The 72089-nt window shown below is 43.7% G+C and overlaps 1 protein-coding gene across 1 annotated transcript; it reads right to left on the bottom strand.

Annotated features, from left to right (window-relative positions):
• Positions 1-29196: 29196 nt before the first annotated feature.
• Positions 29197-67413, bottom strand: LOC132590218 (acyl-CoA (8-3)-desaturase-like). Its single transcript, XM_060263183.1, has 12 exons — positions 66941-67413; positions 63914-64024; positions 54080-54277; positions 43646-43747; positions 43419-43547; positions 36827-36884; positions 34802-34878; positions 34581-34678; positions 33793-33889; positions 33153-33232; positions 32936-33061; positions 29197-30226 (listed from the first exon to the last, which is right to left on the bottom strand). Exons 1-12 carry the CDS (start codon positions 67181-67183, stop codon positions 30175-30177), a joined length of 1371 nt encoding a protein of 456 aa, XP_060119166.1. The 5' UTR covers positions 67184-67413; the 3' UTR covers positions 29197-30174.
• Between the last annotated feature and the right edge of the window lie 4676 nt (positions 67414-72089).

Here is a 72089-nt window from a genome sequence, read left to right as displayed (position 1 = left end):
TGCAATCCATCTGCTGCAGCTCAAGGCTGTGAATCGGCAAGGGGATAATTTAAAGAGATACTCACCAAGGTGGTTCACCACAGGCAACAGAGCAGCTGCCAAACACACCCACTCACAGACAAACCCTGTGCCCTGCTGAGGGTGGGATCCAGGCAAATGACAGACCATCTCATGGAAAACTTTCCAGGGAAGGTTTTCCATGGCATGTCAGGAGCCATGGCTTGTGCCACCCCATGCCTGAACTCAGTGCTGGGCTTGAGTGCAAGAGATGCTGTCACAGTGCCCAGCCTCAAGCAAAGGAAGAGGGGAGCAGGTTTGCCAATGTGTGGGTGAGACTGAAGGTCTGGGCCCACAGGGTCAACTATATACGAAACCTTTAATGGCATAAAAGATTCAGATAAAAATACACAGAATATAAAAATTTAAACATTGGAGATAAAATCAAAATAAAACCGAGCTTACAGATGCATTCAAACATGGTCAGAATTAAATTCAAGGATGTCAGCCAGAAATTTTGCCACAGCCTCACTAACCACCCCCTCACTATCACTCAATAAATAATAACAGAGTGGCAGAATAGACAAATCTGGAGAAAAAGAAAGCTTGCCAAATAAATCTTTACGGAGGTTATGGTATAAAGAACAATCAAGCAATATATGCTGGATTGAGTCAGGGGAATTTGCTCCACAGGAGCAAAGTCTGTCGGCTAAAGGGACTCGCTGATATCTCCCTTGTTAAGCTTTGGAGGGAAACGCGTTTAGTCTAGCCAACATAAATGCCCTGCGATGACTTGGAGTGGTTAGGTCTGATAGATAATTGGGCATTTTGCCACAAAAAGCATAAAGACCTAAGGAAGCTGGAGAGCAAATATAAGGGTCAGTTGGCCGTAATTTCGTTTCCTCCAATTCCCATAGTCTCAGTTTAATACATCTGGAGATATATGACTCATCAGCGGTAGAAAAATCATCTACCTCTAACCCCAATTGGTTGAGTTTAGACAGAAGCACTGCTGTCCAGGATGAAATATATGGGTCTCTTTTCATACAATCAAGAAGGCTGTTGGGATCTGTTCTAAAATGAATTTTGAGCCAGAATTTAAACACTGCAATCCAGGCTTTTGTCTCCACCAAAGACTGACCCACTTCAGAGCAGAGAGCAAAGTAGGACACACATTTTGGCAAACCAAGAATTTGTCTAAAGAATGAGGCTTGAATGCCCTCCACTTTCCTAGTAAAAGCTGAGATCCAAATAGGGATACCATAGAGGATTTGGGCAAGCGTTTTGGCTTTGAACACTTTAATAGCTGCTGGAACGAATTGGTTGCCCCTTGCAAAGAAAAACTGTTTAATTTGAGCAGCTGAACATTTAGCCAAGTTGACGGTGTTGTTACGATGTGAAACCCAGCTTAACTTGTGGTTAAAAGTGATCCCCAAGTATTTAAAAATTTTTGTTTGCTCGATTGTTGAATTGCCAATAAACCATCTCTGTGGGCGCCAGCAGTTTGAAAAGACAACTACTTTAGATTTGGTGTAATTGATAGTAAGTGAATTACAATTACAGTAGTCATAGAAGGCATTCAAATACCTTTGCAGGCCCACTCTTGTACAAGAGAGGATGGTAGTGTCATCGGCATAAAGTAATAAGGGGACCGCTCGGCCTGCAAGTTTAGGCGGATGACCGTTGACAGGGTTCAAAAATTGTGCCAGGTCGGATAAAAATAGATTAAAAAGATGTGGGGCCAGCACGCAACCTTGTTTAACCCCCTTTAACACTGGGATTTTACTAGTCAAGTCACCGCTAGAAGAAAATTTCACTTGGCAAAAGGTATTAGAATGAAGTTTCCTCAAAAGAAACAGCAGACGAGGGTCCATTCCCAGGTGACCTAGCTTGATCCATAGTTGGGCTCTATCTATTGAATCAAAAGCACCCTTCAAATCGATGAAGGCAGCGTATAATTTTTTTGACCCGGTATGCATATATTTTTCAGCAAGGAAGGCCAGAGTGCAGCAGTGGGTGTTCCTGTGGGTCGAGCCTCTGAAGGTGGGGTTCCTGTGAGGATTCTGAAATCAGAACGTTCAGTCAAATAGCCTAGATGTCTCTCTCCTCCTTGGGTGTCAGTGCAAAGTGTTCACCCTGTAGTGCTAAGTGCCCTCTCTGAGCATTACCCACCACCAAAACGCCTCGCCCCTCACTCTAAGTCCTCATGACAGGGAGCACCAAGACAGAGTCCCATGCCATATGCCCTACCAATTAGCTGAACAATGTCCTGGAGGGAAGTTATGTAGTGTGGGGAGCCCACGATTGGGTGCTGCACAGGGGGCTTGGTCACTCCAGGGAGGGAGGGGATTGGCTGAGGATGTAGTTGGCTTGGCATCCTGAGCTCCTCTGAGGGTAATGGGCAGGGATATGGCAGTGGAGAAAGACTTTATTTTTATGTTCCATGGGCATCTATGGACCACGCTATGTTTTTTGTTGGCATAACTTTCCGCCTCTGGTGGGGGGCATTCCCAGGCTGAAAGGGCTCAGGGAGCTGACTGACTTTGGCTGTGCCCCCAGCCACACTGGCACAGGGGCTTACACCTCAGTTGCGCTGACAGCCAGCCACCACGCCCTGCCACTGGCACCCATAAGCAACAGGCACTGCAGGGGCTCTACACTGTCATTAAGTGCCATTTATACCAACGTAACTGAGTCTTATGCTGGCGTAGAGGTAAGTTGGCTCTCAGAGTGCCCCCCCCCCCCCGATTGCTCTGAAAAATACTAAAATGGTGGTAGGTACAATAGATGCAATAGATATAATAGATACAATAAAACAGGGAGGAGGGATTATATTATAAACTTAAAAAGGCTAACAAATAAATTGCAAGCCTATCACTAAAACAATGAAGAAAAGAAAACAAAGTGAATTTTTAAACAGCCAGTTGCTGGATGAGACGGCAGACCCATGGGCAAGAAGGGAACCTGACTTAATTGCCACATCAATACAAATTTACTGCCGACAAAAACACTCAGTGCCAGCACTAGGGTGCTGGTGCTGGGCTGCTGCCCCAGGCAAGCTGCCTCCCCACCCCCACTTCCCTGCCCACAATGTGCCCTTCCCCCCTCCCCATCCGAGTGTGGCAGCAGTAGGCCCCAGTTGGCATGCTCGAATGCAGCTGCTGCCACGCCACACTGCACTGCTGCCCCCACCAGCCACTGGGTGCCCTCACCACTCAAGGCAGAGAAGAGAAGGGAAGAGGCGGAGTGGCAGCGGGAAGAAGTTGAGAGCTTCCCTCATGCCTCACCACCTCTTTTTTTGCAACCAGCAGCTTTTGTTTGCTGGTGGCTCAGCCTTCCTTGCAGGCTGCTTGGACCACCTGCGGGGAGAGGGGGGGCAGGAAGGGGCTCTTGGCCTACTCAGTCACCTACCTGGCCTATTCAGATGCGTTGGGCCTGAAGACACGGATAGGCTGCAAGTTATAAATTGCAGCAGAATATACTTCAAACTGCTGCCTAATCACTTAGTGCAAGAGTGTCAAACTCATTTGTTACATGGACTGGATCTGACATAAATGCCACTTTGTTGGGTTGGGCCAAGTACCAGAGATATAAACTTTATAAAGATGATAATATAAGAACATAAGAGAAGCCATGTTGGATCAGGCCAATGGCCCATCCAGTCCAACACTCTGTGTCACACAGTGGCCAAAAAAAACCAGGTGCCATCAGGAGGTCCATCAGTGGGGCCAGGAGACCAGAATCCCTCCCACTGTTCCCCCCCTCCCTCAAACACCAAGAATACAGAGCATCACTACCCCAGACAGAGAGTTCCATCAATACGCTGTGGTTAATAGCCACTAATGGACCTCTGCTCCATATGTTTATCCAATTCCCTCTTGAAGCGCCATATGTTTATCCAATTCCCTCTTGAAGATGCTGAATGGCTGTAGCAGGCTTGACTGAATTAGGTGTGATATACATGTGGGTAGTAGGCATGGAGATATCAGCATTGGTAATGAGGCAGGAAATCTAGGTCTCAATTTGGTATAGGAGGCTTGTCCAGGAGGATGCAAAGAATAAATGGAAATAAGTCTGAAGAAATGAGGTGACTCACAAAAGAACATACCCTACCACAAATTTTGTTAATCTTTAAGGTTCTACTAGACTCTTGCTCTTTCATACTGCTATTAGAAACCACAATATTGAAAAAAATAGTGGAGAAACATTTTAGCCATCCAGGACGTTCAGTTGCTGACTTAAGAGTAGCAGTTCTCTTGCAAAGGAATTTCAATGAGAGATTAGAGAGATTGCTGAATTGCATGAAGCTCATGCAATGAGCTCAAGACAACGCATCCTCCTGGACTGAACTGAAACCTAGGTTTCTTCTCTCATTACCAATGCTATTGTCATTTGGGGGTCTGAAATCACTTAACTCTCCAAAATATAAGGACAGATGGCCTGACATTCTAATCTAGCTGTATCTGAAGAAGTGAGCAGTGACTTGTGAAAGCTCATGTCCTGCCACAAATTTTGTTAGTCGTCAAGGGGCTGCTGGATTCTTGTTCCTTTCTACTAATAAATAATGCAAGTTGTGCTGTTAGGTTTCTCCCCACCCCTACCCCGATCTATACGAAATGGAACGGGGGGGGGGGGGGTCTCTCTCTCTGACTTGCCCTTTCTGGCTCTTTCCCTCTCCCCTTCCTCTCTCTCTTTCTCTCTTACTCTGAAGAAAAAGTGTGCTTGCACACAAGACTTCTACCAGGAATAAAACAGCATTGATCTTAAACAGGGGACTCCCTTCTCTCTCTCTTGCTGTCTCTGGATCTTTTCCTGCCTCCCTCCCCCCTCCTTCCTCTCTCTCTCTGAAGAAGTGTGCTTGCACACAAAAACTAATACCTGGAATAAAACATTGCAGGTCTGCAGCAACAGGACACCATTTTTTCCTCTTTCTTTCTCTGGCTCTGGCTCCCTCCTCCTCCTTCCCTCAGCCAATCAAAAGAAGGCTTTCTTTCTCTCTTCTGCAAAGCAGAAAATTTGAGAGATTGGGCAAAAGGAGCTGCAATGCAAGAAACAGGATGTAGGAAGCAGCAGAGGGCCAGTTGCTTGGCAGGCCAGATTGGGGCCTTTCAGAGGCCAGAACAGGCCATGGGCCATATTTGACACCACTGTATTAGTGTATTTATTATAAACCTAGGCTCTCTTTGCATGGGCAAACCAACCAACCAACCAACCTCTTCCCAAACCAACTGCACCATAACAACTATAACAACAACTGTTTGTAAAGTTTACAAAAATAGCTTAATCCCAAAAATGTAAACCTTCAAATACCTTAAAACTTTAAAATAAACACCCCAAAGCCTCAAAAAGAATAAAGTTAAACAGAGCACAGCCAACAAATATTCTGCACTTTCAAACCAGAACTGGAACTCTCTTACCACACCATTGCATCAGCAGAAGCTTGGCTTTCCCATTAGTGCCAATTACTTCCCTGATGGCCTCCACCACCATGACCATCCCAAGAGCGGCCCTGCAGGGGCTTTCCCCATCCTCTCCTTGAGGCAATGTGACTCTCTTGTCCTGCAAATGCCACACCCACTGAAAAAGATCATCTCTCCAGCAAATGAGTTGACTGGGCAAGGCTGCCTTTGATGTATGGGTCACACATGGTCATCAACATGGTGACTTTCTGCTTAATGAGAATTTCCAGGTGGGATTTGATGCTCCTTTGCAGTGTCTGCACCAGTGTGTCCAATGCTGGAACAAGATCTGCACATTCTGAGCTTGGGTCCAGAAAGGTGGCCATCTTCCTCCCAAGTTTTTAGATCAAGGGAATGTCGTTGATTAGGTGATGCTCTAGGAAGCCCCTCAACATCTGCATCAGATACAGCCTTCACACTGAGTGAGAAGTATCCTGGGGCTTTTCAGGTCATGGCTAGGCTGAGAGTAATATGACTGGCCCAAAGTCATCCAGCAAGCTTCCATGGCATGACTGGGGATTGAAATCTGGATTTCCCAGATCCTAGTCTGACAATTTAACCACTACACCCTGGCTCTCATGATGGAAAAACTGGATTTGATTTTTTTTTTTACTTGCATGGTCAACAAAATAATATTGAATAAAACTTTGCTGTTCTTAATGGTGTCCCTGGACTCAAACTTTATTTGTTGGTTTTAAAGGTGCCACTGGATTAAAACTTTATTTAGTGAATATGTTAGCAATTCCATATTTTAATGCAATTTGGGGGGGGGGGGGAAATGGGCTCCAAGAGCAAACTGATCCTTTAGCTCAGGGGGGGGAACCTCTGTCCCGAGAGCCGTATATGGCCCTTGAGGTCACTTGGTGTGGCCCTCGGGGATTGCTGGACCAAACCGAGCCATGTGGCAGCCTCCCTGGGGCATGGCTGGCCAGCGAGGATCTTGGGGCCCAGCTGCGCTGTGCAGCAGCCTCCCCAGGGCCAGGCAGGGATCACAGGGCCCAGATGTACTGTGCGGCAGCCTCCCTGGGGCCTGGCTGGCCAGCCAGAATTGCTGCAAGCCCTGGACAAGTTACTGTCACAGTTCAGTCTGCACTTGATTATCCCAGATGGTGTGGCCTAATATGCTGATATTAGGGGATGTAGTCTAATATGCTACTGAGTTCCTGTTGGGCTTTTTCTACAAAAAAGCCCTGGACCTATGCATTTGCCTAGGGCAGCAGGTAACAATGGGCCAAGGGGGAGCTTCCAGGATGACCATTAAGGGAAAGAATGGGAGAAGTTATTGGGGTGGGGGGTGATTATCAAGCTTATCTAAAAAGGTGACAATAGATGGCCAAATTGCTACCTAAGAACACCCAGTCTATACAAAGACACTTGGCTCTGGGTGAAGATGTTCTTCCTCTTCTTCATGCCTCTACTGGCACCAGTCTTTGTCTTGATGCAGTCTCTAAAAAGAGTGATACTTTGTAGATGGTCTTTGGGGGAAGGGAGGGAGGGGAGAGAGAGCCTGCTTCTTGGATAGAATCCAAGTGAGGAGGGGTGCAAGGCAAGTTTCTGCCCCGGAGCCCCCTTTCAGCCTGGCTTACTCTCTTCAGTCTCATCCTGTACTCCTCCCCTCCAGAATAGTGGGGAAGGGGCTGCCCCCCCCTTTTCCAGTGGCCAGCAGAGACCAACTTTGCCAAAGTTTGGGGCGGGGGCTTCCCCCCCTCTCCCCTGCTCAGCTGTCCCCAGATCCTGGAGACTCAAAGTGAGGCCACACCACCTCTTTTGCCTTCCCCATCAACTGATCTGTGGGGGTCTTTAAATGGGAGGGGGAGGCAGATTAGCCTTCTGCTCCTGGCCACCTAGCTGGGAGGCAGTATTAACAGCCCCAGTCTCTCCCCCCCATTTAAAGACCCCCTTGGGGGGCAGGGACAGGGGAGCAGCAAAAACCCCAATGCTGCCCCCCCACACACACACCAGTCCAAGGAAAAATGGTCTTCCATTAAACCAGTCCCTGGTGCCAAAAAGGTTGGGGGCCACTGCCTTAGATCATATTCTGGTTCTGCAGATGCAGGGCTCATACTCCATATTCAGGCCTATTTTAGGGACTTTAGGGTACTTTCAGGTCAAAAAAAGGGACTAATAAAAACTTTAGGAACAACAAAAACATCACTCAAAAGAATGTTGTTGTTATTTTAATCCACCCTACCAGTAAGGTAGCTACAGCCAAACCAAAAAACTTTAAAAAAAAAAACCTCTTTTCAATTCATACTAACTCTTTAAGTTTACAGAATTCTAGAGTTGGAAAGAACTCTATGCTCATCTAGTCCAACCCTCTGCACAATGCAGGGAATTCACAAATGCCCCCCCCCACACACACACACAGTGACCCCTGCTCCATGCCCAGAAGTCTGCAAAAAACCTCCAGGATCCCTTGCCAAACTAGTCTGGAGAAAAATTGCTGCCAGACCCAAAAGTGGCAATCAGCATTTCCCTGGGCATGTAGGAAAGGGCCACAACAACTAAACACTGATGCAGCCCTTCCTCTTCTCCTTCCCATGATCCGCCTAAGTTCACAGAATAGCATTGTTATCTGATGGCCATCTAGCTTCTGTTTAATAACCTCCAAAGGAGAGCCCAACACCTCCTGAGGAAGCCTGTTCTGCTGAGGAACTGTTCTGGCAGGAAGTTTTTCTAATGTTTAGCCAGAAACTCTTAATTCAGCCCGCTGGTTCTAGTCTGACTTTCTGGGGCAACAGAAAACAACTCTGTACTATCCTTGACAGCCCTTGAAGATGGTTATAATATCACCTCTGTCGTCTCCTCTGCAGCTCCTTCAGCTTTTCCTTGTAGAACCTTTTCTCCAGACCCCTCACCATCTTCGTTGCCTTCCTCTGGACTCGTTCCAGCTTGACTATATCCTTAAATTGTGATGCCCAAAACTGAACACAATACTCCAGGTAAGCTCTTACCAGAGCAGAGTAAAGTGATACCATCACTTTGTTTGATCTGACACTCCTGTTGCTACAGCCCAAAACTGCATTGGCCTTTTTAAGCTTTTGCATCACACTGTTGACTCATGTTCAGTGTATGGTCCCCTAAGACCCCTAGATCTTTGTTACACATACTAATGCCAAGACAAGTCTCCTCCATCATATAATGATGCATTGGATTTTTCCTATCTAAATGCAGAACTTTGCATTTATCCCAATAAAAATTCATTTTATTTGTTTTAGCACAGTTTTCCAGCCTCCGGAAGATCATCCTGTTTCCTGACTCTGTCTTCTAGTGCAGTAGCTCCCAACCTTTTTGGCACCAGGGACTGGTTTAGTGGAAGACAATTTTTCCACGGACTGGTGGGGAGAGGGTGGCTCTGGGTTTTTTGCACATGGTGGCTGTGGGGGCGGGGCTTCCCCCTGCCGGCCAGCTGACTGGGAGCGGGAAGGAGCCTGGGAAAGCGGGAGAACCCCTGCTGGGACCTGGGGATTGGCAAGCCTACCTGGACCCTCCAGCCCTCAGTCACCCCCAACTCTGACCCCAGATTGGTCAATGGCTGGCAGAGCACCAAGGGAAAACAGATTCCCCACTAGCCTTGTCCCAGTCTCATGCTCCTCTTCTCCATGGATCTTTCACATGGCAAGCAGAAACCAGTTTTTAGAGGATCTTGCTTGCTGTGCGAAAGAGGTGGAGTGCGTTGCAGCCCCAGGGCAGCTTGTGCGAAATCGGAAGGAAACCCCGCGGAGAAAAGGAGCATGAGACCGGGACAAGGCTAATGGGGAATTGGTCTGAGAGATGTAGAACATCAGCCAGAGACATGAGCTTCCATGATCTGCAAGACATGGGAGACCATGCAGTAAGTGCCTCAAGTTCCGATAGGAACTGGCCCGTTGGCACTGTAGTTCCAGTTACCTAACTTTATGGAGCTAATCCCTGATGATGACACTGAATCCTTCATTAGCACAGCAGAGATGGCCTGGGGGGGGGTGCAGATATCAGTTCAGGATGTACTTGATATTTAACCCTGTGTGACCCCCTAAACAAGAAGCTGCTGTTTATGACATCTGTCAAAAACCATCCTGGACTACTGTGAGATTATAGATTAGATGTACTGACAACAGTTCTGCTCACTAAGCCTTACTCACGTCCTTCTGGCTGATCTACCCCTTGTCTGCACTGTGGCAGTGGCATATGTTCATCATCGAGTGGTATCCATCCCAGTATCCTTCCAAGGGGTGACCCAGGCAATTAAACAAGTATGTGCACATGAGCAGCCTTTCCAGGCACTATAGGGGTGGGATGCTCCCGACTTTCAAGATACTCTACCTGTGGCCAAGATACCCTTAGAAGCACTGCAGGGGTGTGGACGACCTGGCTTTTCCAGGCAGCAGATGACCTATCTCAGTTCACTATCCAATCTGGGGGTCAGACACAGACTTCGTAAACATGTGAGATACGTATGAGCCAGGTATTAAGGGGCAGCCCAAACATCTAGTACAGGTCTTAGAAATATTCTTCTGGATTTTTGCAGATGCTCAGGCTTTCTGTGAGCTGTACCCAACCTGCCAAGAGATGTACAGGCTTAGTAATCAGCTGGATTGTGGATGCCAGGCAGGTGTTGCTGCACAGCCGGTCCAGTGCAATTACTCCACAATTACTTTACAATACATCTCAGAGGTATGGCATATGATAGCAGCAGTGATCTAGCCAGATGCTCAGCTCATGCAGCATAAGGCATTAGGTCATGACACTTGATCACCACAGCTGGTTTTGGATTAGGGGAGAGGGGGCTGTTTTCATACCTCATGGGAGTTGTTCCCTTCCCAGGTAGGAAGGACCCTCTCCAGCCAGGTGCATCCTGGCAAACTTCCCTCATAAAAGACTAGGGAAGAGGCCAAGGAAGAGCTGCCTGGTATCTCTCCAGAAGACTGGGGAGAGCCAGGAAGAGAGGATAAATGTGGGTATGGTTTAACCTCCTCCCCTCTCAGCATTGCGGCCTACCGAGGTAAGCACTGGAAGGCACTCTTACTTACAAACCCAGTGTATTCGGGCCCAATCTGCATAAATGTTCTGCTAAACTGGTTGTCTGTGGCAGTCTGAATAATCGTACACTGAGTTGTTGCAACTTTATGCTGTAATATTTGGTCTCGGGTTTATGAAGGTGTTGCTGCTTCATCACACTACTGAATAAAAAACCACTGCCATGTCAGCACATGTTGGATTGCAATATGTTCATTATTCAAATAAGTTCATTCTGGGTACCGTATGAGGCTCAAAGCTGGTCATCAATGTTGCTGAAGGCCACTGAAAGTTAGACTGAGACTGTAATAAAAAATCAGCCTGAGGCTGATTTATGAGCAAGCTACCAGTTTGTTAGATTCTGCCGGGGGAGGGGGGTGGAGTTTGATTGTCCAAATATTTATTTTTATTTATTTTAGTGAATTTCTATTCCGCCCATTCCCTGTAGGGCTCAGAGTGGAGTACAACATATAATAAAATAATAAAATACAATAAAAACATTTTAAAACAGACAACTCAACAGCACTCAGATTACCATGACATCACATATTGCCCAGCCTAGCCGTCTCACATCATGATATCTCATAGGGATGGCAGTTTTTATTCCAATTCCTAGCACAGATGACAGTGCTGGCCGGGGAGGCCAACCAGATCAAGAATAGACGCCCGCAGCCTCAGCTAAAAGCCTGGTGGAACAGCTCCGTTTTACAGGCCCTACGGAAGGCTAATAAACCAGGTAGGTCTCGGATCTCAGTAGGGAGCTGATTCCACCAGGTCGGGGCCAGGACTGAAAAAGCCCTGGCCCTAGTTGAGGTGAGGCAGGCGTCTCTTGGGCCGGCGACGGCCAACAGATGTTGGGAGGCCGAACATAACGACCTCCCGGGCATATATGGAAAGAGACGGTCCCACAGGTATGTTGGTCCCAGGCCGCGTAAGGCTTTGAATGTTAGCACTAGAACCTTGAAGTGGATCCGGTACTTGATGGGTAGCCAGTGCAGACTGCAGAGCGCCATCCGAATGCCCACCCGTAAAGGTGGTGCAGTCAGCAGGCGAGCTGCCACGTTCTGCACCCGCTGCAGTTTCCGGATCAGTCTCAAGAGTAAGCCAGCGTACAGCGAGTTACAGTAGTCTAGTCTGGAAGCGACCATTGCATGGATCACTGTAGCCAGGTCCTGGGGGGACAGATATGGTGCTAGCTGCCTGATCTGCCAAAAGGCAGACCTGGCAACCATCGTGATCTGGGCCTCCATGGAAAGGGAAGCATCCAAGGTCACTCCAAGGTGCCCAAATATATCCTTGAAACACATGGTAAGCAACTATTTCCCCCAACATCATTATTGAATCATTTTATAAATTGTGCATTTTTTTTTTCAAAACTTACCTGCCATTTATCATGCCCATTCCTTACTCTACCTATCATGTTCATAGTGGCTGGAGTGTTTTATTTGAAATTAGGATTAGTGTACATAAACATTGCTAGATTGTTGAGCTTTTAAAAGAAAATTAGGCATTTATGTTTTGAAATATATTTCTGTAGCAGCTTTTTCGAAAAGAAAATGTTTAAAATGCTTGATGGTAACATATTTGAGAATGAAAAGTCACTGAGCCAAACTCGGTCTAACATTAAGCAGTTAACAGTACCTTTCTAAGCTGGTACTGTTTCTAAACCCACTGACTTCAGTGAACCTAGAAAGGTGTTACTCACAAGGCCCACAGACTTCAGTCTGAAATATCTGAACATGGCTATGCCTATAGTTTAAGAATATGTATTTAAAGTTTTTAAAAAGGTAAAGGTAGTCCCCTGTGCAAGCACCAGTCGTTTCTGACTCTGGGGTGATGTTGCTTTCACAATGTTTTCACGGCAGACTTTTTATGGGTTGGTTTGCCAGTCATCTACACTTCCCCCCTGGCAAGCTGGGTACTCATTTTACCAACCTGAGAAGGGTGGAAGGCTGACTCAACCTGGAGTCGGCTACCTATGCACTAGCTAGCAATTAAAAAAATGTTATCAGTGCTGCTGTAAAAACTCTGTACTTGCAAAATCACCCTCCTGCAGTGTTCTCTCTTAATGACACATGATCTGCTAGAGCCAATCTCAACTGAGTGATGTGAAACTGATTATGATTAATTAAAAACTGAAATGTTCCACTGCTAACACATAGAATTGCTGATTTTAATCATTACTTAAAAAAAAAAACCCTTCAAATTTGACAGCTCAGATCTACAATAATATGCTATAGTTCCTAATGTATAATTCTATATTTTCCAATATTTCCAGTGCTATTTTATTGTTCATTCCTTAATGCCCTTGTCTTGGAAAAACAGAAGCTATATTGTATTTTGTGAAGACATAGCTATGGCTTAATCTTAAACAGACCAGCCAACGTTGCTCATTGCTATCAGCACAGATCTACTTGCATACTGCTTAGGCTTTCTTTCTAATCACCATCATAATCCATATATCTCTCAGGTGTGGCCCCCATCTAGGGTTGCCAAGTCCAATTCAAGAAATATTTGGGGACTTGGAGACGGAGCCAGGAGACACTGGGGGTGGAGCCAGGAACAAGGGTGTGACAAGCATAATTGAACTCCAAGGGAGTTCTGGCCATCACATTTAAAGGGACAGCACACCTTTTTAAATGCCTTTCTTCCATAGGAAATAATGAAGGATAGGGGCACCATCTTTTGGGGCTCATAGAATTGGACCCCCTGGTCCAATCGTTTTGAAACTTGGGGGGTAATTTGGGGAGAAGTTTTAGATGCTATACTAAAAATTTGGTGCCTCTACCTCAAAACATAGGCCCCCCATACCCACGGATCAATTCCCCATTATTCCCTATGGGAATTGTTCTCCATAGGGAATAACAGAGTGCCCAGTAGACATTTCCCTCCCCTCACGCTTTCTAAAGCGGGGGAAGGACCTCCAAACCAGGGAATCCCCTGCCCCCTTCCTCTCTCACACACACAAATACTTACTGGGTCTTGTTCCTGCAGAACTTTACTTGATCTGAAAACGAAAGCAAAACAAAGGGAGAGGCTGTTCTCTGAATCCCTTCCTGTTTCCTGCTTCCTGCTCAGCCTTAAAGGCACATATTTTAAAAACGGACCTGCAGGAGCTCTAAAACTACATGTTGACTGTGGGGGGTGGGGCTTCTCCCGCCAGCCAGCTGGCTGGGGGCGGGAAGAAGCCTGTAAAAATGGGGGATCCCCCGCTGGGACCTGGGGATTGGGAAGCCTACCCCCATCAGTGGATTTCTAAATCTGTGGATCAGGACCATACTTACCCATAACAGATAGTTTTGCAAACTTGGGAAACTCTCCAATTTTGCAGAAATATCTGAAAACTTTAACAAACAGTGCTGTGTGTGTGTGTTAAATTCCCCCCAAATAAAGCAGTGTTGTCTGCACACATACAGTCAACTTACGTACGTGTAGAGCTGTTGCAGTTGCAAGGAGCCACTCTAGGCCGCTACTCCAAGCCTGGCAGTGACAAACACTAAGAGAAGCTCAAATTTTGGCTATGAATGCTGGGAGCTGCTCTGGGCTTGAAATGGCTCCCAGGCACTGCTGTTGCTGCTAGGCTTAAAGGTAGGGGAAAGACGGGGGGGAGGGCAGGATTGTCTGATAGAAGGGAGAGAAAAAGAAGGGGAGAGATTATCTGAGGGATGGAGGACAGAAAGAGAAAGAGGAGGGATTTCTGGGGTACAGAGGAGAGAAATGGGTGAGGGGAGATTGACTGGTAAGGAGTGGAGGCAGAAAGAGAGAGGGGGGAACTTTGACAGAGAAGGAGGAGAGGGAAATGAAGCATAAGCAGGGAAATGCCTCCTCCCTGACTGTTTCCTGCTGGTACCCACTTGTGCACTCTAATAACGAACTTGGTCAGATATGAAGATACTTAAATCCTGTGACTGGAGTTGTGAATGGGCAAGACAGACCTGATAAATGCCTGGGGGGGTTGCAAAAAAAAAAACCCTGAAAAAAAGAGTATGTGTAGGTTTAAGACAGTGGTCCCCAACCTTTGCGGCACCAATGACCAGCACCAGGGCCAGCCCACCCACCACAGCACCAGGGCCGGCAGGGTGAGGGCACTGAATTCCCTCCCTGTGGCTGTGCAGCCTCGCCCCCCCCTGCAGCCGTGCAGCCTCACTGCCCCACCCGCAGCCACACCTCCCCGCTTGACTTCACCGCCCCTTCCCTGCCCTTAAAATCGTAAAACTGGAGGGTGGAGGAGGCGCCGCGAGGGAGGGCGGAGAGGCCAGGCTGTGGCCCAGTTGCTAACAGGCCGCGGACCAGTACCAGTCTGCAGCCCCAAGAGTTGGGGACCCCTGGTTTAAGAAACAGAATTTCTCAGTGGCTGTTGCTAGGTAAACATTGCATTCTAGGCTCAGTTTTTGTTGTTAAAAGTCACAGGGTGGGAGCAGAACCTCTCCCAGGATTGTTTTCGCCTTTGAGGGAGGATCCATTGGGACAGGCCTGGCAGCAACCACCAGTAGGGTTGCCAAGTCCCTCCACTATTGTGGTGAGCGACTTGTTCCTCGCACACACAACGTGCATGGGCGGCATGATGACATCACCCGGAAGTGATGTCATCACACCGGGGACATCATGCTAGGGATGCTCTAGGATTCATGATAAAATTCTATGGTACCATAGAGTTTTTAGTGTGAGTCCTAGAGTGTCCCCAGCATGATGGCATCACTTCTGGACGACGTCACTGCACTGGGGATGGTGCGCACCAACGGGGCTCTTTGGGGGGAGGGTTCTCCCTGGCGGCCTGCTTCCTGCCAGCTGGTTGGGGCCCTCCAGGGCAGGGGATTCCCCGCCCCCGGCAGGAGCTTGGCAGCCCTAACCACCAGGCTACCTGCTGCTACCTGACTTACATGACTCATCTAGGCCTGACTACTTGCTACTATTCAACAGCAGCCAACCTATGAAAGCCAGTGTGGTGTAATGGTTAGAGCAGAAACTGAGAGACTGGGTTTAAATCACCAGTCAGTTATGACACCATGCCAGTTACATACTTGCAGCCTAACCTACCTCACAAGGTTTTTGTGAAGATAAAAAAGAGAGGAGAATTATGTAAGCTGCTTTGGTCCCTACTGTGGAAGCTGAGATATAAATGAAATATGTAAATAATAAATATAGCTGAAGATGGGAGGCAGATAATAGGAGGGTTACTGAATGACTGGGAAGGAAAGAATCAACTGCTGAAATCTTTCTGTTGAATTGACCCACTCACTACATTAAGGCTATATCATCTGTCTTATACCAGCTGGGGGATGTATGGGAGAAGTGACTTGTTTTTAAGATTGTTATATTGCAGAATTTGACTTGTTTTTAAGATTGTTATATTGTTTTATTGTATGAAAATTTTTAACTCTGTATATTTATTAATTGTTGTTTCCTGACCAAAGCCCACTGAGGGAAGGGCAAGTTATAAATCAAAAATAATGAATGAATGAATGAATGAATGAATGAATGAATGAATGAATGAATGAATGAATGAATGGAAAAGATATGGGAGTTGCCAGACAGAAGGAAAGAGGAAATAAAGTGATGAGCAGAATACAGGGGAAAGTGAGATGCCTCCACAAGTCCCTGAGGTTCCTTACCATGCAAATAGGTCTGGCACAATAGCTTGCGCTATACAACTATGGCATAGTTTTCGTGGGTAAAGGCTGCTGGGGGGGAGGGAAAGCAAAAGGCAGAAGGACCGATAAAGGTAGGTTGTCTGTTGGGTGGGAGGGAGAGAAGAAAGCAGGGAAAGGGGAGAGGCTTTCAGAGAAGGGAAAGATGAAATAGCGGGGGAGGGAGGAATGAGATGCCTCCACAAGTCCTTGAGGATTCCCACTTGTTTCATCTAAGCTGTAAGTAGGCATTTCAGTATCTTGGGCAGTGAATTACAGTATTATAGGACACTGCATTTTCTTAAACTCCCAACAAATTAACTTCAGTTCAAAAGACCACTGTTACTTAAAATACTAAATGTTCTGTTTGTTGGAAGTGAAGGTGCTGTTCCCTGTCTCAGCCTCTAGATGTCGTGGCAACAGGCTAGATAGCTCGATAGTCACACTGACCCTTCCTTCCTATGTGTTTACTCTTCTGCCACTATCCCTTTGAAGTGTAGATTGTCTTCTCAGGGAACATCCTTCCTTCCACACACACTCTCTCACATAGTGCCCTTCTCCCTGTACACACCAGGAGGGATAGAGTTCCCATCCTCCTGTTGGGGGCAGTGTTTCCCCCAATTTTGGGGCCTCCAATCCACCAGCATACAATTGGCCAGCAGGGGGATCCCCAACCCCAAAGAGCCCCATCAGCACTCAATGAGCTTGGCACAGTGACATCACCCAGAAGTGATGCCATAGCACCAGGCATGTCATGCGGTGGATGCTCTAGCATTTAGATTAAAAACTCTATGGCACTGTTGCAAAGCAGGGGACCAGGAATGGCCTTCTACTGTCTGCCACCATTCTGGTAAGGGTCTGTATGGGAGGGCACAGAGCACCCAACCACCCCTGTATCTTCCTTTTTAACAAAACTTTTAACTGTGACAGAAGAGATGCGAGGACCCAGGCAGTTTATAAACAAGAAGTTTAATAAGTGGTCTAGAACAAGAGGGTAGTAAAACATTTAGTGCAACGGTAAAATAACGGCCAGCTGGCTGGGGGTGGGGAGAAGCCTGTAAAAACGGGAGATCCCCCTCTGGGACCTGGGGATTGGGAAGCCTAGAGTTGCTGGTGGGCCTACATCTCCCAGGATCCCTTCTGTCCCCCTGATTGGGTAGCAGAGTTTTTGGAGGGAAATTAGCCCAGAGCTGGTGGGATCTGAAAGGAAAAAATAAAAGGCCCATCTACAAGGAGACAAGGCAGCTGGAGGGTTCCTTCAGCCAAGGAGGTGAGTCTGTTTGGTATTTGGAAGGGAATGTCTTGTTAGATGCAGCAGGGCTTTCGTTTATTTATACCAACCTTTACTAGGGTTGCCAATTTTGCCGTCCTCTTCTTCTTTTGCCTTTTGTCTTTCCTAGCATCAGGATCTTCTCCAGTGAGTGTTCCCTTCTCATTTGGTGGCCAAAGTATTTGAGCTTCAGCTTCAGCATCTGACCTTCCAGGGAACAGTCTGGGTTGATTTCCTTTAGGACTGACTGATTTGATCTTGCAGTCCAAGGGACTCTCAAGATTCTTCTCCAGCACCACACCTCAAAAGCATCTTGTTCTTCTGCGCTCGGCCTTCCTTATGGTCCAGCTCTCACAGCCATACATTACTACTGGGAATACCATCGCATTGACTCTACGAACTTTTGTTGGCAGAGTGATGTCTCTACTTTTTATTATACTGCCCAGGTTTGCCATAGCTGTCCTCCCAAGGAGCAAACATCTTTTAATTTCATGGCTACAGTCACCATCTGCAGTGATCTTGGATCCCAGAAATGTGAAGTCTGTTACTACTTCCATGTCTTCCCCTTCTATTTGCCAAGGTGAGATGGGGCCAGATGCAATGATCTTAGTTTTTTTGATGTTGAGTTTCAAGCCTACTTTTGTGCTCTCCTCTTTCACCCTAAACAAGACGCTCTTTAGGTCCTCCTCACTTTCTGCCATTAGAGTGGTACCATCTGCATATCTGAGGTTGTTGATGTTTTTCCCGGCAATCTTAATTCCAGCTTGTGCTTCATCCAGGCCAGCATTCCACATAATGTACTCTGCATATAAATTAAATAAGCAGGGTGACAATATACATCCTTGTCGAACTCCTTTTCCTATTCTAAACCAATCAGTTGTTCCATATCCCGTTCTGATAGTTGCTTCTACATTTTGAAAAGTTGTATTGATTTCAAGAAATTAAGGATAGGAAATAAGAAGGGGTAGGGGGTAGGAGTACTTATTAGTCTTATTCTGCATAAGAAGTACTTTCAAAGAATATAAGTCTACATATGCAATACTTTCTTAAAATACATAAATTGTCACATATTATTGTCTCTAAACTATGCATCATCAACATTTTAATATTTTATGTTATAAATCTTTTTGTTAAAATGTCTATTGAATTTGACAATTCCAATAAAGGGAATTTTATGTTACAGAGTACAGGAAAAAAAGAAATTCTGCACCAGCTGTAGTCTCCAGATTCACAACAAGGGCAGCCCCATGTAGAGGACATTACAATAGTCCAGCCTCGAGGTGACCGTAGCATGGATCAGCATTGCCAGGTCACTGCAGTCAAGGAAGGGAACCAACTGTCTTACCTGCCTAAGATGAAAAAAAGTGGATCTAGCAGTGGCTACTTTCAGGGCCTCCATTGACAGAGAAGGTTCCAGTAGTACTCCCAAGCTTCTGGCTCTGGGCACCGTTGTAAGTGGCGCACCATCAAAAAAGCTGGTAATGAAATTTCCCTACTCAGACCACTGTGACTCAGGCAAAGGACTTCTGTTTTAGTCGGATTCAGCTTCAGTCGACTCAGCCGAAGACATCCTGCTACAGCTTGCAATGCAAGGTCCAGATTTTCTAGGACGCAGCCCGACCAGCTGTCCATCAGTAGATAGAGCTGAGTGTCATCAGCATACTGGTGCTCATATAGATGTTGAACAACATCTGGGAGAGCACTGCCCCCTGAGGCACACCGCAATTAAGTGGGTGTCTCTGAGATGCCTGTCCCCCGATTGCCACTCTTTGTCCCCGACCATAAAGGAAAGAGGAAAGCCATTGTAAGGCCAACCCCTGAATCCCTGCATCAACGAGATGGTAGGTCAGCTGCTGATGGTTGACTGTGTCAGATGCAGCTGACAGATCTAATAACATCAGTACCGTCAAACTGCCTTGGTCCAGATGCCGCTGAAGATCATCCACCAGGGCAATCAGTACTGTCTCCGTCCCATGACCTGGGCGGAAGCTGGACTTGTGGGGATCTAGGATGGAAGCGTCCTCCAGAAAACTCTGTAACTGTAGCGGTACTGTCCTCTCAATGATTTTACACAAAAAGGGTAAATTTGAGACTGACTGATAATGAGCCAATTTGGCCGGATCCAATGTTGATTTTTTCAAGAGAGGGTGGACCACTGCCTCTTTAGGAGGTGTTGGAAACAACACTTCTGAGAAGGATCCATTTACAATATCCCATATAGGATATCGTAGCTCCATCCGGCAAGCTTTAATCAGCCAGGATGCGCAAGAGTCCAGATTCCATGTCATTGAGCACACAGTGGAGAGGATTCTGTCAACTTCCTCCAGATTGAGTGTTGTAAAGCGATCTAAAGCTGGTTCAGAAAACAAGCATGGAACCTCGAGTTCACATACTGTTTCAAGTGTGGCAGGGAGGTCGCAACGGAGCAATGAGATCTTATCTGCAAGAAAGATTGCAAAAGCCTCACAGTCAATATCCAATTCCCTAGAATTTGGCCTACCCTGTGGCAGGGTTGTACCTATTGTACACAGCCCATGCTGAGTCTTCTTCAATAACTTTTGTTCATCAATGTGCCTACTAATTCTCTCTCTAATAACGGTTTCCATCAACTTTCCTGGTATTGAAGTCTAGCCTGTAATTTCCCGCATCTCCTCTGGAACCCTTTTTAAAGATGGGGCCGACATTAGCTACCTCCCAGGCCTCAGGAATGGAGGCAGATTTTAATGAAAGATTACATATTTTGTATACATTAGTACAAATCATTACTAATTTTGGAGTGGGTCATCCCTAATCTAGGGTTGTCTCTAACATTACCATTCCTCTGAGTAAAGTTTGAAGTCGTCTTCCAGCCTTCCTCGGAATTACCGTAAGTAGCTTTTCTGTTGAAAGAAAAATAAAAAGTTGAAGAAGATGCCCTGGAGCAAGGTTGGATTCATGCTACTGTCAGATATTGACTGCTTCTGCATGATAGCCATTGAATGTTGTCAAATGCTGATAAACTGGCAAAGACTTTATGCCTCGTGTAAAATATTGTCCTACAATTGATGGCTGGGTGTCAGATTATGAGTGGCAAATGCTGACTATTGCAGTATGGCAGCTGTCAGATACTACCAAATATTGATTGCTACACAATGAGGCTGTGAAACACTTATGCTGAGAATCAAATATTTGCCAAAATGTAAATTTTTTTAAAAAAATTATATCCCGTTTTTCTTTTTAGTGGGGACTATCATGAACCCAGTGGGTTGCTGCCTTACACTGCCACCAGTCTGGGTTGATGGTCCCTTGGGAAGGCTCAGAGTACCCTCCCAAGACCAACCAAAATGCCCCTTTAAGCCGAGAAAAAAAAAAACCAGGCGTGATGAACAGGCCGAGAACACCAAAAAAAGATAAAAGTTTATTAATACAGGGATGGGTATTTAAACAAGGCAAGGTGCTTAATAGATATAACAGTGAATAAAGGAAAATGAAAATAAACCTTAACGCGGCAACCTGTACTCCCCTAGCTTGTTAGTCGTCACGGTCCAAAGCCCTTTTCCCCAGGCTGACTGCCTGTGACTCACTCTACCTTCTGAGTGAAGATCCTTCTCTCAGCCACAGACTGCCCTCTCAGCCTGACTGTGAGAGAAAAGAAGGCAGTTCCCCAGCCCACAACGTTTATGTATCAATCTCATACAATCCCTGGACACTGATTGGTTACAGCAGGCGCCAAGCATTGTGGGGATTGTTGGCTGTGTCTGCTTTCTACTCCCACTCTGGTCTTTAGATCTAGGCCTCTCTAGGTCTTGTCTCCCAGTCCTGCACAGATCATGACAGGAATCCATTCTTCCTTTCTCCAGTTTATCCTCACGATAACCCTGTGAGGTAGGTTTGGCTGGAAGTTTGTGACTAGCCCAAGGTAACTCAGTAAGCTTTCACAATAGAGAGGTGTTGCGAATCTGGTTCTCCAAGATCCTAGTCTGACGTACTATACAATGCTGTCTCTCATATGTATTCTAAATACTGTATATGCATTGCAAAAGACTATTAGAGAAATATTTCACCATCAAAATCTGCATGGAAGAATGGTGTCACATTCCTTTGGACTCTGATTCTATGCCTTAGGGTGTTTCAACACTGTTTTTGCATACAAAATAAGTCATAAGCATGCAAGATGTGGCACAATAATGATCTACAGTGGTAGGCATTTTAAGAATATAGTAATAAAATTAGACGAGTACTAGAATAATAAAATCGAGTGTGGTAACAGTGCTGAACCAGGAAGACCAAAGTCCACATATTGGCTTCGTCACAAAAATCACTGAGTAGAAATTTCCAATAAAAGACAAAAAGACATTTTAAATTAACGGATAAACAACATGAGAGATGGATTGGCCTGTTAAAACAACCCTGGAACAAGCTGAGGTGAATGGCTTCTGTAGGGCATGGGCCAAGGGTGGTAACAAGTGCACCTGTGTTGTTCACTCCTGTAGCCAGGTCAGAGCTGAGCAGCCTTGGCCCTAGCCAGTGGTAGTGTGGGGAGAGGCAGCCATGGGTGAGCTGACAGCATCTGTTGCATGGGCTGAGGCTGAACCAAGATGCCCCAGCTACATTGCTAGTGCTGCTGGGGCTTGGGTCTGTTGGTTTTCTCCTTTCGCGTTTGCAGAATACTTGAGTACACTACATTTTTTGTTGTTGTCACTTTTCTTTGAGAGTATAAATTTAAGAATTTTTTGCTGATTAAAAAAGTTTCAGGAAGATTTGGCAAGTGAGATTTTTAATAACGTTACAAGGTACCTATTTTTAAACAGCAGTAGTATTTGTCTATATTATGCTGGCTGCTTGTTCCAACAAGACTTTTAAAGATATAAATCTCGATATGGGCCAGTTCTAGGGTTGCTACGTCCAACTCAAGAAATATCTGGGGACTTTGGGGGTGGAGCCAAGAGCAAGGGTGTGACAAGCATGATTCAACTCCAAAGAGAGTTCTGGTAATCACATTTAAAGGGATCACACATCTTTTAAATGCCTTCCTTCCATTTAGAAACAATGGATAGGGGCACCTTATTCTGGAGCTCATAGAATTTGACTCCCTGGTCCAATCTTTTTGAAACTTGGGGGGTGTTTTGAGAAGCGGCACCAGATGTTATGCTGAAAATTTGTGCCTCTACCTAACCACCCCCCCAGAACTCCAGATACCCACATAGTAGTATTTTTTGGCACCTACAGATGATAGCATAAAGTATACATAAGGGCCAAGGTCAGACGCACATAAACTGATGAGATGGGCATGGATGAAAGCCAGATGCATGTTGGATTTTATGCGGTTGTCCAAACATCAGCATCTGGCAATGGTCATTGGCTCGTTCGTGTCCCGAACTGCCACGACTGAGATGTGGACTTTTTTGATAGTACATTAAATCTGGAATAAGAATGCTTCCGACGACTCCCACACGTACTTTCTATATTTGAATGCTCCATTGTAGCCAACTCGTTGCAAGCGCACATCCGCTTCCCTGCGAGAGCCCACTCCAAATGATATCATTGCGCCAGCAATTGTTGACTCAGCCTTCCAACCTTCCGAGGTCGGTAAAATATGTACCCAACTTGCTGGGGGGGAAAGTGTAATGACCGGGGAAGGCAATGGCAAACCACCCCATAAAAGGTCTGCCATGAAAACTTTGTAAAAGCAGCGTCACCCCAGAGTCGAAAATGACTGGTGCTTGCACAGGGGACCTTTCCTAAATGGGGGGGGGGGGAGGCAGATCACCCACCTTTGCTGTCTTCCTGCCAGGGGAGGAGGATGACCCACCTTTGCCGTCTCCCCGCCAGGCGGAGAGACAGCAAAGAGAACTCCTGGGCTTCCCCTTCCTTTTCAGGTGTTTAAATGGGGGGGGGGGGGGCAGATTGCCCACCTTTTCTGGCACCTTTAAAAAAAAAAGCCAAGCACGATATCCCACGGTACTGCGCTTGTGCAAGTGTGGAATGCCATCTCAAAAAATGAGGTCCGGTTGAGACCTCTGATCAACCAACAACGGGACCAACGCTGCTTAGAACTGAAGGATGGAGGGATGTCTGATCAGGAAATTCATTGTAAAAAAGCTGCAGGATATAATAGCGACAGGTTAGGGATGGATTTAATGGTGAGTGTGACCGCAGCCAAGTTGTAATTTACACTATTGTCTCTGGGTGCCAAAAATATGTGGGGAATACTACCAGATCAGTTAAGGTTAGCATCCAAGAGCACTGATCTAGAATTAGATTTAAAAATTGGGAGGCTCCTTTAACATCCCATTATATTGAGGCAAACCACTCTTTAGATGATATGCAATTTTTAGTTCTTTATAAATTTTCTGGGAAACATGACAGGGCTCAGAACATTCAGAAAATGCTGTTACGAGAAGAATCATTTTGGATTTTCTCTCTTATGCCCAGGGGTTTAAACAACTGTATAGACTGTTCTTTTTAATATAATATTGTATTTTGCATCATAAAAATTAGAAACTGTGGGTTTGCAGCAATGGTATTCTGGTCACTTTAAGGTGTGTTCAGCTGTAGTTAACACTCCTTTGCACTTAAATATCTAGCTATGTGGAGTTGTTAGTAAGGCAAAACGCTCCGAAGAATTGTGCTTGTCCGTACGTTATTGTCAACTATAGGTAAACTCTTATCTTTAATATGTTTATGAATAATTACATATTAATATTGTTCTAAGATGTACTGTGAATATTCTTGTTTTAGAGGTTATGTAGACTACCTAAAGACCCTTCTTTGAAAAAGCTTCAGAAATTATGCGTCAAGGAAGCTGGCACCAGGCTCCATCAGAGGTGGCTACAAGGTGTCTTCATTGCTGTTTACATGTTGTTTACATGAAGAATCTTGCACAAGCACCAGAACTTTAGATAACTGAAGGCTTTTTTGGAATTGTTCACACTACCTAACTTTAGCATTGACTGCAGTGCAAGGACTTTAAAAAGCATTTTAAGTACCAAAGTTGGGAGCGTTTTTGGACATTTGACTCTGTCTCACCTGGAGATTAGCAACAGTGGTTCCCCAGGGGGAAATGGCTAGTTTGGAGGGTGAAGTCTATGGCATTGTAGCTGTCTGAGATCCCACCCCTCCTCAAATCCTACCCTCTCCAGGCTCCATCCCCCAAATTTCCAGGAATTTCCCAGTCTGGATTTGGCAACTGCTAAGTCACACTGGCTGTCATAGGGGGCCTGCTGCTGAATAGTCAGGTGGCATCAAGTCACCCAGAGTGTGCTGCCAGGCCTAGGGTAGCCAACCTCCAGATGAAGCCTGAAGATCTCCTGGGATCACAACTGAACACCAGGCAACAGATCTCTCTCCTCATTCTGGAGAAAACAACTGCTTTCGAGAGTGGACTCTATGGCATTATATTCAGTTGAGGACTCTTCCTTTACTGACTCCCTTTACTGGTTGCCTAGCAACAGCCTCTGTCTAGTAGCTTCCCCAGTTGGCCTCATGTGTTCTTGGGCAAGGCTGAGGGGAGTCGGGAGGGAGTGACAAGAAGGTGATGGCCACCATGGCCTCTTAGGAAACACTTAGTGAAGCCACGGTAGAGCGGCAACCCTTTCGGAGGCCAATTGATGGAGAGGACACAGAGAAACATCAGAGATGTGTGTCTCTGAGGTAAGACTGTTTTGGCAGTTTGTTTAGTGTTCCTGGGCCTGCAGTAGGCAGGGGACAGGAGAGTCAGCCAGTGAGAATCCATAAGTTGTAACTGACACATGATGGGCCAATGGTTTTTTGAGTGCACCTGTCAGCCAATGGGAGCACTTCATTTGGCCACCACCATAGGGGAACTATTATATATGATGATAGCTCTATTCATATTAAATTTGTAGTGGTTTATTTACTTGGATGTTTTTTTAATTTTGTATTTGGTTTGTTTTTCCAGTGTGGTTTGAAGGTTTTCTCCCCCTTCTGGCACCAGTAGTCATTTAAGACAACAGCTTACTGGACCATTAATAGACCCCTGATAAGCATGAATTATATAAAGATGATTCAAACTGTCCAAATCCTGTTTTCCTTTCAGGAAGTGATGATCATTTTATATATAAAAATCTTCAGCGGGGTAGTGAAGTCAAGCCATATCATCACCTTTTCAACATAGCCCATCTGTGGATACTTCAATCCAGAGACTGGAACCATGGACGGACAAGACAGATCTTTCTATAAATCTGAGAAAAGCTCCAGATTTGCAGAAAAATCTGAAATCTTAGAAAAAGGAAAAAATAGCGGCAGCAGTACCTGTAGCTTTAAGAAACAAATGCCCTTAGTGGCTGTTGCTAGGCAACCACCATCCAATCTTGCCCACCATCCAGTCTTGGTGTCTGTCAGTATAAGACTCAGGGGAAGGGGGAAGCAGGGCCCTTTCAGCCTTTAAAAAAGGATTCAAGGGGCCAAGCTCGGTAGCAACCACTAGGCAATTTGCTATTACCTGACTTGCACAACTCATCCAATCCCCGCCGTTTGCTATTGTCCAACAGCAGCCACCTGTGAAACACAGGGTAGCATTTAGATTTTCAAACTAGGATCTGTGACATCCAGGTTTGAATCCCCATTCTGCCATGGAAACTCATTGGGTGATCTTGGACCTATTACAGATTCTCTATATAACCTACCTGTCTTCCTTCTTAACAAATACCTTCAATCCGAAAAGCCGTGAGCACCGAAGCAGTATAACAATAGTTTATTGTAAGTGTTCAAAACAAGTGGTTTTAATTGCTAATGCAATAGTGAAAGTGGAAAAACAGTAAAAGGTGGTGCAAAGAAATAAAAGTCCTGACATGACTAACTAAATATTCCCTTTCTCTAGTCCCAGACTCATCACCCCTTGAGTAAGAGAATACTCCTGCTACGGCCTATCTCCAGCTCAGCCTTTCTAGAGAGAACACACCTCCCTCTCTAGTTGGCCTTTTTATTGTTTCCTCCCAGGTCCCACCCCCCGGGCAGGTTTTTCCTCTAAAACTGTAACCCACTCAGACAGACAGAAGGGATCCTGGGAAATGTAGGCCCTGTAGCTAATCTAATAACAGGCTTTCCTGGACCCTGTAGACCCCTTAGGCTAGGATCATGACAGGAGGGCAGTACAGGGCAAAGGAAGAGCCCTTCCATGTCACAAGTCCTTGCAAGTTCCTCATTGTGCAACTGAAATATATTAAGAACCATACAGATCTTTCTCAGGGAGAGGCAGCTAAAGGGAAGGAGGGAAACCTGGAAAGGGCCTGATAAAGGTAGGTTGGTGGATGGGAGGAAAGCAGGAAAAAGGGAGTCAGGGAAATGAACAAGGAAATAGGGGAGAGGCAAATGAGATGCCCACTCCAAGTTCTTGCAGGTCCCTCACCTTTTCTATCTAATAATAAAGTGGGTTATCCTGTGCGGGGCAACAGGGCAGCAAAACAGGCTCATCCACAGACAAAGGAAAGCTCTGGTTGATGGATTGTGTGCATCCAAACACTGGATTAAGAAAAATGGTGAATTCTTAAAATTGAAAGGTCTGAGGCTGCACTAATGCAATGCCCTCATGGTGCCAGGAGTCTAGGGGGAGAGAAGAGACAGGGCATGCACCACCAGCAGTTCACCCTATGTTTACCTTCCTCACAGAGTTCACCTTCCTAAACAGTGTTATAGCTTTCTAAATCAATGGATTTAGAAAGCTATAACTCTGTTTAGGAAGATGAACTAGGATTGCTCTAATTTTTCTCTTAAAAGTACCAATGCATTAATTTTTAGAGGGCTAAAACATGAACTACAAGAAAAATCTCTTTGCCATCTCCCCCAAATCTTCATATAACAGGACATACGGTTGTTGTGATGTAAATTTCCTCTCCACAAACAGTGCTGCTTAAGATTGAGACTGAATCTCAACTCTGAGGCTGAGCTTTTAGCACTGCAATCCCAGGGATGGGGTGGGATGGATTTTCAGGAGGAGGAAAGAGGAATTATACCATTTTGCTTATTTTTATTGTTTCATTTCTCACCTGCGTTCAGAATGGAGTATACACCTAGTCCTCTCCCCATCAGCAGTTTTGTGAAGTAGAGGTTAGGCTCAGCCAGAGTGACTAGCCCAAGGTCACTCAACTAGTTTCATGTCAACACGTCTCCCTCGACCTACTCTGAGACTATAACCATTGCAGCATCACACTAACTCTTCCTTTTTCCTTTCCCCCCTCTGAAGCCTCCCGACTCTTCTCACTAGTGATAAAGCTGCAGGTTTGGGTCTAGGAGTCAACTTTAATTTCCTTAGAAAAGTTAGGGTTGGGGAGAAGTTAAATACCCTCCTCCAGAAGTCAGTATTAAGGCACCTTCATTACAACGGCACAATCCAAATCCCCTCTGCCTGTAACAATTTTACCCAGATACTGAACAGTTTAACCCCAGCAAGAAAACAACCAATAGAGTCATGCCAAGCAGACAAACTACAACAACGTATCCATACCTAATCTGCCTGGACACAGTCAAATTACTTATACTGATGTAGAAGACATTTTGAGTCCAGTGGCACCTTTGTTGATCTTTATTCAAGTTTTATTCGTGTATAAGCTTTTGTGTGCAAGAACACTTCTTCAGATACAGATGAAACAGAATTTCCTCAACCCTTACTTATAGGAGGTGGGTACGAAGTGTGTAGTCTTGAAGGAACAGAGTCATCACAGCACCGCACTATCGTTGCCACTGACACTTGCAGGGTGAGCCTAGGCCAATCACACTCTCAGACTAATCTACCTTACAGTGTTGTGGTAAGAATATAATGGCAGAGGAAAGCAGGGTATAAATAAAATCCACTTTCACAAATGCTTCTTTGAGGGTACAAATAGGATTAACATATACTTCTCTATGCATCCCATTTGTGTGGATTTAGGCCCCCAGTGCCAAGGTCATCCAAAGCCTTAATACTACAATGCATGTCAAATGTCATGTTTATTCCGTTTTCTCATTCCAGGGAAAGTCTTCTTGGATGTTCTTGCACCCAGTTTGGAGTGCAGCAAATTAGAATGCACTTTTCCTATGCTGTGAACATGGTTTAACCAATCAGTTGTTTCCTGAAATACAACAGAATGCAGAACAATGTGCCATGTTCAACTGGGTCTTGCTGCAATTAGGCATGGACTGTGACTTGTGGTAGAATACAGGAAGACTATACACTCATGCAGACCAAAAGAGACTGCAGCCAGAGCAACCTTCTCACCTCTGTAAACCAAATCTAGCTGAAAAATAGACCTAGTACAGATAATTAATAAGCAATTTTACTTCTCGGCCATCACTACCTGCTACACATTAGGACTATGACTTGAAGAAGAAAAAAAATCACAAGTATTGGATATTTGAATAATTTTTAGCTTTAGGGAACCATTCCAATAATAGCTCCCACCAACTAACTTTTGCCTACACCGTACCCAGTCTTACTTCAATAAATCCTCTGCATATTGTTTCCCAATTCTTGCCTTTTAATTAATTTTGTACACCAATGGTGAAATGTCCAGTTCCATTCACTAACATGTCATGGTGTCACCACTTAAAGGTCTTATCTAACCATTTGCCATTGACAGAAGTGAGGATATTCTTGAAGAGCCTAGTGGTGCATTTTCAGACAACTTGTTCCAAATTCTTCAGTAGGTTACTTCTTTAATGTATGAAAGGAAGATCTCTAGGTATGGATAGTGAAATGGCAGATTCCTTTCCTCACTAATTTTGTGTCCCTATTCATTACTAATAAATGAAGCACCCAGATTCCACCCGCTGTTTAACTTTACCTTTAAAATACAAGGTATGAGTTTCTCACATCATTTCAGGGCCTACGCTTAAGTCAACACTCACAAAACAGTCAGCCACACAAACAATGAGCCAATGAAGTTTATGAAATACATTAACAAGAACCATACAAATAAATAACAATATGTGCACAAGGTAGTGTACAACCAAAGAGGGCTGTGCTACAGAAGACCAATGCTTTCAAACATACAGGAACAATACTTTTCCAACACGCTGCTAGAAGATATCACTCAATGAGAATCAATTAGATCCTCCATTAGGAGTAGCAGTTAGTGCTCTGTGGTGGAGTGAAAAGGTGCCTGTCTTCTTGTGTGGACTTCAAACTGCATGTAAACTGAGGCCTCCACATTGAACCAGATGGCATGCGGTTTCTTTCCTAACAAGGAAAGGCTGAAAGTGCATGAACAGTCCCTCTGTATGATTTTGCAGCAGTGCCTGGTGATTTTGAAGTGCCTGGTGGAGAGGAGGGGCATTTATCACCCCCACCACCACATGATGGGAAACATAATATAGAAGTCAATGAGTTATTTTCAGCTGCTAAAAATTCTACATGGAACCTTTAACTTAAGCTCACTGTCACAGAAACTTGAAAAGACTTCTCTGTTCTTGCAGCTGAAGCAGCCATTTAAACAACATTCCCCCAAATTACCTGTCGCTTTCACAAATGCTATTACTTTTCATTTTCATTCTTCAGCAGTCCTGTTCTTCTGCTTTAAACTGTCTTATTTCTAAAGCTTTCCCCCTCAGGAGGAAAAAGAGACAGCCAGATTTCAGTCTTACACAAACAAGTGACATGTCTTCATAAATGAAGCACAACAGAAGTGCCTTTTTTTCTCATGCCTCTCTTGCATTTAGACTGACCCTATCCTACAAATGTCGTAACGCAAACAGAACTTGCACAAAAGGAAACATTGTGTAGAACAGGAAATAAGATCTTCAGAATGCCCCAAATTCACTAACACCTGCCTGTCTCACCCTCCAGACCCCCAATTCTTCCTCAGCATATTAACTGCCTTCAATCTGTAATGTATTCTTGAGGAGCTTCTCATGCATGCATATATGCATCATACCAGGCTTCTCCTGAATCCTTCAGAGAGCTGCAAAAAAAAAAAAAAAAAGGCTTTTACTAAGCAAAAAGAAAGGACAGTAAACTTCAGGAAAACAGACAGACAAAGTCAAGAATTTCTGATACAATGACAATATAAACAGAATAGACAGATCCATGATTGTTAATACAGATCCAGATTGCTCATTAGAACTACTGAGCATTGTAGAGTATTATTTAGTATATTTAGAAACACATAATAAAACATAAATGATCCATTTATTTTTAGTAAAGGATAAAGTATTACAGACTTCCATATCTAAAAAGATTCAGTATGCTTCTCCCACCCAGACAATAACATTTTATACAGATGAAATTAAGAGGAGATGCTTCATAAAAAAACAAAAACGGAGCAGGACAGAGGAGCACAGTTTAAGATTTCTTTTTATGTAAGAATCATAGCTATCAAGTAAATTTAAATAGCCAAAAATTTAACTTATTACAGAATATTCCAACAGCTGTTTCAACAAAGATAATAAAAATTGGCAGCAAGCAATTAGTAACTTAATGCGTTAAAGGGAAATACCTAGGATTGGTTTTAGAACCCTTAAGCTGAACAGAAGGTGCTTCAGCAGTACTGAATATTTGTTATTGTATGGTAATTGCATATGGTTATGGAGTTTTCAGCAGCCTATCGTTATTAACTCCAGATAAATTCTTTCTCGAGTTAAAATAACAGATTTGAGGAAACAGCATAGTTTCATGTCGTTCTCTAAATAAAGCTGTGTCTGAAGCATCAATGATGGAAAACTTTGATTTATTTGCAACAATAGCTCCTGAGAGAAAAGTCAGAACAATTGCTTTTTAAACACTGTATCCTGCAGTATGCACAATTAAACTTCAGACTTCAGCATCCTGTAAAACTTTCTAACAAGCTTAACTAGAAACATTTGACTATAGGTGCTTCAGAGGTGATCCAAGCTGGGAGCAGGGCTGGCTCCCCCACTAGGCAAACTAGGTGGTTGCTTAGGGCGCTGGCAGGGCGGGGGCAGCAAATTCGGCCTCCCCCTAGGCAAACGCCTAGTTTGCCCCCCCCCTGCGCCTCCTCCTCCCTCCCCCACCCCATGTCAGTTTCAATGCCAGAACTGGCTCTATTGCCTGTTCCAGCTATCTAAAGCCCCTTGCCGCCGCCGATCGATTGCTCAATCAACGGATAAAACCTAGGGCGCCATGGGGCATTGTGCCCCTGGCTGGGAGTCATACAATATAGTATGACTATATAGCAACAACATCATATACAGTTTCATACACATTCTAGTCCCCATCAGTGAGCACTTGAGGGTGAGGAAGAAGGACCACTGAATGTTTTGGCAGTATGTTAGTATGATGAACAAAGGCTGTGCAATATAGTTTTACTACTCCTCTATGGGCAACACATCACTTTACACTCAATGACCTTTCTCTGATTCTTATCTCACCTCTTCTTGCCCAGTTAAACTTTTTCCATTACTCATTCTTTCTCTACAGCTTAGATGATATGTGTTTCTTCTGTTGCAGCTCTCTTCCCTTCTTCTTCTAACTCCCTACAGTCTAGTTACTGTCTTCATTCAAACAGAAGCCAGTAATGAAAACATCAACAATCTCTGATGTACCTTATCTAATCCATCCAATGCATGAGTTTAGACAAAGAACAGAATGAAAATAATAAGCTAAGGATTCTGCTGAAGCTCTTGTATGTGGAGAAAGGAGGAAGTACAGAGACTTTCACGTCTTGGTTCTCATGGGAGAGTCAGTCAATATTATCAAAGATTTCAGGTTTTCACGGCTGGTAACATCATTAGGGTTTGTAGAATCTTTCAAGATCAAGTGCCGTGTTCTACTGGAGAAAGTTTTCCTTCCAGATGTTTCGTTCTCAGCTGCGGAGAACATCCTCAGTGGCGTTGCAGCCGGAGCAGGCGCTCAGACCTTCTTGGCTGCTGTGCATTGAGTGGAGCCAGGGCTGCTGGAGAGCTGCTATTTCTAGGCTGGAGGGGGTGTGATGAAAGGGCAATTGGTTTGTGGATGTGCCCATTGTTTGGTGGGGCTTCCTGGAAGGGTAGTGATAAGGAAACTGGCTGTTGAATGTGACAGCCAGTTTCCTTATCACTACCCTTCCAGGAAGCCCCACCAAACAATGGGCACATCCACAAACCAATTGCCCTTTCATCACACCCCCTCCAGCCTAGAAATAGCAGCTCTCCAGCAGCCCTGGCTCCACTCAATGCACAGCAGCCAAGAAGGTCTGAGCGCCTGCTCCGGCTGCAACGCCACTGAGGATGTTCTCCGCAGCTGAGAACAAAACGTCTGGAAGGAAAACTTTCTCCAGTAGAACACGGCACTTGATCCCGAAAGATTCTACAAACCCTAATCAGTCAATATTGCTGGGAGCTCCTGCCCTTGCATAAATTCAAAATATGTCCCTCTTAGATACTGATTGACTACTGGGGCTCTAGTGATGCTTGCACTTCTCCTCCACCTGCTTTTTGCTACACAACAGAAGCCCAATGTGATATAGTGGCTAGAGTGTTAGACTAAGACATAGGAAGCTCAGGTTTGAATCCCCACAGTGCCCTGGAACGTGGTTGAGTGACCTTGAGCTAGTCACACACTCTCAGCCTAGCCTACCTCACAAGGTTAGTCCCCGTTGGGGGAAAACGTAAAATATAAATGAAATAAATAAATAACAGACAATAATGGTTCACAAAATGTCTGTCATACGTACTGCAAAATGTCTCCAAATGCAGTCAGCAGTGGCTTACATTGGTAGGCAATGCCATGCTTGGCACAGAGGGATTTCACCAGAGGAGCCACTTTCCAATAATTGTGTCGAGGCATTGTGGGGAAAAGGCTGTAGAGAGAAGAAAAGATGTAGTTTCTGCAGAATCACATAATGTAATATGGAGCTAAACAAAAGATTTTGTTGCCCTTGATGGCCTTACTGGTGTTCAATCTGGAAGTTCAGATGGCCGGTAAACCAGTCATTGAAAAAGGATTGATCCACATTACAGGTTGCGTGGAGCTGTAGAAAAAAAATGTCAGAATTAGGAGCAATTAATACAATCTTTGTTTTCTGAGGTGAGCAAATGACAATCCACTAAATTATCAATCTAAAATCCCTAGTTTAGGAGGAACTGTGTGGGTTATGCTCTCTAGGTAATACAAGGAATCCATAAAATTAGTTTTTAGCCATATGAGACAAATGCCTTTACTGAGGTATAGCAAAGAAGACAAGCAGATGAAATACAGAATGTTCAACCTATAGCCCGATTAAAGCATTAATGATGTCATTATAGGGTGAATTTGTGTAACTGGGCTTGTTGAAAAGAGCGGGGTAGATATTTCAATAGCCAGAAGAAGAGAGAAAATGACAGCAAGCATGATTAGTGAAAGCTAAAGGTTCATCTTAAATTCCTCTAGCTCACGTCTGTAGTGAAGACTTCTGAGCATGGTGCCGAACACTTTAGAGCTGAAGTGGAATCTGGAAGGAAAGTAACTGACTTGATTTGTGACAGCTTGGAGATTCCCTTCTGAATAGCAGTAGCAACAATGATGTATCTCATAAACCAGCAAGAGTCTTACCTGCATAGACACCCAGTCCACATTTTTATCATAATCAATTTGCATTGGGATGTGGTTCATTTGTGAAACCCAAGTAAACCAAGAAGTCTCAAGAAACCTGTGGAGTCAAAAGCATACACAGTATGTTACAAACGCCACACTTCTAAACTCCACACTGTCATCACATTATTTGATTAATTAACCTGGAAAATTCTTATGCAACCCTGTTCAAACTGATCACTTTGATCGGGTCCAATTCTATAACATATTCAGCATAACAGATTATCCTGGTAGCAGTAAATTATATGTGAGAAACATCTTCCCTCCAGTATCATAGTTTACCAGCACTGTAAAATACTGACATGGCTTGCTTTATATAGGCTGGGGGGGGGGGGGTAGTGTTATCAAGTCGCAGCTTTGTTATGGTGAACCCAGCAAGGGGCTTTCAAGGCAAGTGAGAAACAGAGGAGCTTTGTCATTGCCTTCCTCTGCAGTCTACCTTGGTGGTCTCCCTTCCAAGTAATGACCTCACTCAGCTTCCAAAGTCTAATAAAACTATAATTATACTTTCCCTCCTATGTAGCAGCCAGTGTTTTTCACAAACAACTCACATATATGCAACTCATAATAGGTTACAGTGGATACAATGCAGTTAAAAATTAATTTTGTACAACTGAAGAATTTAACCTAAAATGAGAAGCCTTCAGTCACTGGATGTCCACATACAATCAAAGCACCTTTTAAATGGTAACAGAAATTTAAACTCTGGTACATGATGTATAAAGAGCGAAAAGAGGTCTTAATATTACCTGGACAGCCAGTAGTATGCCATAAAACACTTAAATCCCATAAGAGGTATGTACATTAGACAAACTCTGATGTTGTAGGTCACAATCAATGCTAGCTCCTGTCAAAGATGAGAAAGAAAATTATAATCTTGACCAAGTTGTGGAACAAATTCGACATTAAATGTTCACAAAGCATCTCCTCCTCCCCAGTCTTGTTTCCAGATAATGAGAAGCATGCTTACCAGCCATTCTTTTCGCTTGATTGGGAAGTAGAATACAGAGAACTGGAAGAAAGGCAGCAGCAAACCTGGACCTGTGACTATTGAAAGAAAGGAAAATCCATTAAGATCATATACCTGTCTGTCTGCCCTCCCATGAGGATGCTCTGAGTTAATGATTCAGTATTTTAGGGTTGTGTACTAGCACCAAAAACCAGATTTGGATTTTTGAATTAGGACCCTTTGATTTGCAATTCAGAAAACCCAAAATTTCTGAATGTCCAGAACTCCATTAAAGTCACTAGGAATAGCCATTTCCCACTTTAAAAACAAAAACCTTTAATAGTGAAAATGCCACCCAAGCAGCATTGGGCAAGGCACTGTAGAGCAGACAACAGCTGGTGCTGGGGAGAGGACAAACACTCTGGAGCAGCACTAACAGGCAGACTGGAGAACCAGGCAGCACATAGACAGCAGCAGTGGGTCAGAACTTCCCCAATAGCAATCGTCATAGCACAGCTGAATGAATGAGCATAGTCTGGGAGTAGCAGTTGGAAGAAAAGAAGGGGCAGCAGGAGGAGACAGCAGACTGAGGGATGGCACACTCTATAGTGTGGACAGGAATGTGCCAATTACTCTTAGGCTGTTTTCCCACTGACCTTACTCCGGAGCAACGTCCCTCTTCACCGCGCATCGTCTGCGCGGATTTCCCACCAACTGCTGCGCACAACCAGGAAGAGCCGCGGCTTTTGCGTCGCAGATGTAAACTGGTTTTTAGCAGTTTACATCTGCGACGCAAAAGCCGCGGCACTTCCTGGTTGTGCGCAGCAGTTGGTGGGAAATCCGCTCAGACGCTGCGCGGCGAAGAGGGACGTCGCTCCGGAGTAAGGTCAGTGGGAAAACGGCCTTATTCAAAAGGCACCTCAGGGGAGCCTAGTGATGTTCCTGCAGTCACCCCCATGCACCAACTTGCTCAACCTACTGTTTCATATTGATGGCAGACTTGCTCTAAAACAGAACTGCTTCAGGTTCTGCTACAGTATGAAGGAAAAAAATCACACCCCCATACATTCTATTATCATTCTAAATCTATCAGACCTTATCCATACGTCTGATATTATGCCAAAGGGGCCTAAATGCAATATAAAATTCCTCTATTAATCTACAATCTAGTTAATCTATATTATTCTTATTATATACTGATGGATAGGGAGCAGTGTTCCCTCTAAGCTAACTCACATTGTTTTATCCTCTGGCTCACACATATTTGTCTTAGCTCAGGAAAAATGGCCCCAGAGCAAACTAATTTATGCAGTAGCTCACAACTTTAATGCCAGTAGCTCACAAAGTAGAATTTTTGCTCATAAGACTCCACAGCTTAGAGGGAACATTGGTATGGAGGGAATCAAATGGAGAAAGGGACCCAGAGAAGAGTGTTTCACCAGGTAAAGCAAATGATCAGGGAACTGAAAGGGAATTATATAAGCAACTATGCTTGGAAAGGACCAGTGTGGAAATATCTTCTTGTGGTCTGTGCCTGCTTCAAGGTTTCATAAGTGCAGACAGACATCATTCACAGGCTTTGTTCTCACCTCATTCCCTCCTTCCTTGGCAAGGCCATGGCAGCACCAATCAGGGGACATGGAACTCTCTACCACCACCCCTGCTGCTAGAACTATAAAATATGGATTTGGAATTATTTGTAGCTGTTCTGAATATAGCATTATTCAGTGCTTCTGAATATTTCTGAATTTGAATTACACATCCCTAGTAATTAATGCTTCTTATCTACTAGCTTCTTCTCATTTTGCTGTTTGTCTCGTCCTACACCACAAATTCCCATATTTTTTGCTACACTGCATTGCTATATCTGAGTTTCATAATAAAACTTAACTATATGTATTTGTCCTACATCCTTTGGCTGGCTTGGGGTGCTAGAGTAGTCTGGCCTCTCTCTATGCCCCCTAGAAGGTATTAATTCAGGCCTAAGAGGTTAAGCAGTAAATGAGTGGAAACTCTGTGATATTTTGGAACAACAGAAATACTCACTGAAGAAGTACTTGTGTTGATAGTTGTAAGGCATGAACTTCTTTTTCGCCATCCCAAGCTTTGAAAAAAAATACCAGGAGTTCAGCCAGGCTACAGACATCTACTATATTCTCCACCACTCTTTTCTTAGGCCGTTTTCGCACTTAGCGTTTGCTCCCCTTTTTCCGCGGCGCAATTATGTCCAGATCATTTTTCTCGTTTTCCCACTAGTGACTCTTTGCGGAGTCGCCTTCCCTGAAGCCCCGGCTCAAATCGTTTTCCCACTGGCATCGGCTTGAGTCCGATGCCCTGTCAATCATTTTTTTTTTAAGCGCAAGTCTGGTTGCGTAATGACGTACTAACGTACTAACGTAACATCGAGCTGCTGCCTCCCCTTCTTTTCGTGGACAAACCGCATCACGTGTGCTGCTGCTTATGGATTGGCTGCAGCTGTAGAATCCTCCACAGCCCTTCATGTATTAACAGAAGCATTCACAGTGGAGAATCCTAGCACTAGATTCCCCCCCCCCCAAATTTTGAAGCACTAGATCCCCCCCCCAAATTTCCTCCGCTCTCTTTCCCCTCCCCGGCTGGCGCTTGCAACGGGGACCTGACTGATTCCTGCTGCCAGAGCTCCCCCCCCCCCCGCTCCATTCTCTCCTTCCCCTTCTGTGGCGCGTGTGAGGAGCTCGCTCGCGTCTACTTTCTAACCGAGCGGAATGTAGCCAGGGAGAAGAATGCAGGACTCCAACTTCCCATTTTATACATGGCGATTTTGTGCAGGTCCAGAAATCCTGGTGGCACAGCTGAGGGAGGCATTCCCTTCTTAAAACACACACACATGGACGCTTTGGCCCGCACCGGCACTACATTCCCCCCCCCCAGCAATGGTCGTTTTCGCATTATCGAGATAACGCAACAGCGGAATAACGCAACTAAAGTCAATAATGAAAAAAAATTCTAACGAAACCAATTGAAGTGCCAATTGAGGCTATTCCAGGAGGGTTTTTTTTTCTTTTCTATTTGTTAATTTCGAAATATCGCTATTACGCAAAACTGTGAAGTTTAAAAAAAAAATGGCCGTGCCGGCACTTTGGGGAAGCGCCGCGAAATGCTGATGATTGGCCAAGCGGGTGGATGGGGTGGGAGGACGGAAAGGGAGAGGGTGACGCCCCCAAAGCAGTCGATCCGGCGTGGATGGATTTCGCACAGGAAACTCCGCTGAGTGGATCCGGAGGTTTTCGGAAACTCCGGCAACTTGCTGAAAAACATACTCCGGCGTAAAATCCCTGAAGCGCCGGAGCAAAGCGCAGCGCCGGAGCAACATGTGCGAAATCCAAGAGAAGATCCGGAGGTAAATGGGGCGCTACGCCGGAGCAAACGCTAGTGCGAAAACGGCCTTAGTCTCTGAGCAACATGAATTACACTACCATAGGTATTCTCAGAATAGAGCCATCATTTTTACATTTCCCTAGGGTAATGCAAATGAAATTGTTATCAAGACTAGATTATTACCTTCTAAGAGCAGAGATTTCAACTGTTGTGTGCTCTGGTCAGAGAAGGGTGGATAAATGGTGGTTTGTATCCAGAAACATACTTTGCCTCAACCAACCATAGCTGCTTTTCTCCCCAGCCACTGTAGGTTTTTTTTTTAAATTAGCAATTGACATATCATTGAAGTGTTGTGAGGATCTAACTGAATTCTCAATCTTAATTAAATTTAAAGAAAATCATTAGCCCAGGGGTGTCAAACATACAACCCATGAGCAGCTCGTCATTACTTTTATTGCCAGATGTCAGAGGCTGTGCATTCTGTTTCTGTATACTGTCCCAGTGCTAATGAATAAAAGGCGGTGGAAGTGGGAGGATGGCCATCAGGAAGATACTTTTAAGGAAATACGGTTAAGAGTGTAAATGTTTTAAGCATGTTTTGTATTTTAAGTAAAAAACAATCCCAAGAGTGACAAAATGGCGGCAATGGAGCAGAGTTGAGAGTAAGCAGTGAAGTGGCCAAGTCTGCAGATGACACTAAATTGTTCAGGGTGGTGAGAACCAGAGAGGATTGTGAGGAACTCCAAAGGGATCTGTTGAGGCTGGGTGAGTGGGCGTCAATGTGGCAGATGAGGTTCATTGTGGCCAAGTGCAAAGTAATGCACATTGGGGCCAAGAATCCCAGCTACAAACAAGTTAATGGGGTGTGAACTGGCAGAGACTGACCAAGAGAGAGATCTTGGGGTCGTGGTAGATAACTTACTGAAAATGTCAAGACAGTGTGCGATTGCAATAAAGAAGGCCAACACCATGCTGGGAATTATTAGGAAGGGAATTGATAACAAATCAGTCAGTATCATTAGCCCCTGTATAAATTGATGGTGCGATCTCATTTGGAGTACTGTGTGCAATTCTGGTCACCACACCTCAAAAAGGATATTATAGCATTGGAAAAAGTGCAGAAAAGGGCAACTAGAATGATTAAAGGTTCGGAACATTTTCCCTATGAAGAAAGGTTAAAATGCTTGGGGCTCTTTAGCTTGGAGAAACGTCGACACTGGGGTGACATGATAGAGGTTTACAAGATTATGCATGGGATGGAGAAGGTAGAGAAAGAAGTACTTTTCTCCCTTTCTCACAATACAAGAACTCGTGGGCATTCAATGAAATTGCTGAGCAGTCGGGTTAGAATGGATAAAAGGAGGTACTTCTTCACCCAAAGGGTGATTAACATGTGGAATTCACTGCCACAGGAGGTGGTGGCGGCTACAAGCATAGCCAGCTTCAAGAGGGGGTTAGATAAAAATATGGAGCAGAGGTCCATGAGTGGCTATTAGCCACAGTGTGTGTGTGTATATATATATATATATATATAAATTTTTTGGCCACTGTGTGACACAGAGTGTTGGGATGGGCCATTGGCCTAATCCAACATGGCTTCTCTTATGTTCTTACATGCTCTTGAGAATGCTCTGCAAGTTTATTTTATCTTATCTTATCTACTCTACTGAACTTAATAGTTTATTAGCTTTCCAGCTCTCCTGGTATTCATCTCGGTCCTTCTGCTATGCTGTTTGAACTTTTGCTGAAAGTCTGCTTTAGTGGGCTGTCCCTCAACAATTAGTGAAAACGCTTGTAAATTATTCCCAATCCTAGTAATGGGCTGTGGTAAACTACTCTGCGAATTAGAAGATTCACATTTACAGCCAGCAAAGAAACAGACAAAGATTGAAGAGTATTTTATTTCTGGCAAGAAGGACACTATTAATACACCTGCTTTGAATTGCTACTCCCCCCTGACAGATGTGGTCACTGAATATGTGGGAACAGAAGATTCAATGAGAGACGATGACCATGTTTTACCAGATTTGGTAAATGAGGAGCTTGTTACCCTTACATTGAGTAAATACCCTGAACTCGCAGCCTTAGCAGTAGCTCATATCTTTGAGTTGCTGATTGTTTTAAGAAACTCTACTGAAAAGCTGACACAGACAGTCTTTAGGCTGTCTGATGAGGTGAGATCCAACAAGAACTTTTCCTACCTCAGCTCAGGGCAGTGACCTCCAGTGATCTGTGAGTTCCTTTGCATTGGCAGCAGATGGTTCTTTACCACAAACTGGACCACCAAGGGAAAGGAGCAGAGAACGGCTGTGGAACGCACAGTGCTTAACTTTGCAACATCATAGTGTATGTCTCCAAATATGCCAGCAGAGAGGCTATTTGCAATCCTGGAGATCCAAATGGCAAGCTAGCAAAAACCTGAGGAGTGTTCTTAAAGGTGCAAGACAACCCCTGGATCTCAATTCAGTGGAAATGCTGAATTGTACAAACCACTTCCAGAGAGTCATACTTTTGAAAGTTCAGTTCTTCCTTCTTTGATTCTGGCTCAGAAATCCAGCTTGATACTTAAGGGGATTTTCCTAACAAGAGTATTTATTAACTCAGAAATCATCCCTCTTTTATCCAATTTATGCTCTCCCACAGCATGCAAAAAAGACAAATAGCTCTTCAGATGAACAAAGTGACTCATCAAAACTCAATGGTTTGGATGGGGCTCCAATAAACCAAACATCGTTCAATTGTATAGAAACTTCTCTTTCTCTTGCTCTTTGCCCTTAGCAATTCCATCAGACACTGAGTTCTCTGACTGTCAGGCTATAGGAGGGGAGTCTGGTTTCCACACCAAGGCAGCTGGCTGGTCAGCACTTCCCAAAGATTCTCAAGTGCTCAGAGCCTTTAAATCGTTATCTAGAGGACCATGAGCTCGGTCTGCCTGATCTTCTAATGGAGTGCCCAGCTCAATATAACCCACCTCCACTAGAACCAACTGTTGTAATTGAGAGAGGGTACACCAACTTGAGATTGGCTACCTCGCGGAACAATCCTGATCCATGCAGTTTTGCGGAAGAGAGAACAACTGAGAACGCAGACATTTCCACAAGTCTGAAGCATAAGGCTGTATATTCATGCAATGATTTAAATCGTAATTTAAATCAATTTGATTTAAATCAAATTCGCCCTGTTTCCAGCTCTTATGATTCTATTCTATGATTCTATGGTTGGGGCTCTTTAGCTTGGAGAAATGACGACTGAGGGGTGACATGATAGAGGTTTACAAGATGATGCATGGGATAGAGAAGGTAGAGAAAGAAGTACTTTTCTCCCTTTTTCACAATACAAGAACTCATGGGCACTCAATGAAATTGCTGAGTAGTCAGGTTAGAACAATTAAAGGAAGTACTTGTTCACGCAAAGAGTGATTAACATATGGAATCCACTGCCATAGGAGGTGGTGGCAGCTACAAGCATCGCTGGCTTCAAGAGGGGATTGGATAATCATATGGAGCAGAGGTCCATCAACGGCTATTAGCCACAAGGAATAGATGGAACCCTCTGTCCGGAGCAAGTGATGCTCTGTATTCTTGGTGCTTGTAGGGGCAACAGTGGGAGGGCTTCTAGTGTCCTAGCCCCACTGGTGGACCTCCTGATGGCACCTGGTATTTTGGTCATTGTGTGACAGAGTGTTGGACTGGATGGGCCATTGGCCTGATCCAACATGACTTCTCTTATGTTCTTATGAGTCTGATACCTCTGCTTTAGCCCCACTTTTTACAAATATATATCTGAAGTAAAAGGGACTAAAGACTTATTTTGTTTTTAAATGAAAGCTGGGAATTCAGATGGCCTAGCTGATAGCAGTACATCAACTGCTGATTCCCAATCCCCAAAAAACTGCACACACACACACACACAAGCCTTCCAGTGGAGGATGGGACAGAACAGCAAGCTTGGAGGGACTGAGGCGAAGAACATGGTATTGATATGGACAGGACTGGCAAAAATGTGCACAGTGCATACAAACATGCTTTGAATGAGATCTCTCAACAAAGATTACATCCTAAGAGGTTTAGAAAACACCTCTTATGTTCTTATGGGGTTAGATAAAAATATGGAGCAGAGGTCCATCAGTGTCTATTAGCCACAGTGTGTGTGTATATATATGTATGTGTGTGTATAAATAAATAATTTTTTGGCCACTGTGTGACACAGAGTGTTGGACTGGATGGGCCATTGGCCTGATCCAACATGGCTTCTCTTATATTCTTATGTTCACTGCAGCAAAGCTGGAGGGGGGGCTTAGAAAGTGGGCACTTAAGGGGTGATGCCATGGATGCACAAAGGAATGTTCTCTGATTTGGAGGCCAAAACAGCAAAACCACTTTGTGGAAGCAGCCTTTCAAGCAAGCATGTACAGGATCATGCTTTATTCCTGCTCATGGAGTTAAGAAATAAATAAAAATAATCTCTAATCGGACTAGACTAGATTCTGCTTTAACTGAGTGATTCTGTGCCTAGCATAATTGTCTGATAAGAGATTAACACCAAAGAACAGTCATATTAATTCATAATGCTGCATTATGAAGTCATAAAAAGCCTTTATGAGCTCTTCTTATTTTTCCACTGCAACATCTATACTTGCAGGGTTTCCCCATGCCCTATGTAAACCAAGAATTCTGCAGTTACCATTGCATACCATTTATGAAAAAGCACAAATCTGTACTGAGATGAAAAAATAAAGTGATACAGCCATCCTGAACATTTTGATGCAAAGGTGGTATAAAAATCTTTAAAATAATAAGGTACTTTAAAAAAAATTATCTGCACAAAATATAGTGAAGTATATATAGGGGACCCTTTGATTCGATCAATCAGTTAAAGGGTCTCTGTTTATAAGACAGCAAATAATTCTGAGCAAAACCCTTCTAAGAAATTTCACTATTGTTATATTGTTTTCCTTCCCTCAAAAGTTTCTTGTTTGATCAAACCTTTTAAGGAACAAATTCACCTGCAAGAGTCATTAGCTGCCCTGAGCCCGTTACGGCAGGGTGGGATATAAATCTGATAAAATAAAATAAAATAAATAACATTTTCGGAAAAATTTTGGAAAAATTTCCCCAGCTTAGGCAGAAATCCTAGTCACACACACACACTCTGCTTAACTTACTCCACAGGGATAAATGGAAGAAAGGAGAATGACGCAAGTGACTTTGAATCCCCACTGGGGAGAAAGGTAGAGTAAAAATTACATAAATACATTGGAATAACAACTCAGTATATGTACCTCTGCAGATAGTTTCTTCCCCAAGGCAAACACAATGGGGTGCATGTTGAGGTCAGGGTCTTTGCGAAAGCAGTTTGGCTTGGCATGGTGCTGGAAATGTAGGTTATTCCACCATGTAGCTGCCATTCCCTAAGAAAGGAGAACACAGAACTGAATAAAATTCAAGCCCACAGGGCTACTGAAGAGGAAATAATTGTCTTCATTGCTCTAAGGCAAAGAATACCTACTTTCACTGCACCCATTAAGATTGTGTGTACCCGATGATTCCACTTTGAGTTGCTGAAGACAGAAAGATGTCCTAGGTCATGCTGGAACCAGGACATCTGGCACTGAAAGAAAGAAAGTTACAAAAACTATTTCACTGCTCAGTTCATATGGAACAAGAGCAATGAAGACATTCTTTACATCAAACTCATTTGTTGTTAAGGTGTCGAACTCATTTGTTATGAGGGCCAGAACTGACATAAATGTTAATTTGTCAGGCCAGATCATGTCTGCCATAAAATGAAATGCCAGGTCCTAGAGATATAAACTTTATAAATGACGTAGGCAAACTCAATTAACAATATGTTTTTTTTACTCAAAATACAAATAAAAACAATTGATTCCTAGGAGTGAAAGCAATGATTGACTAGGATTTCCCCCCCCCCAAGTGATACAATAAAAGGGGGGAATCTTACATTTGCATACAAATTATTTTTGCGTATATAGCACTTTTAGGAGATGAGTAATCTACCTTGCAAGTAAACAGTTTTCTCAGCAGCACCCCCATACACCAAGCCTCAGCCGCCAAACATGACTACAAAGCTACTCTCACTCTTTGTTTCCTCTCTTCCCCTGTCCTACCTCTGAGGAACAAATTTTGAGTCCAGTGGCACCTTTAAGACATACAAAAACTTTTTCTACTTTTTCAGACCAACACAGTTGCTCAGCTGAGGAGACACACTGGACTTCTCCTTCTACCACCCCATTCTCACCACCATCAACAACACTGTGAGGTGGTCCAGGCTGAGCCCAGGTAACCCAGATGACAGGGTCCTGGCTCAGCGGGGGTGTGTGTGTGTGTGTGTGTGTCTGAATCCGGGTCTCCCAGATTGCCCCACTGCCAGTTCTCATTCCTCCTGCATTTCTCACAGAAGAAGTGAGGCTGAGGGGAAGACACCATAAAGAGTCTGTTTCCAAAACCTCCAGGGGTGCTTTTTGTCCTCTTGTGACCCCTTTTCCTTCATAGGCTGCAGGGAAGAAGGGAGGTCACTGTCCCCCACCCTCCCTGACATTCTGCCTCCCAGCTCCCTTTTTTCACTTTGTTCCTCCACCTGCTTCCAAGGCTCTGGTATCTTTCCCCTGAGAGCAGCATATCATAAGATAGCCCGGTTGCCTCCTAAGCCATGCACTGGTCCCTCCTCCTCCTCTCTCCTGCTGGCCCCATCCCTTGGTTGGCGAACAGCTGCTTGGGTCTGCCACCCCATGTAGTGGTTTCGCCAGTCCTCACTGAGCTGTGCTTGGAAGAGGTGGGAGGAAAAAAAAAACATGCCTTTTTGTCTGCCATTCCCCCCACTATTTTTACCTCAGCCTGAGTCCTTCCCCTTAGCAGTTTCCTATTTCTTGACTGCTTCAACCACAAATGCCTCGCTATGTGCACCTGCTCATCCCCCCAAGCAGCCTCCTGTCTTTCCTCCCTTGTACAAATTGCTCATGGAGTGAATAAGAGCCCTGGACAGGATGGTTCTGGCCCCCAGGCCTTAAGTTTGATACCCCGATCACACCCTGTGTCCCCTCTCCAAGGATTTCTTTCAAAATTGATTAAAGTAGATCCTAAAGACATCATTTAAGTATATATACTAGGAATGGGCAAGAACTGATCCACAAATAATGATTTGTTTCAAACCAGTTTGTTTGCTCATGCCATACCCAAACTGGAAAACAAACTACCTTTTTTTCCTTGGTGGGTTGTTTGGTTCGTTTTTGCTGTTCATTTTCCCAGACAGCCTGGTGCTAATTCAATCAATTCCTACGCAACACTTGAGGAGGAGTGGACTTCTGGGAACCCTAGAAACACCCATAGCAGTTGTCCATAGCTTGACTGGCAGCTTTGGGAGACAATCACAGAGTTCCCATTCTGCTCTATGGGAGCAGACACTGACTCAGCTGATATCACTTTGAGGCATGAAGACAGAAGTATTAGTTGTCATGAGAGCTGAAGCTGAGCTTTCCTAGGGGCACCTGCTTTGGAGAGTGGCAGTAACTCAAGACCTTCCAAATCCAATCTTCGCCAAACCTGGAGGGTGGGTAGAGGAGAGCCTGCTAAAGACTCCCAGTGAATTTTATAGCACCTGAACCAAATGAACCATGAACCAGCTTGGGTAACCATACAAATCATGAAACGAAACAAAGCACCAGTTCAGACAATCAAATAAACCATGAACCAATATGAACCACCATGTTCTCGTTCTGTGCTCATCACTGATACTCTTCACAGGTGAAGACAATGTCTGATACAGTTCCTTTCAGCTACACACAGTCCATCATTTTTTTTAAAAAAAAGATGCTGGGGCTCAGCTATAAAATACAATCTTTGTTGCAATTAATCATTGTTGAGGAGGACAAGCGTTCCAATTGCACATCCTCAAAGCAACCTCCAGGCAAAGAGAAAAGGAGCCCCACATAATAACATAATTTGGGAGACTAAAGTTCCAAGACCTACCTCCATTCTTTGAAAAAGATCCAATTGCCCTAAGCACCAGTAAATACTGTTCATATTGAAGCAGCTGGTATCTATATTATATCTAGGGCGTCCTCTCATTTGCACAGGGAAGGACAACTGTCCAGTATTCTCTGCTTCCCAGTCCTACTTATTTTGATTATATTATTCAGGAGACTCTTGAACAGTTTTCCCACAGAGATACTAGCGGTCTATGCAAAAAAATAAAACAAAAAGGCCAAACTACACTACTGAATTGTAATAATAATAATGTTTGGGATACACGCTAGCAGGGTTTAGTTAGCCTTGCCTCCCCCATCTTTAATAAGAAATATGTAAAATGGGACTTCAATGTGTCAGAATCGAACCTTAAAAATGAAACTATAACAATAATCCAGGTAGTGAGACACAAGTCTTAGGTCACTCTGACATGGAACTCTTTCTCCCCCCCCCCCCCACCACTGTAATGTTTATTTTAGCTCCTGAATGAATACAGCTGTATATACTCCAACCTTATGGGGTTTTGTTGGCTCCACTGTGGTGAAGGATCATACCAAAGCAGGTTTGTGGAAACTGTACAGGAAACGGCCTATTGGACTTACCATGAGGGGTCCTTCTCCTCAGAGGTTCGGAGGACATCTCTGTGGGTTATTCCCACTGTTCCAATACGGAAGCAGGAAACACTTTTTCCCTCTTCTTCTCGGCGCCTTCGGAATAACCCCTTCTCCAGTTTTGGGACTCCGAAAACAGTGATGTCTTCCCTCTAACAAGAAGGACTACATATAGATACTAACAAGAAAAAAACCATGGCAACTAAACTTGAAACAGTAAATTCCAATAGTACTATACTATAACCGTACAAAGGAAGAAAGTGAGGACAGAATACTGCATATACAGATGATGAAAAAAGACTGGGAGCGGCAAGATGTCCGAACCTCTGAGGAGAAGAACCCCTCACGGTAAATCCAATGGGCTGTTCTCCCTCAGAGGTTGTCGGACATCTTTGTGGGACCTCCCAGAGCAGTCCCCTAGTTGAGTAGGTCTTCATCGTCCTCAGCCTCATTCAGAACGTGTTGCAGAACCTTTTGTCCAAATGCTGCATCTGCTGAAGCCATGGAATGCCATTTGTAATGTCGAACAAAGGTAGAAGGAGACGACCAGGTCGCAGTTCTACACACCTCCTTCACTGAAGCACAGTTCAAGAACGCTGCATTGGTAGATGTGCTCCTGAGGGAATGTGCAGTAACGCCTTTGGGTACCTGCAACTCGGAAGCTTTATAGGCTCCTGCAATGCACGTCTTGAGGACTACACTGTTTGAAGTGGACATCTTATCCCCAAGATGGGGAGGAGAAATGTTGATGAACATATAGTCCGATTTCCTAACTGGTCTAGATTGTAGGATGAAAATCTTCAATGCTCTATGTACGTCCAATGTATGCAACACAAATTCTTTTGGATGTTTTGGTTGCGGGCAAAAGTTAGGAAGGTAGATTTCCTGAGATCAATGGAATCTAGACACCACCTTTGGTAAGAAGGTGGGGTCAGTACGTAAGACCACTTTTTCCTTGTGGAACACACACAGTCCGGATTTAATAGATAATGCCCCCAGCTCAGATACTCTACGTGCTGACGTGATAGGCACCAGGAAGAGTGTCTTCATGCATACCCACTTGAAGTCCAGTTCATGAAGTGGCTCGAAGGGTTTCTTGGTCAGAGCCGTCAAGACGGTATGAAGTCACCAGGATGGAAATCGGTGAATCGTACGGGATGACTTTAAAGCAGCACCTTGTAAAAATAACGTAATATGTGGGTGTTGAGACAACCTGTATCCTCCTGTCTGAGGTATAACAGTGGACAAGGCTGCTATTTGTCTGCGAAGAGTAGCTGGTTTTAATCCTGATAGGAGACCATCCTGTAGGAAGGCCAACACCTCCACTATGGAGGGCAAAAGGGCTGAGACCTTCTTCCTGCGACACCACCGTGCGAACGCTTTCCATGTTGTATTATATATGCGTAGGGTAGATGGCCTTCTGGAAGCTAGCATGGTGTCTGTAACTTCCGCTGAGTAACCTAGTTCTCAGAAGATTTCCCGTTCAATCTCCATGTGGTCAAGTGGAACCACTCTGGATCGGGATGCCAGACCGGCCCCTGGAGAAGCATGTCTGGGAGAACTGGAAACTTCAGAGGTTGATCTATGGACAACTCTGTTAACATCAAGACGTGGCCAGAACGGAGCTACGAGGATGATTTCCACTTGGAGATCTCGCACCCTCCAGATGACTCGGGGCACTAGGGGCACCTGTGGAAATGCATATTGAAGACCTGCAGGCCAAGGAGACGTCAGTGTGTCTGTCTGTTCGGTTTCTGGATGGAAGAATCTGGTGAAGAACCTTGGCAGTTTTTTGTTTGTGTTGGTCGCGAACAGATCCACGTCTGGTCTTCCCCAGTACTGGCAAATGAGGTTGAACAATTTCAGATTGAGTTCACATTCGCCTTCGCAGAAGACCTGTCTGCTTAACTAATCCGCCTGGATGCTGTCCTGGCCCTTGATGTGTTCTGCCCAAAGAGACGCCAGATTCTTTTCCGCCCACACAAGGATCCTTGATGCTTCCTTGTGGAGTTGTGTCGACCTGGAGCCCCCCTGGTTGTTCAAATATGCTTTGGCTGTTATGTTGTCTGTCCTGACCAGAACGTGTTTCTGGGCAATGTTGGACTTGAATGCAATCAGTGCTAAGTGAATCGGTCTGACTTCCAGGAGATTGATGGGAAGACGGCGCTCGGTTAGTGACCATCGCCCTTGGACTGAGTTGCCCTGTAGGATTGCTCCCCATTCCCCTAAGCTGGCATCCGTGAGCATCTCCAGGGATGAATGAGGGTGAAATATCTTGCCCTGGTGTAAATTGGACAGGTCTGTCCACCATAGAAGGCTTTTTTTGACTGGCGTTGGGACAGGAATTTTCATGACCCTCTTTTCTATGATGTGTAATTGGAAGGGCCGGAGAAACATCTGAAGGGATCTGGAGTGAAATCTGGCCCACTGGATCATGTCTATGGTCGATACCATAATACCCATCAGTTTGGCAAGAAGCATCAATTGAGATGTGTGACTTTTGATGACCTTGGAAGTCAAGTCTCTGATTGTCCTGGCCTTGGACAATGGTAGAAAAAGAGAAATGCAAGTGGAATCTATTACTGCTCCCGAATGTTCTATTCTCTGTGTTGGCTGTAGGGAACTCTTTGCAGTGTTCACTATGAAGCCATGGGAGCACAGGCATTGAATAGTCAGATCTGTGTCTTGCATAGACTTCTCCCTGTTGTTGGACCGAACGAGAAGATCGTCCAGGTAAGGGTGAACGTGGACTCCCTGCTTCCTTAAATGAACCACTGGGATTATCAGTATTTTGGAGAAGACCCTGGGGACTGCAGACAACCCGAAGGACATCACTCTGTATTGATACGTGTTGTTCTAGGTGTCAGAACTTGTAACTTTCTCTGCCTATTGTTAGCCAAACTGACTCCATATTGTAACCTAACTCTAACCCAGAATATATAGCCTAAGCAATTAACACAAGTGCCTTGCAAATATTCCAAATACTCTGTGCTCACTGAAGGGTAACAGATAGGCTCTGGTCAACATCCACAGGTGCCCTTTGAAGCCGGGCCGTTTGGCCTTCGAGATGGGAGAGCATCCTCCCCCCTGATAACAGAGCTGGGAAAGGAGACGCTTGTCTGTAACCCGTGTGAATAATCGTTTTATTATACTTTTGCTGAAGGCATAAAATGTAACCAAATGCCGGGCTCGGCATTAATGTTATCTCGTAGCCCTAGCACTGTAGTTCTCTAATAAAGATTCTATACTTTGCAACAAGTCTTGGAATCGTCTGAAGTTCATTCCAGTTCTGACACTAGGGTGATGAACCTCAGGAAACGTCTGTGTGAAGGATGGATGGGGACATGGAGGTAAGCCTCTGTCAGATCTATTGAAGTGAGGAATTCTCCTGGTAGGAGAGAGTCCATAATGAACCTCAGGGTTTCCATCCTGAAATGTCACAGTTTGATGTACCGATTCAGGAACTTGAGGTCCAAGATGGCCCTCCAATCGCCGTTCTTCTTGGGGACTGTGAAGAGTATGGAGTAGACTCCCTTTCCCCTCTCCGGTCGTGGGACAGGTTCCACTGCCCAAATATCGATTAGATGTTGTAGGGCTTTTTGAGTAATAAGTCTTTTGCTGGAACTTTTGGGTGTCAGTGATCTGACAAATCTGTCCGGTGGGAAACGGCAGAATTCTATAGAGTATCCTTGATGTATTATCTCTAGGGTCTATTTGTCTGCTTGGGAGGCCTCCCAGGCCAATTGGAAATGAAGTAGCTGCGCTCCCACAGGAAAAGACTCGTAGTCATGCTTGTTTGGATTTGGATTCTTGGTCTGATTTGGCAAAGTTGTTGCGACTGAATTTTGCTGCAAAGGGACCTCTCTTGAATGGTGTTTTTGTCATCTCCCAGCTGGACTTCTTGGCCAAGGAATGATGTGAACGAAAGGACTGGGAGTTTCTTTTGTCATTCTTCCAAAGGTGTTTTGGCATGGCCTTCTTTTTGTCATGTGTTTCCACGAGGATTCTGTCTAGGGCTTTCCTGAATAGGCAATCCCCTAGGAAGGGATATGCAGCCACTGTGGATTTGGACATAAAGTCAGCTTGCCATGCCCTGAGCCACAGGAGACGCCGGATGACTGTCGAGGAAGCTAAAGCTTTAGACGTGAACGTCAAGATGTCTAATGTTGTGTCTGCCATGAACGAGGCCGCCTTGAGGATGCGATTAGTACCTTCTAGAAGACATCGGTTGTCCTCAGGTAACATCTGGATAAGTTTTCTAACCCACACGATTGATGCCCTAGAAATCAGGGATGCTGTGGAAGAAGCCTTCAACATCATAGAAACGGAATCATGCAATTTTTTCAAGGTTGCCTCAACCTTCTTGTCAAGGGGGTCCCACAGGGATCTTTGACCATCCTCTGAAACTAGTCCTGAGGACTGTAGGGCTGCTACAGGTCCATCCACTGTTGGTGCCTGTAACAATTCATTAGTGTAGGCAGGTAATGCATATAGTTTCTTAACAAGTTGTGGGAACTGTCTGCTAGAAGCTGGCTTTTCTCATTCAGCCCTGAGTTGCTTTTCAAAATACTCAGGAAATGGGAAGACTTGTTCAGAAGTCTCCCCCCGAGGCAAGAACTCGGCGTTCCCACTGGTTCTGGATTTAATTCTTTTTGAGGCAGATGACTTAGCCTCTTCCTCAATGGGTTCGTCTTGAATCTCAAGGACCGAAAGAGTCTTCGCCAGTAAGTACTGATAATCATCTTGGCGGAAAAAACAGCACCCTGACCTCATCATGTTTCTCATCAGAGAAACATTCACCCGCCTCCCTGTCCTCTCTATCTGACCCCGATGCCATAGATTCAGAGTCTGGCAGTTGGGGTTGAATCGGTTGCTGTAAGGGGGCCTTTCGTGCTGCCTTGGTAGGCCAGGAGAAAGGGACCTGGATACGAGAGGGGAACGGGTAATTGCGGGAGAAGCCCCATCCTATTACAAAAATCAGATATTTCCTCCTGCATTGCCCGTCTAATGAAATGCATAGCCTCTGCATTGAGAGGGTTGCCCGCCGTTTGTACGTTACCCCCTTGTAGACTCGATGTCTCCTGGGAGTCCTGGGGGGTCTGCAGGGTCATCCGTATAGCTGGAGTGCCTGCCAAGCTCAATCAGAAGGTCTGGGAGCTGAGCTCCGCACTTCCAAAATAGCTGCCGCCATTCCCTGCCGCTTCGCCTTGCATCTCAGGCTCCAGATATATGTGCCGTTTCTTGGCACTTAGAGCTGAATCATCAGCGGCAGCATTGGGAAGGGCGCAAACAAGTCGCAAAGGCAAGTCGGCACCTCTGTGCAAGGTTCCCACCGCGAGAAACATGGCGCACGTCTCTCCCTCTTCTTCGGACAGAAAGCCGTCGTTTGCCCTGAACGCCATGAAGACGGTCCAGATTGCGTCCTCTGCAGGTCTTAGCCCAGGTAGGATAAGTGGACAGACAAAGAGAGGCAAGAAGGGAGGAAAATAAGTTGAAAAAAGTTGTAGAAAGGGAAGTTTGAAGTGGAAAAAAAGATAAATAGAAGCTTAGCCTAAGCCCTGGGCTACTGCTCCCTGTAGAGGCAGGAACTAAACTGGAGGAGGGGTTATTCCAAAGGCGCCAAGAGGAAGAGGGAAAAAAGTGTTTCCTGCCTCCCTATTGGAATGGTGGGAATAACCCACAGAGATGTCCGACAACCTCTGAGGGAGAAGCGTACATTTCTGTTTCTCCTCACCCACATTTGGCATCATTGTGCAAGCATCTCCATCCCTAACAGATAGGTGGTTTGTTCTTTAAAGTATTAGTTGTAGACATACTGCTATACTATTCTAATATTATCACTTTATATCTACTGCTGATTTAAAACACACACACACCAAAAGGAGTGCCAGGGGCAGGGGATATGGCAGACAAGAGGGGAGCCTCAACTGCTGCTTTAAATGTATTTTCAATGAGGAAAAAGGGGAATCCACCTGTGCATAAGCCACCTTAGTGAGCCCAATTCAAGCTGCAGTCATACTGCAGATTTGGTGTGATCTGGCCGTCCTACTAATTACACCATTTTATTTTGTAATAGGAAGTTTGATCATACATCCCACCCTGACCGAGCTTCACTGCACAGTTGCCCCATGGTCAATCATTCAGATTGTTGTGGCTTTCTTTTCTTTTTTTTGTCTTTCACCCATGTGTTTAAGTGTGTATCCGAAGCTCTGGCTCCTTTTTGACAGCTTCACAAGCCCTCTCCCAAATACTCCACCCCTCTAAGCCTCCTTCTCTTTGCCTCTCTTCCTTGGAATATGTGTCGGGGGGGGGGGGGGGTAAAGTGCAGATTTAGATGAGAGTTGTCCTACTGACTTCATTATATTTACCCTTCTGTCAATCATGGGATGCTTTCAAACAGCAACTCTGACACATAAACAGGAGGGGGGTTTTTTTTGGGGGGGAGGGGATTTGTTGCTCATAAACAGTTCCCCAGGGACTCCTGATCCAGAATGACTACTTGGACTCAGTGATTGACAACATCAGGGGTAATAATGAACTTATGCACACATCACTACCTGATCCAAAACAAAAAGGGGGGGGGGGAGAGGCGGAAACAGAAGGGAAGGTTCAGACTTCCCAAATGGTTTGACTTCGCAAGACATGAGTTTAGAGAGTCATAAATGTGGGGTGGAAGTGCTGGCATCCATAAACTTTTGCCAGAGTCTGTTAGCTCCGCTTCAAAGACGGGGTAGGATGGGGTGGCGACAACTGGGGCACAGAAGGAAGACATCGCTGTCTGATTGTGCTCTTTATATCTGCAAGGGTACCATGACGATACTGGATATATGAACATATGAAGCTGCCTTATACTGAATCAGACCCTTGATCCATCAAAGTCAGTATTGTCTACTCAGACTGGCAGTGGCTCTCCAGGGTCTCAAGCTGAAGTTTTTCACACCTCTTTCCCTGGACCCTTTTTTTGGAAATGCCGGGGATTGAACCTGGGACCTTCTGCTTACCAAGCAGATGCTCTACCACTAAGCCACCATCCCTCCCTTGTGGGATCAAAGCGCTCTTGTGACCACAGGCTGAGATTAATCTACAGAATGATGTAAAGGCCAGCAAAAATTCAGCTTTTCACTTCTTGATTTAAATGGCCCACCCAGTGTTCTGAAAACTGCCATTAAGACTTTCTCAAATAGCAACAGGCAATTATATTTGTAAAAGGTCAAATTTGTAGTAATACAAAGAGCTAGCTGTGTGCCCTGATGGACCTTTGCTTAAATTTGTGAAACCCTTTGAATTCTTGAAAGTGTATGGAAGATCAGGCTACTTTCCAGGATTGTACAGAGCTTTCAGTATTGTACCTGAGCAGTAGTAAATAATGCAACACCTATGAAGAACGGTACTAAAGATGATCCAAAGTACCAGATGGTCAACCAGGCAACAATGTCCAGTAGCACAATATGAAGGAAAACCAGAAAGAAGAAGAAATTGTCGGGCTTCAGGAGTCCCATCTTCTCAACAGTGGATCGCAGCTTCCGGAAGTCCTCTACGATCAATTGCTGTGGGAAAAAACAAAGACTTAGTCTCTCTAGTTTCATAAGCTACAGTCTCATTTGACCGGGGAGGAGGGGAGGGAGGGACAGGATGTGAGAAGACTATTTTTTTTTTAATTGCCATTCAGAAGGTTGGGGTTTTAAGAGGATAATTTCAGTTTATCATCAGGTTTACATGAGAGTTGTCCTATTGACTTCATGGGATACACAGTTCGCTCAGCCCTACAACCTGCTGCATTTTATGCAGTGCTAAGTAGTGTACTGTGGCATTGACTTTATTGTCAACTCTGCTCACCACTGCATTTGAGGAAATTCCTGGATCTCTGTATCTTCATTGACTTGTATCTCTAAGGAGAAGCCACAAGTAGTTTGAGATTATCTAGCCATAGTACAGGGCTAACAGTTAATACAGTTTATGCAGCTAATTTCTTAGCTCCTTCTCATCAAGAACTGATAAGTGAAGACCAGATTTCTTATCTCTTACTGCTATTCTTCAAGTGGTTACCTCTGTATTTGCAGTGATGAGCTTTACAGTTACACAGAACTAGAATATTTCTAGAACTAGATGCATTTCTAAGAAATTTTCATGCCTAAAACAAGCCTGGTGCTAGAGGTACCTGCGCCCTTAGGCCGGACTGTTATCCTCTCCCCCCCCCCCGTTTATTAATCACGTGTGAAGCGCACATGCCAGTGACGTCACATGACATCCCTTTCACACACACACCCCGACTTTGCCAAGGCCTCCTGAGCCTCGGGAGACCCTGGCAAAGTCTGGAAGGGCGGCGGGCTCCGCCCCTCTTCCAGTCGGGGAGGACCCCCAGTGCCATATGCAACACCCCCCCAACGTTCCTGCAGCGCAGCCAGATCGCCCTGTTTGCATGGAGGGCTCCTTGAGAGGAGCCCTCCATGCAAATTGCTGAGCCACCTCTTTCCTCCGCCCGAATCTCGAGCGGGGGGAAGAGCCAACGCGGGGCATCCTCTTCATTCTCGGGCTGCCTTTCCTACAGGGGAGGCAGCCCGAGAGTGAAGCCCAGCTGTCTCTTTCCTTCGCCTGAGTCTTGGGCGGGAGAAAGAGCCAGCGTAGGGGCTCATTCTTGCTCTCGGGCTGCCTTTCCTGCAGAGGAGGCAGCATGGGAATGAGGCTGAGCTGCCTCTTTCCTCCACCGGAATCAGGCGGGGGAAAGAGCCTGCGCGGGGACTCCTCTTCGCTCTTGGGCTGCCTTTCTGCAAGAAAGCCTGAAAGAGCTTGTCCTCACTTCCGGGCTGTCCAGAAATGAGGCTAAACTGCCTCTTTCCTCCACCTGAGTTTCAGGCGGGGGAAAGAGACAGAGCTGCGCTGGCTGGTGTGTGGGGAGGGGGCGCCCTGCAGAGCCCTTGGCAGCTGCCTACATGGCCTACTCCCACGCACTGGGCCTGGCCTAAAAGCAATGATAAGTTTAATTGTTGCAATTTCTCCTACCCAAGGTGCTGGGATCTGATGAGGATGGTGAGAGTTCTCCAATATTTAGAGAGGGCTGCTTTCCCTATGAAGGGCCTAATGACATGAACTCTTTAGGGGGGGGGGAAGCATTTATGTCTTCCTCCCTAGAAAATTCTAGAGTCTCTGTTGTTATCACTACACACAGTCTCTTGTCCTTCTCTCCCTCTTTTAGTGGGCCATTCCGGAAATTGTGTTATTTCCCTCTGTTTCAAATTAGGAATGCAATGTAGACGGCATTGAGGTTTTTAATCGCAGAACTGAAACCAGGAACATTAACAGAGATGCTGCTGAAATCCTTCATACTGGGGTCTGTACGATGGCTTTGGAGGACTCTTTGTTGTGGTCCTTGTCGGAGCCAGCATGAAATGCCCAGTCTAAGGGGCTTTAATGGATTGGTTTTTCCCTAGGCTTCTAGGTAGGGATAGGCATGAACCACCTAACGCTCCTCATGGGACTGTATTTCACACTTTCTTAGAAATGCATTCTTAGCCAATTTAAGATGGCAATTTGCACCCAGTATGAAAAAGCTTTCACACTGCCTTGTGTTATTTTAAAGCAGGGGTGGGGAATGTCAGACCCAAGGGCCATTTACGGCCCTCAAGATCACTTGGTCTGGCCCTCGGGGATCACTGGGCCGAGCCCCCCCTCTTGTGGGCATTGTGAAGAACTGCTGCTGGGGTATGTGGGTGTCTTTAAAGGTCTGCTGGGAGCAGCTGAAGGGAGGAAGGGCTGGCAGGTGTGGTGGGTGGAAGCCAGCTAACACCAGTTCAATTTGCATGTGATTACCCCAGATGGTGTGGCCTAATATGCTAATGAGTATGACCTAACATGGTAATATTAGGGGATTAGGGGATGTGGTCTAATATGCCTGGACCTAGGCATTTGCCTAGGGCAGCAGGCCAGGGTGTGTGGTGTGCGTGCTGAATTAGGCTCTCCCCACGTGACTACAAATAGAAAAACAATTATTTGCATTAATTTTGCCAGCCTGAATCGTTCTCCCTCAGCGGAGCACTTTTTTTTAAGCTGATAATTTTGCATGGCCTGCGAATGTTATAAATATCCAAATAGCCCTTAGCAGAAAAAAGGTTCCCCACCCATTTTAATTGGTCTTAATAAAATGTATTACATAGCTTTTATTTTTTGAGATTACTTGGGAATAAGTTCATTGAATATGGAGGGCTTGAACAAATACGTTTAGGATTGTGTTGCAAAACTACAAGAATTGTGCTCCAACAACATACAGCTTTATAAAAATGTTATGCAATATATTTATGTGATGGTAAGAATTCTTAGTGGTCTCCTGCCAGGTTTCTTGATGAGAACAGTGAAGGTCTGGATGAAAACCAGAAATATTTGGTAGGGACATTTTTGTCCACTCTACCATGACGCCTATTTTGCAAACTTTCCAAAGTTAAAATAAATAGAATTTGAGAGACATTAATAAAACTCTAAGTATTTTACCTTTTGGAATGAACAAAAGGTTTTTAGAACAAAATTTTACCTAAAAAGATCAAAATTATTTATTTTATGCTTTTAAAGCAGTAAGGGTTAATAAAAATCAGTCCCCGCCCCCCAAGAAAAAAAATCACACCATGTAAAAATTTCTGGACATTTTACATCTGTTTCTGACCCATACATGCAACACTGCAGCTTCAAAAGTCCTTACCATTCACTAGGCTGAATCATATAGATTATATAGAAAATTACAGTTGATGTTTGAAGAAAGAGTGTCTTGTGAGTTAAAACACACATTAAGTTCTCTAATAAAAGATCATGCTAGGGAGACTTCTGGGGGCTGGAAAATGGAGAGCTGAACTGCTTCTCATAAGGGAGGCAGCTGGAACCTCTGTGCGGGGGTAGAGAAGGCAATTCAATGCCTGCTACCTAATAAAAATTTATTATTATTATTACTTTTCTCATCTAGAAAATAGTCCACGACATGCTTGGGAAACTTGGAGGAGATTAACTTTGGCGGAAAGGAAGCTCCGGAGGGGGCTCCTTTGAAGGATCTCCGGCGACGAGTGCATTACATCGTCTGCAGAGGATCTCCAGAGTCATTAAATTGACTTAAACTCACCAGGATCCAGCACCTCTATACTACAAATAACATCTGGATTACTATCAGAATGGTGTCTACTTGGATAGCTGCTGCTGAAGGTATTGATTTTTAGCTTTCAATCCGGGACTAAAATAAGGATTTACAAAAATAACTAAAAGGTGGTAAAAGGACTATGTTATGCTTATATAAAGAAGAGGAGGAGGGGTGAATTTGGGACTATTTAATATTAAAGAACAGAGTTTAAAAGTGAAAAAAACAAGAATGTTTTGAATATTTCTGAAAAAACACCCCCATCGTCATAGCATTGCTGGTCAGTATAATTCCACAGGAAGTGACGTTTTGTAGCATCGCGTGATTTGATTACCAGTGAGAACGGGATTTGGAGGCAAGTAAAGCAAGAAGTAACCACTGGAAGAAGGTCAAATTGTAAGTCAGCCAGCCTACTCTAGGACTGAAAAATCATAGAAAAACATCGGCGGCCATTAAAGGAAGGGCAAAATAAATTATTATTTTAAAGTGTTTGGGACTTTAAAAACTGGTGGAATTGGCATATTTGGACATTATAAAGTTAACACTATTGGACAGTATTGTTAAAAGCAACTATAAAGGCCTGAAAAGAAAGAATTTTTTTTGAAAAAAGGGGTAAGAAAAGTCGCGACCGCCATTTTGTATTTTTTTTAAAAATTGAAATATTAATATCTCGGCTTGGGGGGCCCCAGAAGCGGTGATTTTAGGCTCATTGGAAAGAGCAAGTCTTGTTCTTTTAAATCTGATACATAGTTTTCAATTTGCTGAGATCAAGTTTTTGAGTATTTTTTAATGTCAGATCACAAGCCAATACATACAAGGGCCATGTCAATGGAAAAGATGCAGGAGCAGTTAGTGGCAATGGAAGCAAGACTGATGAAAGGAATGAAGGAACTCAGGAAAGAAATTAAAAAGGACATTGAAGCTAGTACAATAGCCTTGAAGAAAAAATTTGAAGATCTTAAAAATGAAACTGTGGTAACATCAAAAAAAGTGGATGATGTGGAGAAAAAAGTAAAATAATATTTCCACCTTAAAAAGTGTGCAAGAAAAAGCTGTATTGCAGGACTGTAAGCTGATGGAAAACCTGGTACATCTGAGAGAAGTACCTGAAAATGAACAAGATCTGAAGGATTAAATAGTAAAAATTATTGTGGATTTTGGAAGATGATTTAGAAACATCAAAATACCAATATGACTATGTGTATAGAGTCAATTTTTTCTATGCTAAGAAAAATAAATTACCAAGAGATGTGGTAGTAAAATTTTTGAAACGAGATATGGTGGGAAGAATTATAGCTAAAAGCTTTGAAAAGAACTTCATGATGGAAGGCAGCGTAGTGAAGATTATGAGAGAGCTGCCAAGAAAAGTACTGACTGATAGAAAGGCCTATAAAAATTAACAGGAAAATTACGGGACAATGATATAAGGTATAGATGGATTCTACCAGAAGGTTTGAGTTTTGAACTCCAAGGCAGAAGAATTACAATTACAATTGTACAAGAACTGAGAAGATTTTTGGAAGAACATAAAGAATTTGGCGACATAGTTTAAAGAAGAAAACATAATGGATTACAAATTATTATCTTGGAATGTAAATAGACTAAATTCACCTCAAAAAAGAAAAGCAACATTTCATTGGATTACAAAACAAAAATGCAACATAATTTGTTTACAAGAAGTTCATATTAAACAAATGGATTATAAATTTTAATGGAATAAGCAATTGGGTCTGCAATTTTATTCATTGGCTAAACAAAAAAAGAGAGGTGTAGTTTTTTATATTAAACAGGAATTGGAGCCAAAAGAAATTTTTAAAGATAATGATGGGAGATATTTAGCAGTGGAAGTAACATTAAATACAAAAAAACCACTGCTGCTGGGACTATATGCACCAAATGGTGTGAAATTTTTTTTAAAGAAATAATGCAACAGCTTGATCAAGTGTCATATGAACAAATTATGATAATTGGAGATTTTAATGGTACAATTAAAAATACATTGGATAGATCGGGGAGGAAAAAAAATAACAAGGAAGGGAAACTGCCAAAATCTTTTTTTGAATTAGTTAAACAAGAAAACTTGGAGGATTTATGGAGGAAGTTCAACTCTGAGGTACGGGACTATACCTTTTTTTCAGCAAGACATAATACTTTTTCAAGAATCGATATGATATGGTGTACAAAAGACTTAGGACTTATAACTAAAAACACAGAGATTCTTCCTAAAATAAGAGCAGACCACAACCCATTAATGTGGTCAACTAAGTCGATTAAAAAAACCAGAAGGTGGAGGTTAAATGAAGATTTACTACAAAATAAAGAAATAGAGATATCTCTAGAAAAAGAAACTAAAGCTTTTTTTCAAATAAATGAAACTGAGGGCATGGAATTTCAAATGGTATGGGATGCATATAAAGCAGTGATGAGAGGTATCTTAATTACATTGAATAATAAAGATTAAAAAAAGAAAAGAAAAACAAATGCTAGACATTCAAAATGAAATAAAGAAAAAGGAAATGGAACTAAGGAAAAGACCTGGGAAAAAGAAAATTATTGGGGAGATTACAATGTTGCAGACACAACTGGGACATTTGTTGAATAAAGAAGTAGAGTGGAACCTGAAAAGACTGCAACAGAAATCTTTTGAAGGGGCAAATAAACCTGGTAAATATTTGGCTTGGCAATTGAAAAAAAAGAACAGAGAAGCTAAAATTGTAAGTAAAATAAAGGTTTGTGGAAAAGAAATTGTAGATCAGGAAGGAATAAAAAGGGAATTTTTAAAAATATTATGCCAAACTGTTTAAAAAATCAAAAATAAGTAAAGAAAAGTTGGAGGTATATTTGCAAAGAATTAATGTGGCTCCATTGACAGAAAATATGGAAAAAGTCTTAAATGAACCGATAGAAAAAATGGAAGTTGAAGCAGCAATAAATGTAATGAAAATGGGAAAAGCACCTGGTCCAGATGGATTTACAGTAAAATTTTATAAAGCCTTCAGAGAAGGGTTAATACCCAAACTGCACAAATGGATGAATACTGTAAGAATGGAGGGGAAAATACCGAATACGTGGAAAGAAGCAGTGATTTCTTTGATTCCAAAAGAAGATAGAGATATCACAGATGTAAAAAATTATAGACCAATTTCATTGTTAAACTTGGATTATAAAATATACACGAGAATACTAGCAGAAAGGCTTAAACAATTTTTGATGAAGTTTATTAAAGAGCAAGCAGGATTTCTTCCAAGGAGACAAATAAGAGACAATATCAGAGCTGTTGTAAATATTGTAGAATACTATGAAAGACATCCTGAAAAAGAAGTGGCGCTATTCTTTGCGGATGCAGAGAAAGCTTTTGATAATTTAAATTGGGACTTTATGTTTGCGGTGATGGAGAAACTGAGACTGGGAGAGCATTTTATTAGAATGGTAAGAGCAGTATACACTGAACAATGGGCAAGACTTTGTATTAATACAGATTTAACGGAGTATATGATGATCAGCAAAGGAATGAGACAAGGTTGCCCTCTATCTCCGTTGTTTATAATGACTTTAGAAATGTTGCTGATGCATATTCAGGAGGATAAAGAGATAGAGGAACTGAAATTGAAGGGATTTTCCTATAAATATAGAGCATTTGCTGACGATGTTATGTTCATAAATGAAAATCCATTAAAAGTAACGCCACTGCTCTTGAGTAAAATACAAGAATACGGAGAACTGGCCGGATTTTATATAAACAAAGAGAAATCAAAAATTTTGTGTAAAAATATGAGAACTGAAAAACAGAAAGAATTACAGAGCTTAACTGAGTGTGAAGTTACGACTAAAGTAAAATATTTAGGTGTGGAAATTACCATGAAAAATATTGGCATATAAAAATAATTATGAAAAGTTATGGCATAAAATGGAAGACGATATGTTAAAATGGAATAGACTCAATCTGTCGTTATTGGGAAGAATAGCCACAATAAAAATGAATATTCTACCGAGAATAATGTATTTGTTTCAAATAATTCCGATTGTGAAGGATAATAAACAATTTATTAAATGGCAAAGGAAAATTTTTGTGTGGGCTGGGAAGAAACCAAGAATTAAAATGAAAGTGTTAACAGATGCTAAAGAAAGAAGTGGATTTCAATTACCAGATTTAAAATTATACCAAGAGGCAGTGTGTTTGGTGTGGATAAAAGAATGGATATCTCTGTTAAATAAAAAACTTTTCGCATTAGAAGGACATGGAAACAAATTTGGGTGGCACGCATATATGTATTATGGTAAAAGTAAAATGGCGGCCTCTTCTCTCACCATTATATAAGGTAAAATCTCAAATGATAAAATGGGCAATTAATGTTAATAAAGAAACGCAGATCAGAACATGGGAATACTTGTGGAAGAACTCTATGAAAATCTCGACATGTTATAGTATCAAAGAAAACTGTTATAAAATGACACCTAAAAAGTTAGCAAAAATGAACAATAAGATGCCAGATAGATGTTGGAAATGTAAAAAGCATGAAGGTTCTTTCTACCATATGTGGTGGACTTGTGAAAGAGAGAAACAGTTTTGGCAAATGATTCAACAAGAAATTTCTAGAATCTTGGGATATGAATTTAAGAGAACAAATGGGATTACAAATGGAGAAATTTCCAAAAGAAGATAGAACTGCAATTTGGTACTTGCTTTCAGCTGCTAGAACATTATATGCGCAGTTATGGAAGCAAGATAAAATACCAGAAAAATGGGACTGGATTGTAAAAGTTATGTCATGGAGTGAAATGGATAAACTTACAAGAATCTTGAAAGACTATGATTTAGAGGGATTTAAAATGGATTGGGATAAATTCAGAAGATATATAGAAAAAGAATGGAAAGTAAAAGGACATTGGGTGATTTTTGAGAATACCACTTAAGTTTTTAGAAGAAAGAAGATGAACTATAATAACTGGGTGGGACTTTATAAAGTATAAGAATTTTTTTTATTATTTCTCTGCAAAATTATATATATTTCTTTTTTTTAATAAGATTCTTTTAAAGTTAAAGATACCTTTTGATATTAGAATTTTAGGCAATTGGCACCGGCAGAAGTCCAGATTTGGGGGGAGGGGAGGAGCGAAAAGCGTAATGTATGGGGAAGTTAGTGTTTATTAATATTTTATTAGTATTGGATATAATTACCATATATTACCAAATAAAATTGTTTAACTAAAAAAAAAAGATCATGCTAGGTATCTTTTATTTTTCTGCAGAATTGCCAGCAGGGCCCACAGAAAAATGACCCGTCCCTTTGATAGACTTTATGTGTGAAAATGAATTTTTTCATGCCTTGGAGTTGAATGATAGACAATTAAGTCATTATTAAAGGGACAAACAGTCTTTCCTTAAGAAGATAGTAAGTTTAGGTGGTCATCTATCAAATAAAATAGGAGTGTGCTACAAGTATAGAAAGTGTGGACAGAAATATAGTAACTATTGGCAGAAAGATTACTCATTGCAGGTTTCAGATCATACACTATTCTAGTTTGGGCTTCTTGGTTGCTATATTAGGTAATGTAGATGAGATTATGTTTTTAGGAGTTGTTCAGTGTAGACCAACCATTTTGAGCCTGCAGGCACATTCAGATTTCTGACACAGGATGATAGGCGCAAGCACAAAATGGCTACTGCAGGAGGAGGAGCCAACCATAAAATGCCAGGGAGTGAGGTTATGCATAACTTTAATAGTAAATCTTCATCATCTTCAGGCAGTAGCTCTGCTTAACAAATAAGCAAATTGTTTATAAAGTATTTTCTTGCTTACAGAGCTTACTTTCAGTCACACAACCACTCTTCAGTGGTGAGACAGAAGCCCTGGGTAAAAATAATTGGTGGGCACCAGGAAAAGTGTCAGCAGGCACCATGGCCCCAGAGGCACCATGCTGAGTACCCTGTGTAGATTTTCATATGCACCATACATTGAGAGACAGCATTTTATCAACAAATGTAAGTCTGGGTTATTTCTATGACATTATACATGACATTTCTATGACATTATACATCATTTTCTCATTCTGACCTTGAAAGAACACTCACATTTTTGTTGGGCTCAGAGTTAGGTTGATCTGGTGCCAGCTCTCCAATCAGTAATGGCTTCAAATACTTGTTCACTTTGCCTTTATCAAGGTGAAATGCTGTGAATGCATCCTAAGGAGGGCGGAAAGGTCACAACATAACATAAATGATGTCTCGTCTTAAATGATTTCTCAGTACCAGATCTGTAATACTTTAGGCGTCATACTCAATTTTTTTTAAAAAATTCCATAAGCCTTGGTATGATTCATACCCATCTATGAAATCTCTGAATCCTTTTCATCATGATTAATGTGAACATGGTTTTTAAGTAGGGTTGTCAACTATAGGGTGGGAAACACTTGGAGATTTTGGGGGTAGAGCCTGGGAAGCATAAGATTTGGGAAGGGGAAGGACCTCAGCAGCGTACAATGACAGAGTCCACCCTTCAAAGCAGCCAGTTTCTCCAGGGCAATTGATTTTGTTTGCCTGGAGGAGAATTATAATAGCAGGAAATCTCCAGGTGCTACCAGGGGATTGGCAACCCTATTCTTACATTGTTCTATAGTTACTGTTTTAACAGACGTGTCTTTTGATTTGTACATAATAGTCACAAGCATTGATCACATAGGGCTTTTGATTTACACATAGCAAAGACTAAAATACTGTACATCTGGTTTTGCTAAAGCCCCCTCAATTTCACAAAAGTCCTTCTAAGGTGAATTCACTTTTATGTCTAAGGGCCCACATTTCTCCCTCCAATTTATTTATTTAAAACATTCCTATCCCACCTGATCTCCTTAATTGTAAGGCAGCTAACAATAAATTAAACGTATATTGTTTATTTAGGGAATGCATATGCTGCCTCTCTAGAGACTTGCTTGAGGTGGCTCACAACATAGCTGGTCTTGAGGACAAAAGGAGATTGAGGAAGAATCGCACTGCTACAGGACCAACCCTAAATCAGACTTTTCCCTGCAGCCGCTGTGGCCGGACCTGCCTGTCCCACATTGGTCTTGTCAGCCACCAGCGAGCCTGCAGCAAACGTGGACTATTGCACCCTTCTTAAATCTTCGTTCGCGAAGCCAAGCCGAGAGAGAGACAAATAATATTAAAATAAGCCATGGATGACTGTAGTGATTTATATGGATAGATACTTGTATCTAAAGTTTAGCAATAGTTGTTGAAGACCATAATATTACCATATTTACAGTGACTCACAGCAAACTGTTAAGCAGCTACACCCTTCTAAGCCCCCTGACTTCAGTTAATTTAGAAGGGTGTGACTCAGTTTAGGATTGCACTGATAGTCACACCCTTTCTTCTAAGTGGGCATGGGCATACATTCATAATTCATCATTTTAATGCCCATTTTACTCACAAACATGACAATTAACACCCACTACATGCCATACCATTCAATACATATGTTCAGTTGCAGAACTCCCTCTCTCATGCATGCAAACAAAGAGCAAATAGCCTGGAAGATATTGCTAGAAGCACAAACTAATTTTCTTTATAACTTCCATTGCAGAGCTAGTTCATAACTGCTATTGAACCGCCACATTGGAAATTATTTTCATCAATTAACATAATAAAAATCTCAAAAGTTAGGAACTACATAAAGGTTATAGGTAAAGGGGAAGGGATGCATAAGGAGAAGGGGAGACAGAAAGTTTAGTAGTCATATACTGTTTAAATCATTGCAAGGAAGGAGAGGTGTAGATGTCCAAAGAGTTCAGTGCAGGGAGTTCCAGAGTAATAAGTAGCAACTCTGAATGTGATATAGCCAGGCCATATAGGGGCAACCCCCAAATTCAACTTTTGCTGAGGCATGGGGCTTGGTTCATACTGGTCAAAGTAATGGAAGGAAGGAGGTAGCTGCAGCCGTCTCTGCTCAGTTAAGTCTAAAATCACATTCCTATGCACAATCCAAGTGTTCTCCTCTGGGTCCAAGCACCTCTTTACAAAGACATCCTTAGGCAGCATTTTTACAAATAAACTTCAGATATAAACACGGTGACCCTAGCACTTTGTGCAAACGAACAGGTCATCAGAGCTATCCTGGAACTAACAAAGCACTAAAAATGGACGCTCATACATCAACTGAGTAAAGCAACTGTTAAATGGTGTAATTAGTAGACAGCTACTGTGTAAGACTATATGTATTAATAATTAGGCAGGCAGGCTTTACATATGGGTGTTTTCCTCCATTGTGCAATTACCATATTTGACTAATACAGATGTGTGGAAAGTTGCACAAGTGATATTTCCAAGGCTGGATTTGACCCTTTTAGAGAACTGATTTGATCCTTTTAAAGGATTATTTCACATAGCAACTCCCTTCTCTAAAAAGCCAACTGAGACAACAGGGAAGACCGTCATGCATGGTTACTACATATCTTTTTGTCCCATACTAAAAAATAGAGGGAGGCAGGAGGATAGATAAGCAGGACCCAAAAGGGAATCCCCTGCTTGCCTCCATATATTTACTGAACAAAAGGTAGGATGAACACAGACTTTCTAAAGGGTTTGCTGTATGTCTAGAATGCATTCAAAATCTTAACATTAAATGTTCTGATCCTTATAAAGACTCACTGATTTTGTGACATTTATTTAGCAAACTTTTACACCACCTCTCCAGGATCCCTAACAGAAGCATATACTCTTACTTGCCTTGAATGAGGATATGAGAGGACATGTTAGAAGTGAGAAATTACCGAATTTTAGTTGTGCGGAACTCTGCATAATATTAGGAGCATGTGGCATCATCATGCCAACGTTAGAGCATCCTAGAATTTGCAAGTCAGTTCCTCTCTGCTGTCAGCGAGAGCGTTGACTTTGGAAAACTTAACTACCCTGAAACTTTGGTTGGTCTCCACTGGACTGAAATCTAACTGTTCACGTATTATAAGCTAACTGGCGGCTCCTTGAAGAGCAGCCGGTAACCCATGCAGATTCCATCGGTGCTTGCGGTGCAGGGACCCCGGCTGGCTCTCTGCTCTGAGGCGGGGCTGTTGCAACCCCATCAACCCCACACACCCTTCTCACCGTGGCGTCCTGCCCGGCGTAATGCCTCATCACCCGGGCGCCTCCCGGGTGCCGCTTGTAGAAGCCGCTGACATCGTAGACCTTCCTATCGATCACCAGCCAGTGCTCCTCGTAAGGCGGGATCCGACCCGTGCGCAGCGCGACCTCTTCCCAAGTGAAGAAGCGGCGGGTGCAGCTCCCGCCATCGCAAACCTCCCTCTTCTGCTTTACGCTCGTCTCGCTACTCAGCTGCGGAGGAGCCATCGCCGCCGGGCCAGATCAACTGCCTGTCTGTCCCTCAACCACGTCGCTCACACAAGATCGCTGGTGGAAGACGAATATATCGTCTCCCTACGCAAAAGGCAACGAGCGCTCTCTCAGGAGTCTTCTTTTCCTTTGGCACCTGATTGGCTGCTCTTCGCAAAGTACCTGCTTTCGGAAGATCCGATTGGCTATAGTGCGTCCCCCTGAGGCCTCGCGCGGGTTCTCAAACCGCGCCTTTTGTGGGAACCGAAGAGTTTAATTCCAAGGGTGGTGCGCTTCTGGTTATCTGGTGGCTGGTGCAATTTCCATGGTTTTTTCTTTACTGTAAGAACAGCCTGATCCAGGTGGCGCTGACTAGGAGGATCTCATGAGATTTTGGGAACTCAGCAGGCTAGGCCCTGGTTAGTAATTGGATGGGAAATCGCCAAGGAATCCCAGGGTTGCTGCTGTACAGCTTCTGACTTGAACAGCATTTTCCACCCACTTCTTCCACCACAATTACTTGTGACAATGTGTGTATATATCTTATTTTAATAAAGTTAGTCCAGTGACACCTGCATATAACATGATGTAGACATTTTGAGACAAACCAGGAACAACAAGCCAAGTGTACAGGATCAACAGCTATATGGATCCAATTAAGGGGGAGCAATGTTTGAAGCAGGGCTTTGTTTGTAGAACAAGCCCAGCAGGAACTCATTTGCATATTAGACCACACTCCCTAATATCACCATTGTTTTACATAGGGCTTTTGGGTAGAAAAAGCCCAGCAGGGACTAATTTGCATATTGGGCCACACCCCATGGCAACACACCAGCTGGAACTGCATTCCTGTGCGTTCCTGCTAAAAAAAAAAGCCCTGGTTTAAAGCAATAAATATGTCCTGTCAACCTGTTTAATACAGTCAGAGACTCATCACGTAGCATAACATAGCATAGCTAAATATGTCAAAATAGGAGATAAGTATGCAAGAGAATATTTTCCAATTAGGGTTGCCAATCCCCAGGTGGGGGCAGGAGATCCCCCGGTTTGGAGGTCCTCCGCCCACTTCAGGGTCGTCAGAAAGCGGGGGGAGGGGAGGGAAATGTCTGCTGGGAACTCTATTATTCCCCAGGGAGATTTATTCCCATAGAAAATCATGAATCTGTGGGTATCTGGGGCTCTGGAGGGGCTGTTTTTTGAGGTAGAGGCACCAAATTTTCAGTATAGCATCTAGTGCCTCTCCCCAAAATACCCCCCAAGTTTCAAAACGATTGAACCAGGGGGTCCAATTCTATGAGCCCCAAAAGAAGGTGCCCCTATCCTTCATTATTTCCTATGGAAGGAAGGCATTGAAAAGGTGTGCCGTCCCTTTAAATGTGATGGTCAGAACTCCCTTTGGAGTTCAATTATGCTTGTCACAGCCTTGATCTTGGCTCCACCCCCACAGTCTCCTGGCTCCACCCCCAAAGTCCCCAGATATTTCTTGAATTGGACTTGGCAACCCTATTTCTAATTGTGGGAAAGTTAACAGATTCCTTTACGATGCCCCATCTGTCTCCCCTCAAGCATGAAGATAACAAACAGCAATTATTTCTTTTAGTTGGGGTGGGGTGCAGCAGCGCCATAGCTCCCAAGGGGCCGGAGGGGGAGGGGCTTCCCTGCATTTTTTTACAGGCCCCCTCACACAGCCTCTTCAGTAATGTTCCTTTCAGTGCGTGTTTTCAATGCAAACTAATGTCAGGCGTTGTTTGAACTCTGGTGATTCCCAATTCCAGCAGCAGCTCGTTCACACCTTCAGAGCCATAAAAGTAACCATTTGCCAGATCAATTGCTTCTTTTGTTCTCTATTGTGTGGGAATAAGATAAAGGAGATTGTGAGCTGCCCTGAGACTCTGAGATTAAGATTATAGGGCAGGATATTCTTCTTCCATTCTTCTTCTACTGAATCAGACAGGCATTTGGCATTGTTAAATTGTTGGCATTTAACAGCATATGCGATGTTGAAAAATTACAGGTGAGCAAGCGTGTCTTGGTATGTCCAGTCATTGATTTGTCTTGGTTTTGGAAATCTGAGGTTTCAACTGTCAAAACTTGTCTGTTCAGTCAGAATTTGAATGGAAAACTTTGTTATACCCATACAAAAGGATACAAGGACTATTTAAAACAGGGGTGTCGAACTCATGAGGGTCAAATCTGACATAAATGAGACCTTGTTGGGCCAAGCCCTGGAATTATTGGTAGGATTATAGGTGGCATTGACACCATTGATTTAAAAGAAAGAAGTCAGGATGCAAAGTTGCAATGTGCTTTCAGTGTGCTTGTGAATGAATTCAAATTCAGGAAACTCAGTTTGGTATGAGGAACTGAAGCGTTTCTGAAATGTGTTAATTCTCGTTTAGCAATGAAATGTAATATTTGAGGAAATCTGTTTCAAAGTATGTGAAGAAGTGTGTACATGCTGAGAGTCTGTTATCACAGTGTTTCCCATTTGCAGGGTCATGACCTGGTACCAGGCCACGGAAGCCTCACTACCGGGTCAAAAGAAAAGCCAAAGATATCCCTGCCCCCAGCGAAGCTAGCCCCGCCCCGTCTCTTTGTTGTGCAGAGAGGAGCTGGGCTGCCTTTCCTTCCTTCTCCCACGCTCCCAGTGTTTGAGAGAAAAGCTGGCATCCACTGGAACTTCAAGGTGTGAACTTTCATGTGCCTTTCAGTTATGTTATTTTGGGGAGATTTCCCCAGTAGACCTGGGCGGCAAAGAAGGGTGTGTGTGTTTTTCAGCTGGGAGGGGCGGGGAGTGAGCATTCCAGTAGCTATTTTTTTTACCAGACGACCCCTGGGTAGTATTTTTGCTGGCTGGGGTCATCTGATGGTGAGGAAGGCTTTTTTTTCCTTTGCACCCCCCCACCCCTTCATTCTTTCTTTCCCTGCAAGTGATGCTCTGTCTGGGTGCTGGGAGGGAGGGAAGCAACAGTGGGAGGGCTTCTAGTGCCCTGGCCCCACTGGTGGACATTCTGGTGCTTTTGGGGCATTGTATGAGGGAATTTTGGACTAGATAGTTCACTGGCCTGATCCAGCATGGCTCCTCATATGTTTATGTTCTTTCTTTCCATGTCTTCCTTTCCTTTCCTTTCCTTTCCTTTCCTTTCCTTTCCTTTCCTTTCATTCTTTCCCTGTCTTTCTTTTCTTCCATTTTTACTGGATGGAACTTTTCTGTTCATCATACTGTTGTTGCAGACATAGGAGCTTTGCCAATGAAAAGTTGGCACCCCCAGTTGTAGCCAGGTGGCTTTCTATGAGATTTCTGTGTGAGTGAGTGAGAGTAAGAGGTGTGGGGCAGAAAGAGATTATTGGAGATTACTGCGGTATATCTCAACAGCACTGGAAGAGATGGTACTATGAACTTGGCACCATTTTACTGGTCCTGCTTTTAACAGCTGTCTGACACCAAAATTAAACTCCTGTAGATATTAAAAAGGATGAAAGTAGTTCACTGTCTAAGTATCTGCACAACAGGTTGCTTTTAAAGGCTTGGGAAACACAGCCAATAAAAAGCTGAAAACCCTTCATAAATATCCTTTTTCGGATAACTGCAGAAAAGCTTGTATGAACTTCATATAACTTGAAATTAATTCATTAACTGTAGTACAATTTTCTGCTACCTTTCACAGCAATTTCCCAGTGTTTCAACCAAAGAAAAGTATGAAAAATAGCTGTTGAAAGATTTTCTTGAAACCAAGCAAGCTTGGTTGCAGCTTGAGGCAGGGTACCAGTAGTAGCAGCTGAAGGAAGGGCCTACTAAACCTGTCAGCATATTTTGAGGTAGAGCAGCTGCCAGGGCCCAGTGTGGGTGGTACACATTGCTGGTATTCCTGATGGCAGTGGCAACATCACTCCCAACTGCTGTTGAGGAAGGGATGTGTAGGTGGTGCAGGCAATTGAACATGGGTATTAGGAGTGTTTGCAAGCTGGAGAATACACAAACAGATAGGTGCATGCAGGTGTGGGGGTGAAAAGAGAGGACCGCCCACTTTCCACCCCCATTTTGGCTCAGCATAAATTTCAGAGAGATTTTTCTGAAAATGAATTTACTTCCGAAGAAGAGGCAGGTTTGGGGGAGTGCCCTGGAAGTGACATCACAGGAAAAGGTAGAGTTTTGGTTCAGTGTGCCCCAGAAGTGACATCATTTGGTCCTTGACACCACAGGAAATGACATAATTCCTGGCTCCACCCCCAAATTTTAGTGGGCCACAAAGGAGAAAAATAACCGGGCCCCGGGAAAGAAAAGTTTGGGAAACCTTGTGTTATCACATGTACCCTGGGATGACTTTCGTTTGGCTTGGGGGTTCTGCAGGAATGACTCTGGTTTCATTCTCACATCCCTGTTACCTGTTGCATTTATGTGCTAATTTGCTGCCATTCATTGATCTTACAGGCTTATTTCAGCTCACTGCATCTTGGCTCTGTATGGCCGTTCTGTAACAGCTGCCCCCAGCCTCTCTTTTCCTTATAAAGAGGGCTTGAGGATATTTTATTTGATTGTTTGTATCTGAGGAAATGTGTTTGCAAACAAAAGTTTCTACTTTAAATAATACTTTGTTGGTCTTAAAGGTGCCAGAGCATAGTGATGTTCTGTTTATGCCTGTGTGATTGTCCTGGGGGGCACTTGGTTATTGAGCAACAGGCATGAGAACTGCTCTTTGAACAAGGACCCAGCACACGTTCCCTAGAAGGAGAGAATCCCTTGAATGTGGGGGAATATGATATATCAGGGCCAACATAAGAGCCATATGCAATAAACGTTTGAGAGCCACAAGACATGAATGTCAGACATTTGAGAACCACAGAGAGCGGGGGAGGGAAGGGAGTAAGGAAGGCAAATAGATTGGGGGATAGAGGGGTGGAAAGAAAGCAACTTTAAATGCAT

The sequence above is a fragment of the Heteronotia binoei genome, chromosome 21, assembly GCF_032191835.1.
Source record: "Heteronotia binoei isolate CCM8104 ecotype False Entrance Well chromosome 21, APGP_CSIRO_Hbin_v1, whole genome shotgun sequence".
Taxonomy (NCBI): Eukaryota; Metazoa; Chordata; class Lepidosauria; order Squamata; family Gekkonidae; genus Heteronotia; species Heteronotia binoei.
Note: the sequence above shows the minus strand (reverse complement) of the source record. Positions and strands in the feature narration are given on the sequence as shown.

What these genes read in the sequence shown, in the direction of transcription:
- LOC132590218 (XM_060263183.1), bottom strand. Translation starts at nt 67,183, where the DNA reads ATGGCTCCTCCGCAGCTGAGTAGCGAGACGAGCGTAAAGCAGAAGAGG. An exon ending in GGAAGAAACTATCTGCAGAG is followed by an intron (nt 36,885 to 43,418) that starts GTACATATACTG and finishes TTTTTTTCAAAG; the next exon opens with CTTGGGATGGCGAAAAAGAA. An exon ending in GCATTTGGAGACATTTTGCA is followed by an intron (nt 30,227 to 32,935) that starts GTACGTATGACA and finishes TTTTTTTTGCAG; the next exon opens with CTCTCTGAAGGATTCAGGAG.